Below are 60,948 nucleotides of genomic sequence, written 5' to 3' on the forward strand. Positions count from 1 at the left end.
CAACACAGCAATTTTACTGTAGGTTGAACTCCTGGGGCCAAGGAATTGGATATAAATTTCAGATGAACAGAGAACTGGAAATGTTTTGGTCATCCTATGAGTGAAAGACTAAGATTATAGGAAGGCTTTGTAATAATTGCTGCAAAAGCCTAGTCATTCTCCTTAGGAATCAAACAGTGGAAAGAAGAGGAATTAGAAGTTGGCTTTAGGGACTTCCCTGGTGGTCCAGCAGTTAAGACTCTGCACTCCCGATGCAGGGGGCCTGGGTTCCTACCCTGGTCAGGGAACTAGATCCCACATGCTGCAACTAAAGATCCCGCATGCCGCAATGAAGATCTCACACGCGGCAACGAAGATCCCACGTGCCGCAGCTAAGACCCGGGGCAGACAATAAATAAATAAATATGTATTTAAAAAAAAGAAGTACTGGGCTTCCCTGGTGGTGCAGTGGTTGAGAGTCCGCCTGCCGATGCAGGGGGACACGGGTTCGTGCCCCGGTCTGGGAAGATCCCACATGCCGCGGGGCGGCTGGGCCCGTGAGCCATGGCCACTGAGCCTGCGTGTCCGGAGCCTGTGCTCCGCAACGGGAGAGGCCACAGCGGTGAGAGGCCCGCGTACCGCAAAAAAAAAAAAAAAAAAAAGAAGTACTACAGAAAAGTTGGCTTTAAAAACATAACCATTTAGGACTCATCAGAACTCGTCGAAAAGCAGGACAAAGCAAGATAATCTCCACTGTAGCAAGAAGACTATAAAAAATTTCTTTTTAATGTCTAACGTAACCAGAATGGTTTAATAAGAGACCTCATCTCACCAGACTATACTGGTGGCTAGTACTACACTATGTAAAAATGATAAAGCCACAGAAACAAGGCTGAAACCACCCCCCAAAACAGTTGCTTTTGGGGGGTAGTGGGATTAGAGTTGATTTCTAGATTTGTTTTTTTTTTTTGCAAAATCAGGGTATTTTTGAAACCCCTGTAAGATCAAGGGGGGAAAAATGTATGACGGTCTGATAGTTTCAGGCACAGTGAGAGATGATTTGGGGCAGTGCTTTTCAAACCTTTTTTCCGGCCGTGGAACACTTTTTGTAAACAAAATCTTATTGAAACCCCCATCTATAAAGCAGATAAAACATTGCTTTTATTGAATAAATTCATTTATAGGTTCAGTTTTAATCCTTGCTCCACGTAGGTCTCTAAATGAGAGCACAAATGTGTACTGGTTGCATACACATTTCAATAAAGACATTCTATTCGATTTTTTAACGGTTAAAGATATTTTTAGAAGATAAAATTCCAAATAAAAACACAGAATCCTAGTATTTCTTGGAAGATGGTTCAGGAACATAGAGAGGATTGTGAAGATTAGGGCTAGCCGACTGCCAGGCACTTTTCCATAGGGACCACAGCTTCCAGAGCTGCATGCAGAAGTCATCTGTGTACATGTAGGGAGAGGAGGAACAGTGAGCGGAAGACACCCCGATGTCTTCTGTTTAATGACCAAACCAAACTAACACAGAGGGGTATGGAGAAGAGGCGAGTGTGGGGACACTGTGACAAAGGCCTCATCTGTGCAAAGCTCCCCAGGTCCCAAATGAAAGGAGAAAACAGGCAGGCGTACCGGATGGGCTTGGATTTGCTGGGAACACCTACCTGGGGGCATTCAGGAATCCTAACTGGCGGGCTCAGGAAGGAAAATAAAGCATGTGATCTTCTTGTCCGGTGGGGCTAAGCAGGAAGGTAAAGAAGGCAGAGAGTAACTAGAGTTGCCGTGGCCCAGGCAAGATGTAGAGAAAGGAAAGGGTGAGGGGACCGCCGAGGAGATGGCCCTCTCTACGGCGGGAGAGAAGAGACTGGTAGGGATTTGGTTCAGGAAAAGGCAAAGCCAAATAGAGTGATCTAAAGTACTGGAAACCTTGCTAGGGGGAGGTACAGAGCGGCAGGTAAGGAGGTCTGGTGAAGAGCAGGGAACGTAGCGAAGAACTTAAGGCGAGCGCAGAAAGAAAGCGAAGGATAAGAAGTTCAAAGGACGCTTTGAAGACATAAATCCACACAAAGATAGTGTACAGCAAATCTTGTCATATAATACAAATGGCCCAAGAAAAAAGGAGGCGAGAATTTCAGCCTACAGAACTCAGGAAATGAGAATCAGAGTTTATTGGCTTTATAGAGTGTTTTGATGTGACTGAGTGATGAAAAATTATTTGCCGGGGTGGCTCGGCGGTAAAGAACGCGCAATGATCCCTTTTATAGTAATCTGTGAGGATCAAATGAACATGGATATAAATATAAGGGCCTACAGAAACACATGATGGTATTACCAGAAAAGCAAGAGTAGGTCATACTCTCATCTGGGCAGCAGGAATTTAGGTAGAAAAGAGCGTTCTGATTTGTCAGGGATGGTCTAACGACAGCCTTGACGAAGGAAGGAATGAGGAAAGGCAGAATTTATGAAAGCTATGTGGTCCTCAGAAGGAAATGAATGCCTGGGTTTGAATGATAGGTTTGGGTTTTTAACGTCCTGCCCTTGGATCCAGGGCTGGAGCTGGCTGGAGAGCTGTAAAGAGCTGTCTCCTAAGTGCCTGGCCCTTTAACTACATTATCCCATTTAGAACTAAAAGCAGCCCCGTGAGAAAAGATTCTGGAACACAGATTAGAAAACCAAAGTTTGGATAGGCCAAGTGAATGACCTAAGACAACAAAGCTGGCAAGTGGGGAGCAAGGGTTCCGGCCCCGTGGGATGGACACATGCGCACATCTCCCCTCGCAGTGGTTTTCCAGGTCCCAGCCTCACAAACGCCCTGAGATGCTTTCCCATCCATCCTTCTAGGCCTTTGGGGCCTGGCTTCTTCAGGTGGTAGGAATCTCTCTTTCCTTGGAGGGTATTGGTTTTAGGAAGACTTTGGTGCTCTTCTGGTGAAAACTAAGTTAGGGGCAGGTCATCACAACTTGAAAAATGCAAAAACCTTCTTACACCTCTATGCAAATAAGGCAGAGAAAATGATGGTGTATTATGATTTCTTGGACAGGAAAGCACTTTGTCTTATGCCCTGCCCTCTCCCTCACCAGAACCTCCTTGTGCCCAGGGGCTCCCTTGCACAAATCTTGCATACCCTATAGCCAGCACAGGGTCATACACATCATAATCAGCTAATAGAAATTAATTTATCAAATGAAGGCCTAAAACATCTATATTCAAGAAGCCGGAGCATTTCCATTATGAGTAAGTCCCAGCAATCTACTGCACAGCATAGCGGCCGTAATTTAACAACACTGCTGTGTACTTAAAAACCTGCTAAGAGGGTAGATCTTATGTTAAGCGTTCTTATCATCAAAAAAAAAAAAAAAAAAGATAATACTAATAATAAAAGAAGAAACTTTTGGAGGTGATGGAGAGGTTCACGGCACAGACTGTGGCGACGGTGTCACTGTATACTTATCTCCAAACTCATCAAGTTGTACACATTAAATACGTACAGCTTTTTGTATTCAATCGTTATCTCAATACAGTGGTTTACAACAAATAAAAATGAAAAGTTCAGATCAAAAGTATGTATAATATACAGAAACTATATTTTTCAGAAGGTGGACTTTATCACTTCTCACACACAGGTGATTGTCTAAATTTCACCTGTAATTCTTTCTGAGGGGAATAAAATACGTAGATGGAGGCGAAGCCAAGGCCACTTGGGATGTGAAGATGCAGGAAGGTGTCTTGGCTTCCCTTCAGGTGTCTGCTGTCACTAAAGCAGTGCTCTAGAGGGCCAGCTTGGGTAAACTTATGAGCTCTGTTTTGCCCTGTGTTCCTAAAAGTTTTACGGGAAGGTCACTAATAAACTAAGTGTGTAATGCTCCACCATCTAGTTAAAAAATAATAACTGCTACTGGAGCTGACTTGCACTACATATTTTCTGCAAAACACATTTATTTACCTTTCCTTCTAATAAAATACACCCGGCAATAAATAAAAGGCAGTAAAAGTATCCATGCCTTACTATTAAAATTTGATATGTTTTTAGTGACAATTTTTAGTATACTGTTTTTGAATGGATCAGGTACTATTTGAAAATAAGCACCCAATGAAGACACGATTGAGATTGGCACCAAGTTACAAACATAGTAATTTGTCCTAAGTATAGTGTCTGTACTCAGAGAATTTAAATGTCTTACCCTAAAAGATCAAATTGCACTTTAAAATGGTCAACGTACTTCTACCAATGAGCCGCTTGTATAAAAATGCCACCATAAAACACATTAGTCTTTTTATTTTTTAAGTTTAAACTACAGTCTAGTGAATTTAGTTCATCACACGCTTACATAAATCCTACAGTGGAGGTGGGGGGAGTCTTTGGAATTTCAGACCTTTTTTTTTAAGAAAACCTCTCAAGAAGGTATCCAACCACTTCTTGGAGACATAATCACATCCAAAGAAAAGTGACCCGAATAAAGGAGGGATTTAAAAAAAAACCTTTAGTCAGTCTTTAAATTTATTCTCCAATTTAGGCCAATCCTCTTTTATAGGGGGCTCCTAGCAATTAGCTGGCAATCTTATCCTGTGAGTCTAAAGCATTAAAGCAGAAGCAAAGAACAAAAGGAACCGATTTGCTACACTCTTCCACAGGTCCCCTCTCTTCTTAACAAATCAGACTTCATTTCCTCCAGGGCCCTCCTTACCCACCTAATCTTCTTTCTTTCTTCCTCCCACGGTCCCTTAGGAAAAAGACTCTTAAATGTAACATTAGGGAATGCCATCTAAACCAAATTCCTTCAGGATATAACAAAGGTTGAAAATGACTGCAGAAACTAGAGGGTGCTTTTTTGAGTCCTTGTTTTGGGATTCTGACAAAGTGTAACTTTTTTGATAACTGGATCTTAATATAACTTTTTTGATAACTGGATCTTAATATAAAATTATATAATATTATATTATAAAAATGATATAATATCTTAATATAAAAGTAACTTTTTTGATAACTGGATCTTAATATAAAAGGTAGCAGTAGGTAATAAGCCACCCAAGTTAGGTTTCCCAGAAGTTTAGACACACTCCCTTCCCTCTTGCAGACCATTTAGGACAGTGCTCACAGAAGGTCACCACATTAAAGAGAGCACAGCCTGGGAATGGCAGACGTGACATCTGTTGAACTTACTGTTCCATCTGTCACTGACATGGGCCACATACAAACCTCTAGAGCTCTGAGGGACTTTAAGAGGCCTGCTAATCCACTCCTTTTCCTTTACCCTTAAACCATTCCAGAGGAGGATCGACCCTACTTTTAAAGACCTCCAAGGAAGAGTCCACAATCACTCTTAGCCAGCCAAGTATTTAGAAATCATTTTCCCTATGGCCTTTCCCCATTGCTCTGCAGACACATTCCTTCCCATAGTCTTGCCATAAAAAGAAGAAACTATGGTAGCCACGAGCTTTGAGAAGATCTACATGAAGACAAAATAACTCTTCATTTCACCCAAAAATCGATGCCAGGAAAATACCCTAATGAAAAATTAACTCATAATTTTAAGCGTAGGTATACATGCTCTGCAGGTTTCTTCTATGGAAAGTGAACGTTGGAGATGAGTACTTACCCATTATCCTTATTTGGAAGCTCTGTGTAACTGCAGCAGGAACCAAGTCTGACCATTTATAAATTCTACAGGATGGGGATTAGAAAAACGTAAGTTTAGTTTCAATACCTAAATCTTGAAAACTGCTGTATCACAGAAGGGCTTAAGGTCAAAATTAGTTGGGAGACCTACATACAGATTAAAACGCATCTCACACATACAGCCACGGGGAAAATATATACACCTACCCCAAAAAGGGCTTTTCTCATACACATGACCGTGATTTACAGAGATCTAGGGTTTGAGAGTCATTGAGCCAAACCAAGAAAAAATGGACTGCTAATTTTCATTCTTTAGGCCACCAGTGCCCACTTTTTAAAAGAACTATATAGTACCAAGTGATGCTAGTGATAAAAGGGTTGGTGAAAATATTGATCCATCCAGTGGCTCGCTTAGTAATTTATCTGCAATCCTAGTTAAAATACCAACTGGAAATAAATCATGAATATAAAAATCCTCAATGTCAATAATCAGAGAAAAAAACAACATACTAAAATGACCAGAATGACATCTAAACCTAGTGACTGCCAAATACGGCCTGAGAAATGTTCTGTCAAAATAAAGATGTGGAATCAGGAAACAGATGGCAAAATTCTTTCTAAAACCTCACTTTAAGGGAACATTTTAGGCATTTTGGACTGTTGTGCAAATGAAAAAAGAGAATGTTTCATCAAGTGTAACTCTAGCCGAGTTATGATGATAGGTTGCTCCAATCCTCTCTCCTTGACTCAGGAAGTAATGGGCTTAAATGGGGGAAGCAGCTCTCAGTAGGGGATGTGACTGCAAACCTTAACTAGCATGGTGAAAAACGAGTGCAGCTTGGGATGAATTTCAGAAAAGAGTCAGGCTGGGTTTCAGAGTCAGAAGGCAGCACTTCCTTAATTCTATAGTTTAGCTGATGATGCTCTGCGGCAAGAAATCACCTTCTCTATTTGAGACGGTTTTTTTTTTTTTTTAGGTTTTTGACCCAATGATGAACCTTCCAGTCAACTAATGAATAACAATGAATACCGTCTTCTCAGCACTCCAGCACTAATCTTTGTAAGATTTAAGGAAACCATTTTTTCTCTGTTTTGCTGTCTATTAACCTGCAATCACATATGGATGGGAAAAAGCTTATGAAACATTTCATTTCTCACATAAATGATAACAACTATTCACTTTAGAGCAGGATGAACAACATACAAAGCAGGGTTGGGAGATGTCTGTTTCATACAACTACATCTCAGTTTCTGACCTGGATGAAATCCTGCATAAATGCAAGAGAATTCTCTTTATTTCATATATTCTATACTCAGGTTTAACAGATTTGCATTTCAGTTTACATCTTATTAATTTGCCAATTGACTTAAAACTCTCAAAATCAGAACACAATGCTTTTTGGTAAAGAAAAAACAAGACTTTTCAGCAAAACAGGCATCAAACCAAAACTTGAGTAATGTATCTATTCTACAAGTGACAAATTCTGAGAATAACTGGAGGGCTGAGGGGATCAAAATGCCAGGCAGTAGATAGGACTATTTCCAATTTCTAGTCAGAGAAACTGTCCTTCAGGAGGACAGCTCTCCATTTAGGTTGTCCAAAGAGCAGGTCTTTCTATAGGCCATAAAGTTGTGAGTAAGAAAGTTGTAAGGAGTAAACTGGGTAATAAAAGAGCCCCTTTTTAGAATGACACAAAATTAGTTTCCGTAACTCTTTTCCTCCTGAAAGTCTTTTACGCTCAACCTGAACTTATCCTCCCCTTCAAGAATTCTTGGTGTCTTTCTCTGAGATGTCCTCCATTTTAGCAGCAGAGCCTACAGAGAACCAATACACAGAAGTTCCCTGTCACAGAGCACTTTCTGTGGGTGCTCTAAATGAGTACAACCATCCACTATCCACTGTACAAAAGCGTACAGTATATGCAAAGGGAACGTTAAACCTCGAGTACCTACCTTTAGTGTTGGTGGTTTAGCAAACGCTCTCACTCCATCCACCTTATCGGCCTTACAGACTTTATAAATGCTATTGAGGCTTAAAGATACGCGAAACAAGATTTTTTTAAACCCACAAACGATCTACAGAAACATGTGTGCATTTTGTTAGGCCTCTCATCACCCTTCAAATCATCTTCAGAAAGCCTGAAAAGGTGAAAATCTAAAGAGCTAAAAAACATCAGCAGAACCTGAAAATTATTAAGCTACATCTTGCACATGATTTTCCTATATTCATCACTGAGGTTTCACCAAGAACCAGATTCAGGTAGGTAGTAGGGGCCACATTGCTTTTTCATAAATTATTCCCTCATACTGTACACAACGTACAATTCTATGTCTGTTCTTGGCATGTTTTAAGTTAAAATTTGATCATCGGTGTTTTACCAGCATCATCAGGACCAAGTGATTTTTCAACATCTACTATTCCAACCCTTCAAGAAGGTCAGACATCCAGAAGAGGTGGTAGGGTTGGACTCAAAGCTGAGGCCAACACTCCATTTGCTGTGTGTATTTTTCCTGATTCTCACCTAGAACCCTGCCACCTCAGGCAACCACTTAACTTGAACTATCACTTGGCCCTGAAACTCCCTTTCAGGAGTTATTTCTTCCTTTAAACATAGTATAAGAATATAATGAAGGTGAAAAGAAATTTCATCCGGGTTACAAATGACTCACAGTGGGACACAGCTCAAGTCAGATTACTTAGTTTGTATCATTCCAAATGGCAGCAACAAGTAAGAGACATGAGGGACCTACCTCTGTAGTCATGGATGAGACCCAATTGTCCCCTAGCCCAAGGTCAAAGCCAGTTTATTCCATAACCTTACACAAATAACAGTGGTTCCTCAGCATCCCCTTTCAAATAATTTAAACACTCCTCCTTTATCTGAAAGGGTTATTCTTAATAATGAACCTACCAAAGGGAGACAGAAAAGAATGAAAGACAAAAATAAAAAGTAGCAGTGCAGGATAAACATTTCCACCCTAACAGTAAGGACTCTAGGTAACATATGGTACCAACTTTATATATCTACAAAGACTTTAATCTTTAGAACATTAAAAGGAGAGAAATCACCTTCCTAATTAATTTTAAAGCAAAGCAAACTGTAGGTTTACATATGACAGAGTCTTAAGGACCACCAAATATGCAGAAATAAGAATTCCAAATATTTCAGTCCTCAAATATACAAAGCCAAATAAGGCACAGGACCTAAAGAATAAACACAAAGTGAGACTACAATGTTTTAGTTCATGTGATTTAGGGCCCCTCTATTTGGTCCTGTAAGATAATTTAAATAGTTCTCTCTGTTGTACATGTCCAAATTTATTCAGACTGTTTAGAGAGATCTTCGTTCTGAAACACAGAACACTATAGGCTATAAACTCCTCCAAACTACATTGTTGGTATAATCTAATTCAAAATATAAAAAATCTTCAGAGACTTTCAAACCCTGCCCCACTAATCTATTGTAAAATGTAACTTTTAAACAGAAACATACTATACTATTACTTATAGTAATCAATAAACGAGTTAGAATGAATGATCACTGAAACGTTGATCCAGGAGGCACTGTTTTCCTGCTTGGTTTTCAAATAATGTACATTTCTGTGCACTACATACTGACACCCCTGAAGAGACTTCCTAAGCTGATCCTGGATGTTCACATGCAGCAGATAAATGAATATCTGCAGCTATCATACCAAGCTAGTGCTGGTTTGTGTAGTTATTGGACCATCTTGCTACATTTTTTTCTTCATATTTTGAATAAGTGGAAGAGGTGGAAATTATCAAATGACTGATATTGTAAGAACCACTGGTCTCTAAATTTAACACAATTGAGACAAAAATAGAAATCAGGAGGAATGAGACATCTTTAGCTTCAACTGGATGCTCATAGGACTTAAACCAGTTGGCTGTGTTCACCTGAGAAAAAGGGCAAATGCAGGGAACACGCAGAAAACATTGGAAATAAATTATCTGAGATTATGTCTAAAAAATGAAGCATATTTGGGAATTCCAGAATGATTTAAGAGCTCTACAATTCCTCCCTATTTTAACCCATTATCTTCTGAAGAACTAATATATTTTAAGGAATATGTTGAGTATGATATGAAAGAAACTTCCCCTGCTGAAAAACTGGCCCAAGACCAATTTCTTTTTTGTTTACTGAATGATTCTGTATGAATCTATATGAAGATTAGAAAAAACTGCCTTAGCAATTAACAAGTGCAAACCAACATATTAAACACTAATCCACAGCAAAAGTTGCTACACAAGAGACGTTTATTAATGTTCTGTTGTATTTACAGCTTTAACATACCAAACCAGGGTGAATACCACTTGGTAGAAAGCACATCGCTCTACACTATAACACATTGGTCTCTGCTAACACATTGTAAAAGCAAGTAGTACAGTATGTTAGGGATCATCTCAAAAGTTCCAAGCTAATTCTTTCTTTGCTCCTAGTACCTAATCCCCTCCCTACTCCTAGCCCCTGGCCTAATCATCAGGAGACAAAAGAAAAAGAAAAAAAAGGGGTAGGGATTCTAATCACAGAAAGTATCACCAATTGCATTTTATTAGTAATTATGCTGCATTTGTCCTTGTCCTTTCTATTTTATATAGTGATAACACCTTTACAATCCCTTAGGTACACAACAGAATAAGGTACAGCAAAATTAGAATACAGACTATAAAAAATTAATGCTTATCATTTACCAATTAAGAACATATTCTTGACCACACCTTAAATGTATTTTGCACTATGATTTTGTTTCTAGGTGTTCACAGTACAATTAAATAAATTTCTAGATTAATTTTAACAGCAAAATGGATTATGTGCAGAAATGCAGTCATAACAAAAGTTATACTTTTGAGAAAACCCCTTTTTTAAATGGCCAGCATTGTACATATCTTACACTAAAATATTTAATTCCAAATTCATTTTGAGATGGAGGATGAATAAAGCAAGATTGCCCCCTACTGACTACAGGGACAAGGCTCATGCTATTTAAAATGACTACAAATAGATAAGGCATTATTAGTACATCACAGACTTGATTGCGAGAGCTTTTTCAAACATTAACCACTAATGATTCAATGATTACAGAATTTTGCATTAACTATTAAAATTTTACATCTAGGAACAAATAGAGAGAAATGATCTTTGTCAACAGTACTTTATTTTTTTAAAGCAGGTGATTATTCCTCTGTGTTCCGCCTCTTGATTCACTTCCTGCAGGTGTTCTCTTGCTTCTTGGGAGAGAATTCATAAATGCAGGAAGGCCTCTGCCAGAAAACATCTGCCAGAGAAGGATATTGAATATTGAAACTCTGGTTAAGTTGTTATTTTGGCTAAAAGAAGGATGTAGTCACAAAAGAAGGCAGGATGTCTGGAGACACAAGAAGTACATTTTTACATAGCTTTAAGATTACTATACACTGACATCATAGTATTCAATAAACGTTACATTTTTGGTTCTTAAAGTTATAAAGGACTGTAGAACTAGAGAGAACTTGAATGCTTTCTTAAAACCCATGAGGTCAGGGGTCTCTCTCTCTCTCTCTCTCTAAACCTCCTAACAAAAGAACAGAATTCAAGTAACACTTCATCCTACACTTAACCTCAACAGCAATGACTGAAATTTGGGGACAAAGACACAGTAGAATCCAAATGCATAGGTAATTTTCCATACACACTCGAAGCTGTTTACCCTGCCAATTCTGCCAAATCTCACACGAGGAAGATTTCCAATAAGGATGCCAGTGATATCAGTCTATACTTGAAGCAGGGCAAAGTTAGGAAACAACTATAAACTCACAGGTACCACAAGTACTTTTTCCAATCAATTAGAAAAAAAAGTGACTGTATTTTGGGGCATGTATCTCGGGGTGGGGGGACTGTATATAGCCCCAATTTTAAAAAAGCAATATACATGACTAAAATAAATACTCTCAAAATGATGTCCCTCTATTTTGTTAAATGCAGTTTTCATCTAATACTCTAAGGCACTTTTGTTTTGGCATATAAATTGGTTTGGTTCTCATGGAAATAATGGAAAAAATACAAATAACTCCCTATATTACTGCTAAAAAAAAATACTCTAAAGAGATATATTAACAGCTTAACAAATATTTATTGAGAAACTACACTGTGATACCCTATACCGAAAGAGAGTTGGATGGGCTCATACATAGGCCCTTAGCTCACTTTTCCATCTTTCCAAATTACTGTAAAAGCCACAAGCAGCCCTTCTGTATCTTTTCTAATTAGACTACTGTATACGTCTTTAAAAGGCTGGCAAGATGCAGAAAAGCTACAACACTGGAGGAAATCAACATGTTCTTTTTGAACACTTAATATTTCCCAAACCCCAAATTCACTGACACTGGTGTTTTGATTTGAAGTAAACCAATGATATTGACGTAAGAGCAACTTTTCTTCATGGAGACTTCAGAATGTGCAGGGACAAAGACACAAGAATATAAGGAATCCTGAAGGGCAAGTAGAACCAAAAAGAAAATTGGTAGACAGATGTCAAATAGAGATTTTTCAATGAGGCTAGCTACACTCACTACAAGCCTAAGTAAATTCAGTTTTATCACTTTCCATTAACAGATAAAAACTGATAGAATGATTACTATAAAGTCAAAACACTAGAGTTTTGCAAGAATATGAGATACAGTTCAGATACAGTTCACCTGGCCACTTTCTTTAGTTCATGCTGCTTCCACGGAGGCAAATTAGTTTTAATAGATCCCTCAAAGTCAGAGCCACCCAACAAACATTAAAAATGCATTAAGAGGTCCTACCTACTGTACAGCACAGGGAACACTACTCAATATTCTGTAATAACCTATATGGGAAAAGAATCTGAAAAAGAATAGATGTATGAATATGTATAACTGAATCACTTTGCTGTACACCTGAAACTAACACAACATTGTAAATCAACTATAATATTAAAAAAAAAATCCATTAAGAGGTCCTAGATAGGTTACTAATGGGTGACTCAATCACCATACAAATTCCAAATGAAAAAGATTGCTAGAGAGGCACTCACTGCTCTCTAAGACCCAGAGGCCTGTTCTGATCAACTTGACTCACAAGCTGTTACAAAAACAGTGTGGAATGCCACATTTCAGGGACTGTGGCTATCATTACTAAACTTTAGATTAGATCACTTCAGAAACAGAAGGAATCCAACAGCCTACAGATCATTTAATTTCAAGAGGAAGACAACAATTTCTTCTAGGACACTGTGTGATTTTTTTTTTTTTAAGCAAAAATTCCCCTGGAAACATTTTCTACTATCTTGCTACTTTACAACACAGTCCAAATAAGTGAAACTAACTTGAGGTGAATTAAAAATAAAGACGTATTAAGAAGGAGGGGGAAGGTTATAGAAAAAAGGAAATGAAAACACTTATCACTACATGGAAAAAAGTTAAGAAGGTATCTGATGCCTCATATGTATAGCTCACCAGGTCACAGCAATCACTATTTAATTATGAAGGGCCCTATCTCATTAATGCCGCGAGGGCTTACAAATTTTCTTCCCTCCTATTTCAGATGTGGTTAAAGTAACAAATTTAAGATCCATTATACTTCACATATACAAGTGCTTTTGCAGTAGTGTTAGATTATCAGTTAATTGTGTTACCACCTTACAGTTACTATAACTAGCTCATCAATTATCTGGCAGCATCAAAAGAAGTGGTACTCCATAAAAATTTATTTTCCAGTTCATTGGTAAATAAGATAAAATATGGACATTTTACATTTTTGACCATTTCAGATAAAGACGTTTCTAAAAGGTATCTGTTTCTTTTTAAACAACATAGAAGGAACATTTTGTTTTTCCTGCTTCCTCACAGTCACACACTTCTTGCTGCCACTGTGCCCAGCTCTAGCAGTTCCTTCTGGCTTTTTTTGCTGTGAGGCAGGAACCCAAATTTCCTTTGTAAGCTTATAAATAAGTTCTGAAAGGGAACCTGAGAGTTGCCCTATGATAGTAGTACGTGAGCTTTAGTGTTCAACTCTTGTAATATCTACTTTGGCTGGTTAGAAAGAAGGCCTTTTGAGGTCATTTCACGGTGTGTGTGTGTGTGTACTATATTTTGGGCAGCCTAAATAGAAAAGTCACTATTCTTACACTTTTTTCTAGTACAGTGCCAGATCTTAGCACGGGAATTGAGTTATTTTTCTCTATGGCAAAGTTATTTTAGAAATTCCCTACCTGTGGCTTTCTGGCAAAAAGGAAGCCCACAGCTAGCTTTTAACTAGTGATACCTCCAGTAAAGAAAGTAAAAGGTCTCAGTGAAAGAAAAGAAAATCTTCACACCTTACATGATGGTTTTCTAGTACATCTTCAAACTAAATTAAACTAAATTTCCTCTGAACTAGAGAAAGAAAACATTCTACTTTTGGATCCGGATGGACAGTTCTTACCCCTGTCAAATGGACAAAGGAAATTCAGTCCCATGAGATATTACAGCTTTTTGGGTTCCCTCTGGGGATACTGAAAGTTAGTAAGGAAGTCATTAAAATTCTAAATGCTGCTGTAAGTCCCTAAACCCCTAATTTGGAGCTCTGAATCCTCTGGGCATGTCTGGGACAATTTCAAATCAACTAGGATATCAAAGTCAGACAGGAAAGCAAAGAAACCCTACTATGCCCTCCACTGGGGAACTTTATTCATATACCTCTAAGTCTCTGACAATGCCTAAAGCACTGTAAGGCCTCTGGCTCCAAAATACAGAGAACACCAGGTCTATAATATCCCTTTACCCCTCCAACAGCATTATTACTTAACTAAGGGCTGCCTACTTCAACTCATAACCCTAAAGATGCTTTGTTTTACATTTAGAATATACCCATAAAGCATTTCAGAAGTTTTAGAAAATCAAAACAATAATAACAAATTTTATAAACAAAAAAACCCTCCAAGTCCCTAACAATACAGGAAAACTGAGAAGTTCAGGCTTTCTCTCAACCTGTATTGTCATGTCAACCTGTCATGTATTAGAAGCAAGAATGTATGCATCCTCTAATAAAGCCTGAAATTGCCTTCTAACTGAAGAATGAAGAGAACAGACAGAGGTGTGGCCTCATTCCATTTAGAAAGTCAAAGCCATTAGACTAGACCTATAGAATCTGTGAAGGAAGGAAGAAAGGGAGGGAGGGAGGGCAGGAGGAATCTGTCCCCTCAGGATATGTTGGGCACCAATGGATTAGGGGAAATCTGCAGGTGATTTCAAGCATTCATCCTAAGAAGAACTGTGGCAACCCCGAAGAATTAACATTTTTTTTTTTTTTGCGGTATGCGGGCCTCTCACTGTTGTGGCCTCTCCCGTTGCGGAGCACAGGCTCCGGACGCACAGGCTCAGGGGCCATGGCTCACGGGCCCAGCCGCTCCGCAGCACGTGGGACCTTCCGGACCAGGGCACGAACCCGTGTCCCCTGCATCGGCAGGCGGACTCTCAACCACTGCGCCACCAGGGAAGCCCAAGAATTAACTTTTGAATCTATGGTAGGTAAGAGTTAAACCTAGGGCTTAGAAGTAACTACAAATTATAATCAGATATGTAGAGGAAGAAAAAAGATGACAATGGTTAACTACAATAAAACCACACAAAATATCTGACAAGCCTCTTAAAGTTAGGATGTCCTAGACACAAACACAGGCACATCACAGGCATTAGGACCTAGGCCAGCGGTGTCAGTGTCCATCTGTGCCCAGACTGTGTAACTGAATTCAAATTCAGGACACACCACTCAGGACATTTTAAACATGCAACAAAACATTCCCTTTCTTTAAAAAAAAAAAAATCATACACACAAGTGGTATTCTTAATGGCTAAAATTATCTCTCAAATAAAAGTCCACGCTCCTTTGAAGAAACTGACTTTAACCAACAGAACCTAAGTTCTTTTCATGCTTTCTTTAACTTTTATAAGAAATGCCTTATGAATATACTCTACCATGCATGTATCTGAGCTTATCTGTCACTGTAACCTTTGTTACTTATGTAAGAACATTTAATTATACATGTAAAGTGCTTAGTACAGTATCTGATATATCAAAAAGTTGACAAACATTAGTTATTACTATTACGCCATGCTTGAAAAAATTTTTGTTTCATTTAAGAAGTTCTCATCACATTATTCTGTTGCTTAAAAACTTTCAATACCATCTCACCACCTGGCAAATTAAATACGGTACTTTCTTTTCTAGAAGCATATATTCTGAGACCACCACGAATCTTCAAAACTGAGAACTCTACTCTGCATGCTAAGATCACCGCAAATCTTCAAAACTGAGAACTACACTCTTAGCATATGATTACTTGCATAAACTATGATAACCCAACAGCAAATACAGAACAACCTGATGCTCACATGGAGTCAGCCTTGTGTTGAGCCAACACATCACTGGGTTTAAAGGGCTGCTCTATGAGTTCAACACTTCCAGCGCAAACGGGCTTAGTGCTCAAGATAGTTGAGAACACTGTCTCAGCCTGGCTTTCCAGCCTTAATCCTCAACACTCCTTTATGCTGCAATCACACTGCTGTCCCTTAAGCCAGCTCCGTAACTTCTCTGCCTCTATTCCTATTCAACGCTTGGCCTTAGGTGACTCTGAAATGCTTCCCCACCCAACAATTTCCACGATCATTTACACTTCCTACCTATCATTTCAGGTTTATCTCAACTGCTACAACCTTCACAAATCCTTGCTTGAGGCCTTCAACCAGCCTGGTCCCACCTGTCCTCAACAGTCTCAAGTAACAAAGAGTCAACTCCACGAAGGTTAGATCTTGTAACCAGAGGCCTCTCTCTGGTGTACTCTTTCCCAAGATTCCCTAACTCCTCCTTTTTGTAGCTAGTGATGTAAGATGGAGTCAGCCTCTGGGGAAAACCACGGGTGAACCAAAGAGCCTCGGCAAGGCTTAGTCCTCCTGTTCTAGGCAAGGGAAAAGGCCCTTTCCTCCCCTTCCTTTCCTGGGGTTTGACACTACCACCAGAATGGTAACATTAGGATGGGAACCTGAAGAAAAGGGATCAGGAAAGCCTCTCTGACTAACCTGAGAAGACGGAAGCCTTGATGGGCTTGTCAGTGGCCAGGCAAAAGGAGTTCCTAAAGTACTCATGGTCCTGTCACCTCTGGGGTTTAGGGCCCCACATAACTGAGCTGAGTGATCAGGCCTGAGAGGCTCCTTCTCACTACAGTCCTCTGGAACCGGTAAAACTGCAGGCAGCAGTGGCTTCGGGATTCACGGTTCAAAGATCTAGGACCCTGAGTCCCAGTCGAGCCTCTTCTGCATTGTCTGAACATGAGATAAAGTTTTCTCCTTCGGCAGTTTTTCTAACTTGCCTTTTTTAATAGTTTTTTTCATAGAAACACCCCTTACTAAACTAGAAACTAAAAGACAAGGCTTCCTTACCTTCTCCATATCCCCTACCACAGGGTGTACACTCTACTCTAAACCTGAATAGTCATCTGCAATGCATCACATGATTACACTGGGACTACAATAAAGTTTTTTTCTTTAATACCTTTAATAAATAAAGAGAACTCTGGTCCTGGGGAGATTTGAGAAAGTTTCTGGCATCTTCCGGACTTTTGCATAATTGATAAATCCTCTGAGAAACAGGAGAAAGCCTAATTTAAAAAAGAGAAGTCAAGAATGAGTTTATAATTCCCATATTAAGTCCACTCCCCAGAAATATCCCTTCTGATACCAGTACTTCATCATTTTTCTGCTAAAAGCTATCAAAACACAATTGCCTCTAAAATTTCCAAAGGATTTCCACACCAAATTTTCCACTTCTCAATGAGAATACATAATCTCAAGAGCCAAAACAAAGTCTCTCTTGCACATTCAGAATCTAAGTGGTCTAAAAAGGAAACAAAAATAAGATGGGGCCAAACATTTACATTTGGAAGCCTCATTGAGAAGCATTATCAAACCCTACCTTCTCTCCCCTGCCCTGACTCTGGCCTCACCCCATGGCTCCAGGGATCTTAGTTCCCCAACGAGGGACGGAACCTGCCACCACAGCAGTGAAAGGGTGGAATCCTAACCACTGGACCACCAGGTAATTCCCAAAAGCTACCTTCTGAGTTCCAAAAAAGTATTCCAAGATAATATACTCTTTTTAGAGAGGTTATAAACTGTTTTTCTCAAAAAAAAAAATTCCATCCTTTCTTGCTGTGGGCTTCTTTTTTTCCAAAGACAGTACATAATGTTGTCCACTAGATGTCAGGCTCCCCTTACCTTTACAGCAATTCTCATATTCTCAACTGTATTTCTCTACTCTTAATTTAGGAGTCAGCGGGGAAGGTGACGAGCCCCCTCCAATGGTAGCTCACATACTCCCGGCCCTCCTCCTCCAGAGATGGTCCCTGAGTCTTAGACACATTTTTTTTAAACACCTTTATGGAGATATAATTTACATACCATAAAGTTTACCCATTTAATGTGTACGATTCACTGGCTTTTAGTCAGTTAAAACTATAATCCAATTTTAGAACTCTGTTGCCCCTAAAAATATCCGGTACCCACTAAGGAGCCATTCCCCATTTCCTACCCTCCTCCCATCTCCCCAGCTCTAAGCAATCACTTTCTTTTGGATACATTTTAAAATATACTCAAGGAGTAGAAGACTCTTTGTACTCAAATAGAAATGATTTTTGGCAGTAACCAAGAATCATCAGCACTGAGCACAACATCATCCTTTTGGCACCAAAATCAACAAGCCAGCTCCAGTCAAAGGATGGGTGCCATGTGGGAATGAATATAGGTCAGTTTTGCTAGACATTTCAATTTTGAAAGGTTAAAAAATGCAGGTATTTTATATGAAAATTCTTGATTTTCATGCGAAGACAACTAATAATAATAATAAAAAAAACTTCTTGGGGCTTCCCTGGTGGCACAGTGGTTGAGAGTCCGCCTGCCGATGCAGGGGACACGGGTTCGTGCCCCAGTCTGGGAAGATCCCACATGCCGTGGAGCGGCTAGGCCCATGAGCCATGGCCCCTGAGCCTGCGCGTCCAGAGCCTGTGCTCTGCAACGGGAGAGGCCGCAACAGTGAGAGGCCCGCGTACCGCAAAAACAACAACAACAACAACAAAAAACTTCTGAAAATAACTGTGGAACATACAAACCACAACTGCAGGCTAGCTATAGCTTATGAGCTGCCAGCTTGAGAACTTTGTACAGACCTGTTCTCTGCAGGAAAAACTCAAAAAAAAAAAAAAAGTTCTCTCTGCAAGGGGTTCCAAAAATGACCCAAACACTGGATCCAAATACACTAAGTACATCCAAAGTCTCACTACTTTTTGCTTATCAGTAAGCAGTAAGATAGCAAGAATGATGAATTACAAAGTACTATAAATTCATCTCCCATGAAACTTTAATATATGAAGGAAATCAGCCCATTAAATTTCTTTAAATTATCAATGCTGTCAACAATCAACCTAAAATTATGCTTAATGACTCTTCTTTGGTCTATTCAGGATTTGCTTGGACTTTAGGCGGCTTGGGGGAAGATGAGGAGTCAGACTTTCTCTTAAAGGTACAGTTTAGAGAATAAGCAACTCAAGGAACTACTCCTCTAAAGTAACTCTCCTGTAGGTCACTTTTAAAAAAAGTTTCTCAGTAATCAAGGGAAGGGGTAAAAATCACTCTCTCTCTTTCCTTGGAATGCCAATGACCAATAGTAGAGCAGATGATGCTACTGGGGAGGTGGGGGATGGCATCATGGATGACTTGTATTTTCTAAGTAAAATTTAGGGTCAGCAATACATGGCTCTATTACCCTGGGTAAAACAGGTAGGTTCTGAATATATTAAGCACCTGTCAGGCATGGGTTCTACACTGTGCTAGCCAGACCCATTAGCAGCCCTGGAACCAAGGATCCTAATCAAGGAGACAACAAAAAGGCCTGAAACAGGAGACATGTTAGGATAGGAGAAAATGATGTCACAGAAGCAGAGTGAGGCAATTATACCATCTTTAACAGCTACAGGATGTCTCTGCTATTGTAGAAATGACAGCAGTGATGATGGTCTGTTACTGTATCATATGTATTTTCTCTACAATGAGGAAACCAACAGTATTCACCACACTGCTCATTTCTTTGCTTTAAGATGTCTTGGAAGAAAAGATTTTAAAATAAAAATTTAGAGTAATAAGTATAATCTGAAGACCAACAACCTGAAATGGCTGGTATATTTTTTAAAAAAAATTCCTCCCTCTCATCACAAAATAATTCTTATTCGCAACAACAGCAAACTAAAGAAATCTGGAACCTCAATTCTTACTAGACATAACTTCTGGCGGTTCTTCCAGAAGTTATGTCTAGTAAGGTTATACATTTTCTGTTTTCTACCAATAGATCCAACTGAATATAGGCCACATACACTCATGAGTAGTTCAGCTGGTTACAATATACTTCTAAGCAATTTGGGGTTGAGCTTGTGAATGCTTTGCGGCAATAACTCACAGGGGAAAACAGATCTATGGACTATAAAGTCATCTTATCAGTGTGCCCCTCTGGCCACACAGGAAATGTGAGAAGTGTATATGGACGGGTTAAGAGAAATTTATCACCACTAAGAGACGTTCTATGAACATTTATGTTACTCTGATGGTGACAAGAGCCTAATCCTTGAAATATTTTAAAAATTATACTTACTATTGCTAATATATTACTGTATAGTAAGTGAGATGAGGGCTTAATAAAAGTAATTTTACTTCTAAAATTTAACATAATCTTTCCTCTCCTTTGTCTTTGTTAAGAGCACTTACCTAAAACCAGGAACACCCACCAGAGCCAGTACTGACCATCAAAATATCCAGGGAAGTAAGTGGAAAACTGAAAAATAAAGCAAAATACTTCAGAGCACCTCAGCAGATATAATTTCACATTTTAGCTTAAGAGTTTACAAAACACAAGATTTTATCTTGTATACTAATGCTATTCATTTAGTTCTTACAAAAATTTCTAAGAAGTTAGTGAAAGTATTTTATACAGTACAGATTTGAAATGATTATGATATACGCAAATATATTTTCTTTCATGGAAAAGCAATCTTGAAATATGATAGCTTTCGGCTTTACATACGCCTTGTTTTGAAAGTGCTCAAATCTGCTTGTTTTTAAAAAGAAATTTTTTTTTTTTTGCCCACGTTATTTTCCCTTGTAGAAATATGTCTTGATGATAACTTTCATTTTGCTTACCCAGTGCCAAACCCAACTATCTGACCTCTTTTCTAATGATCCCTGATTTTGTTCCTATGCCTCCAGCCATGTCTTGACCTTGGAAAACTTTTGTCACATACATCATGATGATCACATTCCTTTGCCAGGGACCAGCACATAATGTTATTCTGGCCAATGGAACTGAGGGCTGCTGAGAAGGTTTCCTAGCTCTTAAGAAGAAAAGGAGGAGAAGAAATAGTTCCCTTTCTTCTGTTGAACACTGTTGTGTTTCTGATGTGATGCCTGAAACTGCCTTGGCCATCTTAACCCTGAGGGTGGAGCAGTTATACTAACATGTTGAGCAGACCGTCAGCTGTCCTCGATGATGTCAGTGAAACATTTAACTAACCTCCATGTCAGGACTTATTTTCACTGGAAATAAAGTTTCCCCATTGTTTTCTAAGCCATTTTGAGCTAGGTTTTCTGTTACTCAAAAAGCCATCCTAACTAATACAAGCTGATTCATTCAATTCAGTTAAAAGTTTAGTAAAAATAAAAAGACTGGTAACTAATTCGATCTTGTTTCTATTGGAGGCTTTACACAGTATGGACTTTAGCACAGTTTGAGCATTAAATACAGTATTTTATTTCTTAATAAAATAATAAGGTTTATAGAGAAAGAATGAAAAACCTCTTTAGGGCTTGAGTTCTTAACTTAAAGTCCATGTTTTAGGTGAGTACACATTAGCCATCTAGGAGAAAAGCATGTAACTTTTATCAGATTCTCAAAGGAACCTGGAATTCTAAAAACGTTAACAATTCCTTTAGAATAAATAACTTTGAAAAACTCCAATGCTCAGTCAACACTCATTAATTAGTTTATGATAAACACATTGGTTTTATATATAAAGTTAACCATGGCAGTAAACCTATCCGAAATCAGAGGACACTTTAAGAGACTAGATATTTTACAACTTTAAATTAACTTCATGCAATTCTAACTAACTGGTAACTCCTACATCACTGAAGATCTCTCTCTAATTTACCTTAGAGATAAGGGCCCCTAATGGAGTAGGGCTTGTTAAACAGTTAAACGGTTTTGGCTCTCCAAACATTTTGGCATAACCAATGATGCTACTGATAACCAATCCTGGAAGGGAGGATGGATAGGAGGGAGGAAGGAGGGAGAAAAGAAGAGAGGGAAGGAGAGAAGAAAGACTAAAACTTCAGTAGCATTAATGAGAGGAATGTCTGCTTTTGATGAGATACCAGAGAGGTGACAGAGTCTTTCTTTTATTATAAAAACAACTAATTTCAGAACAAATACATGTATTATCACATTACAAACATTAAAAACAGAGAAAGCAGCTGGTGAACAAGCATAGATGGATGCCCTTGGACCACCAATATTCACTAGATTTGACTACAAAACTTGGGTGCATGAACCAACTGCAACTGATCTAGGTTCAATTTCATGAAACCAGAACAAAGACAAATCAAAAATCATTTTTAAGTGATTCCAAAAAGCAGATGAAAAAAAATCAAATATTCAAAATTATTCTACTTATTGCTTCTCTACAGACTATCATTACTGTTGCACAACTTACCCTGACAATCAGGATCCACTTAATTAGAGAGAGACCAAATCCTGAAATGGCCCCATACCTTCCTGCAGCTGAAGTGGTCAGGCAAAAAGACAGGAAAAACCCAATCCAGTTAAAGAGGAATGCCACTGTAAAAGCCAAGAGAAAAAAAGAGGTCAGACACGTCCTGTTACCCAAGGAGCAAGAGTGCCCTAAGGGTGCCCTCTGTACTTGCTTCTGCTTAAATGGCTTAGCCCACCCTCCAAAACCCTTATCCCACTTCCCCAAAACATCCATCCTCTGTCTTCCTCCCAAAAGCAAACAAGAAAACACAGTCTCTGGATATCAGGTGTTATATTATTACATCTACTGCTATATACGCTTTCAAAAATGCCTTAATATCACCACACTGAATACTTATGACTTGTGCCCTTTATGTGTTACACCTGAGTAAATAAACATTATTTAAACATTAAATTAGTGCCCGCCAATAATCTGATTCAAGTCATTCACCTCCTGCTTCTACGAATTTTGACAGCTTATGTAACACGTCACCTCTAAAAGCACTGCATTTGCTTCATATCTTTTTAATACAGTAAATTAAAGAAATTGTTGCTCACTTCCAAGTCAGGCATATGGAAACCTAAATGCAAAATAACATCAAGGGGGAAAAATCGGGCTGACGTTGATGTATTAGAAAATAGAAGCTTGTAAAATAAAATTCATCGAAGGCATTTAATTCCTGTTCCACGGTCAGGAATGAGTAGGAGGAATGCTAAGGGGCCTTGAAGATTGCAAAACCGAAGCTTATTAGATCATGTAAAAATGAAGCAACCCCCAAAACTGCTTTAATTATATTTTGCATAGGTATTCACAGAAATAAAAGACAAAGAGAAAGGATAGTAAAAGTGTACTAAGCTCTGAACATCTCAGTAAAAGGCATCAAATATAATGTAATACATTAAATAAAATGTATTAAAATAAATATAATGTATTAAATATATGCAATAAATATAATGTATTAACTCAACTAGTTCTTTTAATTCAGTCATATTCACTCATAATCCAAAGCACTCTGGTTTGTGGGAAGTGGCTCTGCTGTGTGTATATACTTACTGAAAAAAGTTAACATGAAAATCCCATCGTTTCCTATCCTCATCTGGTCAGGATCATCAAAATCATCCCGACCCACAAAATCCTCATCCTAAATGAAAAGAAAAGGTAAATTCACAATAAATTATTTCAAGGCAAAGGAAAAACATCAAGAAAAACAGAGAAAGGGACAAAAGTGAGTTCCAATGAGAAAATATACTGCTTCAGCTCAATTCAAAACTAGGAGCATTAAGGCTTTAACTATATGTTAAAATTTTCATTTGTCTTATAAGTAAAAGATATAATTTTTTCTCAGTGAAAGGAATTTTTCACTTTATAACCCAAGTTCTTTAACAATACACTTCAAAAATTATGAAGTTCACAAAGAACTGTTCACTCTTCCTTTTATATATATATAAATATAAAGAAAAGAAATATATACATAAAGAAAAGAAAAAGAAATTTTTCTTACACATTTGGCTTAAATTCTAGAATATCAGCAATCCAGGGCCTGTTTAGCCCAGAATATTCGTAATCCTGGGCCTATTAAGAAGATACCATTGACTAGCTCAAGTGCTTTATGAGACTGACTTGGGGTGGGGTGGGGTGGAGCGGTGGAAGAAGATAGTGTAATCATACGTGAAGAGTCTAACAGCGCTGCCCACTGCTCCATAACCATTTGTTTATATTGGTACATAGGTCTGAAACAACCTCACTTCCAATCTTGTTGGCAGATAGGATCCTTTCCATCCTAACCTGAAAACACAGTTTTGCAAGTCTAGAAGGAAGATGATCTTGACCAACAATGACACCAACATATGCAACTTACCTTTTCAACTAATTGTAGATAAGTGTTGAGATATTGAAAAATAAATGAATATACACTTAAAAGTAAAAGTGGTAGACTTGTACACAGTACAATGAGGGTTCCTCAAATGAAAAAAAAACAAAAAACTTTAGGGAGAACCAAAACTTGCCCTACACAGGAAAAGGACTGGGAAATTCCTAACAAGCTGCCAACTGGCTCCCCTGGGGGATGGGAACTGAAGAAGAAGTGGCAGGCGCAGCTTTCATCTAACTTAACACCTTTCCTCTATTGTTTGAAATTTATATAAGAATGTGTTTGTTTTATCTTTTTAAAAATACGAAATAGCTAGTATTATGAATGCATACTAGTAGGATAAATAGGCTTTGCCAAATTAAAAAGTAATTCTGTTTTTTGCATAACTACTCAAAGATGTACTACAAAAATACATGAAGTAATGCCTAATAATATTACAAATGCCTTGTAGCTGTTCTTTCTGTCCTTGGTATCTCTACTACCAGGATTCCTCCTACAAACTGTTGCCAGGTTAATGTTTCTAAAACACCATACTTGTCTTATCATACTCATGCTTAAAAACTCTGAAAGATTCTGTGTGACCTATGTGTAAGTCTAAATGCCTCAGCCTAGCATTCAGAAGATTCTACAACCTACAGTTCTGGTCACGAACTCTTTGCTCAAGCAAAACCAATTACTACAACCACAGAACCTGCCCTGCACCTGGCTGATTCACATCTGCTTTCTGAGCTTTTCCTTCTGGAATGTTCTTATCCATCAAAACTCGGGGCCCACTTCAAATCCCATCTTCCCCGTGATCACAAAGTTAAAGTCACAGTTCTTAACGCTCACTGCTCTTGTGCTGTTCCTTAGATATAGGTCTTCGTGGGCCTTTTCCCCAGCTGGATTTTAAGCTCTTGTATGGCAGGAGCATTGCTTTATACAAAGCCTTCCACCTATCCACTGCAAAATACATAGCACATTATATAAAAAAAGTGTTCTATACGTGTTGGCTGAATAAAAGAGCCCCTTAAGAAGTTCTTAAATGTGTACAAAAGCATTCTAAAGAGTTCTGTGATTAATCAGAGCTAATCTCCTGGTCTATTTCATGGGACAGTTACCATAATCCAAGAGGTCTGGAGAGTACCTACAAGGACTTTGGAGTCTAGAATATCTGGGTTTGACTCACCTATGCTACTTATTAGCTATATGACTTTGGGCAAATTATTTAATCTCTCTGGGCCTCAATTTTTGCATTTGTAAAATAGGGATAATATAATCTCTACCTTGCAAAGTTATTGTGAAGACTGGAAACAACATACAAAATACATGTAAGCATCAAGCACTGTACCAACCACGTTGTTTGCTTCCAATGCATGGTAACTATATTAAGACTGCTTTGTCTTTAGAGAGTGAGCTGCATGAGGGGTCTTAGTTTCTCCCTAGCACCTACAAGAAGTGAATGCATTTCACCAGGTAGAATCAGCCTAGACTAGGCTTGTAAACTACTACTTCTGCCCAGCAGTGGTTTTATAAGTTTCACACCTCATAGTATAAATATGATCTGCAAACAGTCTACTATCCTAAGGCCCGAACTTCTGGGGCTTGTGTCATTGCACTGCCCAGACCGAATTTCTGTTCTTGTTCTTATCTTTTACTCTAGTTTCCTGCCAGGCCTAGGGTCTGGAGCCTTGATTGCCCCACATTTATGGGGACTGGATCCTGCTTTCCTTTCTCTCAATATCTCACCCAAGGCCCCACCTGCATCAGCTTCAACCTGGATGAATATTTATGAGAACACAACTGTATCACTTATAGGCCTGACATCACGAACCAAGAGTGTCCAAAATTCTCCATTGGCTTTCACCACACCCCACCCCCACTCCCATGAATTAACATCAGGCCAGATGGGATCTGAAGTCACTGTGCCTCCACAGATGGCATGATCTGGACCGCTGGTGGCATGGGGTTCATCTAGATGATTGTTAGAGCCCTTCTGAGTTTAATTCTATGAAGTTCCACTTATTTATTCTCTCCATAGACTCCCTAGCAGCTATCTACCTAACACCAAAATATTAAGTGTGCAGAATCAAGGCAAAGTTGGTGTATTTCCTAAATCAGCCCCTGCTCCAAGATGTTTCAGCCATGCCAGGAGACTTGAGAAAGTGATGGCAGTAGGAGAGATACAGGGAAAATGAGCTGGTTTGACTAGTGATTTTTCTGCTCATTTGTATCTTTTACCTCATCGTTTTCAGGAAAAGATAAGTTTATTATCCCAAAAGAAAATGTATCTGCTTTTAAACACTAGCTGTACTTTTACTAATCAATTTAATCGTAAGTAATATCACAAAGGGGATAATGCAAAGAACTTAATTCCCATAAACCAGCACCAAGTAACATGGTAAGTTGGACTTACTCTTCCAGGAACCAAAGGGATAGTAGCTTCAGCTTTGGTTCTCTCAGCTTCATCATAACTGGGCAGTGTGGTAGCCACATTGTAAGACGGGGGCTTTGGAAACCCAGACTCATCTTTGTAGTCAAAATATGCTGCAGAATAAAAAGGAAGTCATCATAATCTGAAGATTAGTTGAAATGAGGAAAAAGAGGATTTCTGCTAACTCTGGCAAACAAAAACCAGCCATTCCTCTAACAGTACATACAGAATAATTGAATCAAAAGGTGTTTAAAGATGAACATAAGACTGGGAATGATTTTTAAATGTATCCACTTTTCAATTATTTAAATTCCACATTCACTTTGCCCTCCCAAGTGCTTCTGAACACTTTTTTTTTGGCTGTTTATGTGGTGTGTTCACAAAAGGCATGTAATATTAATAATGGAATAAGGTAAAATTTAAGCTAAAAATAATTCACCTGTGTGTTTGGAAATCTGTACCATGGTGTCCTCCTATTTATAAACATGAAAATAAACTTGAAAAAAAGTTAAAAGTCATTTCTCACAGATTTTGGCCCTTTTGATTCTTTCACATTATTTTTGCCATGTATTGTTTTCTGTGACATGCCTAAGGTAATTACAGGTTCAGTTACAGAACCATTATTTATTTGTGTGAAATCTTGCATTCCTTCTTTCTAATACTGCATCTTCGTTCTCACTGACTTCTATTATAAAAGATTCAATATGTATTATTAGAAAAGATCTATTTACAAATGGATTAAATTTCTATACAATTTTTGAAAACACTTAAGAATTCTGAAAAAATTCCTATACTTCATCAAGATTAACATTTTTCTTTTCTTTTTTCTCTTTGGTTAATTATAACTAACTTCCAATTTTACTGTAGTATATTACTGAAATTATCAATCAACAGAATTCACCTCATTAACAGAAAAAAGGAGAAAAATTCTGTCTTCACATGGGCAGAAAAAGCATTGATAACATACCTATTAATAACAAAAAAACTTAGCAAATTAGGAATACTGTAAAAGAAAACTATGATTCCTTAACCTTCTCACAAATCTCTATGAAAAATCTAGAGTAAATATCATAATTAATGGTAAATTATTAAAAGCTTTCTCCCCTAAGATTAGAGAATCAGACAAAAATGGCCCACCATTACCACTTCTAATCAAACATTATCTTAGAGGTACTACTAGTTGATACAATATGGAAAGAAAAGAAAATATAAGACATAAGGATTGGAAAAGAAGAAATCTATCTTTAATCATGGATGACACAGTTACATATGTAGAAAATCCAAGAGTATCTACAAACTATTAGAATTAATATATGAATTTAGGAAAGTCTCTGAACATATAGTTAATATAAACCATCAACTGTATTTTCATATGCCAGCAACAAAGAGAAAATAAAATTATACATGGACCTTTTATAACAGCACCAAAATACACCAAATACCTAGGAATAAATCTAATTATCTCTATATTGAGACTCACAAAATATTATTGAGAGAAATTAAAGAAGATCTTAATAAATGGGAGGGATTTAACATAGACTGGAAGATGCAACATTATAAAGATGTTAATTGATACACAGATTCAATGCCATCCCAACTAAACTTCCAGCAGAATTTTTGTTTGTTTCATCCGTTTTATGGAAATTGGCAAACTGATTCTAAAATGTAAATAAAAATACAAAAAGCCAAGAAGTATCAAGGAAATCTTGAAGAACACAAAGGCTAAAGGACCTAATTACCAGATATCAAGATTATAAAGTTCTGGAATTAAGAAAGTTAAGCACAGGCACAAAGATGAATAAATAGACCTAAGGACAGAATATTTAGTCCAGAAAACAGGCGCACACGCGCGCGCACACACACACACACACACACACACACACACACACACAGATTCACTTGATTTACGACAAAGGTGACATTACAGCAGTGGAAGAAGAATGAATGGTCTTTTCAATAAATGGTGTGGGACCAAATGGATATCCATATGGAAGAACAACTTTGACCACTACCTCACACTACACAGAAAAAACAATTCCAGATGGAACGCCCATCTATCTAAATGGGAAAAATAAAATATCAAAGGTTTTAGACGAAAATTAGGAAAATGTGTTACTGAAACTAAAGCTGCCACCTAATCCAATTCAAGAAATTTGTTTTTCTCTATGTCAAAATAACTATTTTACTTACATTACACATACACATACATATATACATGCATGTATGTGTATATAAAACACTGTATATATAATTTCCTTAAAAATTTCTTTTTACTTTTAATTTAAAAGTTAATTTACAAATTGAAGGGTACAATCTGAATTCGCCCACAGCCACAGTAATTCTGACTATATGAACAAAACTGATACCTACTACCTCAAGGAAAACTTTTTTTTTGGCTGCGCCACGCAGCTTGCATGATCTTGGGTTCCCCGACCAGGGAAGGAGCCGAGGCCGCAACAGTGAAAGCCCAGAATCCTAACTACTAGGCCACCAGGGAACTGCCCTTACTACCTTAAGTTGAGGGAAATCAAGAACATTTTTATTTCCCTATTTCAACGGAGTTTTAAAAAATGGGATCCATCAATATAGACACCTCACATAATTTTAAGTTTCCATGAAAAGTTGAACGACAATCTTTTCCATTTTATTTAGTACATTCAAAACAAACAAAAATCCAATATTTGTTAGACTGTCCAAATTTATACACCACAAATTAAAACAGGTAAAGTGAGTATACAAAATAGTGACTTGTGCCTTTTTTCCCCCTGCCAACATGTGTGCACCACTCTTATTTCTAACCATCAGCCATGTACTTGCCACTCTGCCACAGTTGTTTCAGAGAATATGGAAGAGGTTCCATCAAAACTGGTCAATTTTCAGTAATTAAAGTAGAACTGGTTATCATAAAGATCTAATTACCAAAAGTCCTGAACTACTGCAATTTTCTTTCGTCTCCCCCACCCCTTCTAAACATGCGTGTGCAAATTATAAAGATAATCTGGTATAAGATGGGAAGACGAAAGGTTAATTAAGGATGGTTTTAAACTATGAGAAACAAAATGAAAGAGTTGGGAGACTTCTAGTTTTTTTTTAAAGAATTTATTAGCATAAAAGAAATCTAACATACTATATTCCAGGTCACAGGTACTAGAATCAAAAAGCAAAACAGGGGGCTTCCCTGGTGGCACAGTGGTTGAGAATCTGCCTGCTAATGCAGGGGACACGGGTTCGAGCCCTGGTCTGGGAGGATCCCACATGCCGCAGAGCAACTAGGCCCGTGAGCCACAACTACTGAGCCTGCACGTCTGGAGCCTGTGCTCCGCAACAAGAGAGGCCGCGATAGTGAGAGGCCCGCGCACCGCGATGAAGAGTGGCCCCCGCTTGCCACAACTAGAGAAAGTCCTCGCACAGAAACGACCCAACACAGCAAAAATAAATAAATAAATTAATAAACTCCTACCCCCAACATCTAAAAAAAAAATGATTAAAAGAACAGGATTTGGTTTAAAAAAAAAAAAAGGCAAAACAACTAATGAGCAAACTACAAAAAGAACAGCAACAGAAAAAACAGGTGATCACCTGGTTCCTGAATTCCACCTCCTTTATATTAAGAGTCTGTTGGGATGAAACTGAGTTCCGTAAGAAAGCCACACTGGAATGGGGTTTTATCTGTTTTTCAGAACAGTGACTTTTTTTCACCTCAGACTACAAACTAAAACTAATGTCAAAGATTTCTTAAGGAAAGCTGAAGCAAACACAAACACCAACAAATACATAGCAGACAAAAGCCTCTGGCTGATGCATTTCAAGAGCTCAGCAGCCACCTCACCCTGTTACCTACCTGCACTCTCTGCAGAGATGCTGCTATAAGGTGGAGGAGCGTCCCCTGCAGCTTGTTCCGGCTCTCCAGGCTCTTCTTCATTCTGCAACTAAATAAAAATTTCACATTTTAATGCAATCATAAAGCCAATTAGACAGAGGAAAACCTGAAAACTGGAATAGCCTTTCTGGAAAGCTATTTTGCAATGTGTTTCAAAAGCCTTAAAATGAGCAAATCCTTTGCGAATTATTCTACTCCCAGGAGTTTATCCTAAGGAAGTAATCAGACAGCGGCAAAAAAGGTAGCCATAAATGCTATTGCAGCAAAAATTAGGAACAACCTAAATACCAATCATTGGGGACTTATTAAATAAACTACAGTTCATCTCACAAAGGATTACTAAGTAACCACAAAAATGAAAATTCGATGACTTGAACAGATATTCGTGCTGTACTGTTACATGAAAAAAGCTAAGTTTACCAAACCGTATGAATCATATAACTTGGTTTTGAAAGACAGATATGTGATGGAAAGCAGGTCTATAAAGATAAACATCTACAGTTTACACTGGTTATCTCAGGAGATGCAATTAGAGGGGATTTTTTCCTTGTGTATATGTATGTTCTAATTTCTTGTAATGAACATTTATCACTTAATTTTTTCCATTAGAAAAATAATCTAATAATAACAATCTGTTAAGGCAAAGACAAATCACAGTAAAACCAAAGTTTACCATTATATCCAGTTTGTGCATAGAAATTATATCTTAAATAATTGAGATATTTACAAAAACATAAAATTCCACCTAATTCTACATATAACCTCTGTCAATACATCTTCCTCTTCCATATCTCAGTAACTTTCTCACTAGTCAAATCTACAGCTCCAGTTACTTTAGATAACTGACACTGAAAGTGTCTTCCTACCACTGCCAGTCTATATAGTCTATGCAACTCATCTTCATAAACAAAGACATGTGATTTAATTTTTCCACTGTCATGACTACAGCTCATTTAAAAGATGAACTGGCTAAGAGTCAGTCTATTGGTAGGCAGATGGGAATTATGCTTCAGAGGTGATGGAAGTATTATTACCTGATCTGGGTGTTGGTTTTGTGAATGTCAACTCCATTAATGTTTAGTAAATGTTATATAAATATATATGATTTACGTAGCTTTCTGTGTCTATATTTTACAAAGGAATTTTAAAGAAAAAATTAAAAACATTAAAAAAAAAGATGAAGTGGCTGAGAATGGGAGTCAATCTGTAAAGTACTAACAGAGTATTTATCGGTGTAACTGACTTGGGGGTCTGCTTCCCAGCTGTGTAACATCAAGATATATAGAGCCAATTGAGCCAGTTGTAAAATACAAACCCCTCTAAACCAACTGCTGCAAAGAACTCTATCCTGAACTGAAACAGAAAAAGAGAAAAGCCTGACCTGTCCTAACATGAAGTAGATATTAAAGTAATATCTCAGCCTCCAATCTCTATGCTATTCAAAATCGGAAGCCAACAAAACCTTTCTGATTAATACTGCCAAGCATTCAACTTCAAATGAATTCTTCTCCCAAATTTTCATCAACATCTACCATCTGGGCACATTTTTTTGAACCCTAGTTATCTAATGTCAAACCTAAGGCATTCCCAAAATAAGTGCATTGTAACATAAGATGAATTTTCCTTTCAAAAGAAAGGAAAGGACAAAATAGCTACAGTAAATCCAAATGTTCCTGGGAGACCAAATCAGTAAATTATTTAAATAGAGTTCCTGGGGCCACGTTCACTTGGAATACTTTTAACATCATCTGTAGCTCTCTAAACAGGGTATTCTCAGCCTACTCCTACCTAACCACTCTTGTGTGCTGCAAAAAGTACAAAAAAGCAGCAAAAAAAAAAGTTGCAAAAAGCAGCAAAAAGAGTCAGCAGCAAAAGCAGAGGCAAATACAGACTCACTTTCAAGAATGTTGCCTTAACTTACTGTAGCCAGTCATGTTCTTTATTTAAACCCAGCTTGATATTGTTTTTTTCCAGCTTGATATTTTTGATTTGATAATTCTTTCATCTCCTGAGCTTGGTCAAATAATCATGTTACCTCTGCATAATTTAGGTTTTAGAAAGAAAGCATGAGAATTCTAAGAAATACAGAATTCTAAGAAATAAAGCATAATGGAGTTTTAATGCCTGTATCTACAAGATAGGTTGCCTGTCTCCTAGCAACCTGGAAATGTGAAATTTGATCATTCCACACCAGGGTAACAGATAACAAAGCAAAGAAATTCCAATTGGCTCAGAAACCCCCATTTTCTCTTTGATGAGGAAAAAAGAAACATTTCCAGATGAAAATTTTTACTCCATTAAAATTCACCACTTCAGAATCATATTATTATTAATTAATAATTAGTAATTAATCATACTAATATTATTTCTAACTGAAAAAACATAACCAACAAAAAACACCCACTATGATTATGGAGGCTCCACATACTGGGATGATCCCAGGACCTCACTCTACAGGGTTCCCAACTCTGGTGTTTTCTATAATGCTGGTGATAAATTTAGGTTCCACCAAGAAAGGTGTTTAAAATGAAACACTACGATGTGGGAGGGAAAGAGGCAATCACCTTCAAGAAGTATTTAGTGACCACCATCTGTGTGAATAATAACTTGTTATATAACAGAAGCCCTAACTATACATCTTTTTACACTTTGGGGGCATCTATTGCCATTAATTTGGCTCTGCCAGCCAAACAAGCCAGGCACTCACTAACAGGGGCGGGGGGGAGGGGAAAGGTGGGGAGGACTAGAACTAGAGTGGGCCTTACCTATAAGGCTATGAAATTGGTTACCTGGTTCCAAAATGTATTTTTTAAAATATTACTTTATTTTTTAAATTTACTTAGGCTGCACCAGGTCTCAGTTGTGGCATGCAGTATCTTTTAGTTGCAGCATGCGGGCTTCTTTAGTTGCAGCATGCGAACTCTTAGTTGTGGCACGCGTGCGGGATCTAGTTCCCTGACCAGGGATTAAACCCGGGCCCCCTGCACTGGGACCGTGGAGTCCTACCCAATGGACCACCAGGGAAGTCTCCCAAAATGTATTTTTAAGGTTCTCCTTTTCTGTCCTTGGGAACCTTTCCTGTGCAGCCCTCCCTGCCATATCCCTGGGGTTCAGGGATCCTCAGGCTCTCCCAAGGCTAAGACAATAAGTGTCACTGTCAATTTGGGGCTGGCATTGGAAAGATGCCCAGTCTCTTCTAGCAACTGGGTCAGTGTGAAGCCTGAGTGCAACCTACCTGTTACAGATCCCTGGTTGTAGGGGATACTGAGAGGCAAATCTGAGAAGTGGTGGGACTTTCTGCTCTCTCCCTACTGCGGGGGGTGGGGGGGTGGTCCTTTGATTGTGTAATTGTGACAGATAATAAATACCTTCGCGGCTCTGGATTCTTCTCAGTCACATAATTTTTTTTAACAATTCTCATCAATTTTACTTATCTCCAAATAAGATTTAAACTGTGGCTTTCCCAAACAGAATTATACAATTACCTATACATGCCATATAAACTACTGAGTTTAATACAAAAGTATGTCTCCACTGCTGACAAAGGAATAATTCAATCATGTGAAAATTCAGATGGTCTTTCTCTTTGCCACTCCCCGGACAGTGCCCTTACTCCCACTTTCCTGATTACCTGCGTTCCTCCTTATACTCTGAGCAGAGTCTGTTATGGCTCCCCAGAAGAACCCTAAAACTCTTCCACATTCCCATTTTATAAATATGTCACAATCTCCTATGGTACTTCTTAGCCTTGATCGCCCTCAGGTTGAAAAAAAAAAATTACCTACAAATAAGTGCTAAAATGCTTTGTCCTCTAGATTTAGCCTGTGAAACACAGCACATCTAAAATAAAGGATGTTTTTCCTTCCTCTGTATCCTATCCATATTGTTGCTATTAGAAATAAGTATATGGTGTTTTAGTTGGACAACAGAATCTCCCATGTAGAAATCATACATAGCTCCAGTTCTAGTAGAAGAAAACTTGAATTAACAAGTTTAAAGACACGTAAACCCTACAGGTTTAAATTCTTATTTGAGCTCCCACCCCAGTAAGAAGGCTTCCTCATTGCCCTCCCATAAGTAGTTCTAAAGATGTTCTCCAATTTAGAAATAAGCTGTTTTTAAGCAACAGAAGAGCAAGGGCTAGGATTAAGCCTAAGTAAGGGTCAACATTTACAACTGTACAGGACGGCAGTACCTAAAGGCACTTACGTAAAAGTCATTCTTGGATTCTATTTACTAAGAATGGGAGAACAACAAGAAAACCTACTAAACAACAAAGAGAAAAACCAAAAACTCATAAATCCATGAGAAGAGGTATCAAAATATGCCTCATAATTCACACAAACAAATATGTGGAAAATAATGCTGAACTTATCCGATAAGTCCATAAAGTTACAAGTATTTTCACCACTCATTTTTTTCTTGGGTGAGTCCTATTTAAACGGCAAGAAAATTCTGGTAAGTTTTAAATCCCTTCTTCAAGTTAGTAACAGTCTCAGAAAAGCCTAAACTTTAGCTTTAAGTGCTATTTACTTAAAGTTAATTTTAGAGTTAATTAAATTTAAAGTTAATTTTAGAGTTAATTTCTAAAACTTTTACTTAAAATGCAATTTTTTAAACCTCTCATTACCAACCCACTATTTCTGTGTACTCTTTAAATCCCACCAAATGAGACAGTATCATTACCAGAAAGTAAACAAGCACATTTCTTTAGGTAAACAACTGAGTATGCTATTTTACTGTGTTGTTCAGAAACAGCTGAAGTTTGTGAGGACTATAAATTTTCTATTGTATATAGACTATAGTTTTTTTTTGTAATTGAAGTATAACTGACATTCAATATCATATGATATTACTTTCAGGTATACATTATAGTAATTCAATATTCATATACATTTCAAAATGATCATCACCGTATCTAGTTACCATCCATCACCATACAAAGTTGTTACAGCACTACTTACTGTTTTCCCTATGCTATACATTACAACCCCGTGACTTACTTATTATATTTTAAAACTGGAACTCTGTACCCCTTAATCCCCTTCACCTATTTCACCTGCCCCCCAACCCACCTTCCCTCTGGCAACCACCTGTTTGTAGATTTTTAATTGTATATAGTATACTGACTATAAAATATTCTACCACCACCGAATTCTTTACATTCAAGAATAGTTCTCCTGGGACTTCCCTGGTGGCGCAGTGGTTAAGAATCCACCTCCCAATGCAGGGGGCCTGGGTTCGATCCCTGGTCAGGGAACTAGATCCCACATGCATGCCACAACTAAGAGTTCGCATGTCACAACTAAGGAGCATGTGTGCCGCAACTAAAGGAGTTGGTGAGCTGCAACTAAGGAGCCCACCTACCTCAACTAAGACCCGGCACAACCAGAAATAAATTTTTAAAAAAAAAGAAAAAAAAAAGAATAGTTCTCTGCTAAAGGTAATTTTGACAAAGAGAAATTCAACAATAAAAAGACAATCTAATTTTTTTTTTTTTTTTTGACAATCTAATTTTAATAGATATTTCTCCAAAGAAGATATACAAATGGCCAGTATACATGAGACGCTCAACATCATTAGTCATCAAGAAATGCAAATCAGGGGCTTCCCTGGTGGTGTAGTGGTTAAGAATCCGCCTGCCAATGCAGGGGACACGGGTTCAAGCCCTGGTCCGGGAAGATCCCACGTGCCACGGAGCAGCTAAGCCCGTGCACCACAACTACTGAGCCCATGCGCCACAACTACTGAAGCCTGCGTGCCTAGAGCCCATGCTCTTCAACAAGAGAAACCACCAGAGTGAGAAGCGCGTGCACCGCAGCGAAGAGTAGCCCCCGCTCACCGCAACTAGAGAAAGCCTATGCACAGCAAGGAAGATCCAATGCAGCCAAAAATAAATAAATTAAAAAAAAAAAGAAATGCAAATCAAAACCACAAGCTACCTCGTCACACGAATGAATATGGCCATAAAAAAAAAAAGGAAAAAAGGGGGGCTTTCCTGGTGGCGCAGTGGTTGAGAGTCCGCCTGTCGATGCAGGGGACACGGGTTCGTGCCCTGGTCTGGGAAGATCCCACATGCCGCGGAGCGGCTGGGCCCGTGAGCCATGGCCGCTGAGCCTGCGCGTCTGGAGCCTGTGCTCCGCAACGGGAGAGACCACAACAGTGAGAGGCTCGCGTAAAAAAAAAAAAAAGGAAAAAAATCAAATGTTGAATATGTGGAGCAATTAGAACCCTCATACACTGCTGGTAGGAATGTCAAGTAGTACAGCCACTGTGGAAAAGTTTGGCTCTTTCTCAAAAAAAAGTTAAACACAGAGTTATAAAAGGATCCAGCAATTCCACTCCTAGACATATACTCAAGAGAAATGAAAACAAATTTTCACAGAAAAACTTATATATGAATGTTCATAGCAGCATTATTTATAATAGTCAAATGGTTCATCAAATGATGAATGGATAAACAAAATATGATATATCCATACAAAAGGATGGATAGGAATAAATCAACCTAACAACAACAACAAAATGGCGGTAAAGTACTGATACGTGCTAAAACCTGGGTCAACCTTGAAAACGTTATTATGCTAAGCAAAGGAGCCAGTCACAAAACGCCACATACTGTATGATTCCACTTATATAATGTCTCCAGAAACGGCAAATCCAAGACAGACAGAAAGTAGACTGGTGGTTGCCAGGTGCTGGGGAAGGGAAGAAAGGGGAGTGACGGACTGCTAACAGTGTCATGTTTCTTTTGGGAGTGATTCAAATGTTCTGGAATTAGACAGTGGCAATGGTTGCAAAACCGTGTGAACACAGTAAAAATCACTGAATTGTACACTTTAAAAAGATGAATTTTATGGTATGTGGATTACATCTCAAAAAAAGAGTATTTTCTAAAACTGCAAATTTGTATAATGCACATTTCATTTAAAATGACACTGAAAACTGACTATTCCAAATCAGTATTTCCTTGCTAAATCAATGTCTATGTCCTTTAATGGGAGGGGATAGGTCCTGATCCCATACATATCTCCAGAGCTTAACACGGAACACATATATATGAATGGATAAAAAGAAAAAAGAAAAATAACACAATGAATTATAACCTCATCATGGTTTTTAAAAAATTCCTTAATATTCTCCTTTCCTGAAAAGAAAAATATTAGGATCAAGAAATTAAAAGGTAGTTTGACTAACAATCTGTTTTAAGAGCTGAGAATAAACATCATGATTTTTTTCTACTTTGTTTACCTAAAGATAACTTTAAAAACAAACAACCACCAGATTTAGACTATCCCCAACAGCAGCTCTCATGGCAGAGGGAAAAGATAAATGCAAATCCTCTTAATAGCAAAATGAAAACACAATTAAAAATCAAAATTCACCAAAGCAAAGTAATTAGAATAATGCTTTAAAAAGACAATGGCAATAAGAGGTGAAAAGTATACTACAGTAAATCTCCTCGGAAAGGCCAGCAGTTTGTAAAGCTTTCTATTTAAAGATGTTTGTGGTTATCACCGTTAACATACATAAGTACAACTGATGAATATAATCTAGTTTTGAAGGAGAGAAAATATTCTAACGCAGTATTTATGTTAGTCCTTAGAAATGAGAGCAAATGCTACAAACTATGATCACCAATTTGATGGCTTTTCTTCTTTTTTTCACCTGAGGTCCAAATAACAAGTGAAGGCATACCATCCAGAGAGAAAAGAGGAAGGCAAGATAGTAGCCACTCATCACCAACTCCAACTTTATTAAGAAGCCAAGGCACTAGGAGAAATAACTCCTCATCCATGAAGGCACTAAACTAGCCAACTATGGCTATGATAGTGGCATTGTGAGATTTTTGGGTGGCACCAGAAAGCTGCCATCAACCTGCCAACCCCTGGGATCCACATCTTACATCCAAGTATTTTCACTACTGATGGCTTCACCAAGGCACTGTCAAGTAAATGGTGCCCAGTGTTTTCTGTCACCTAGCTTCAGCAAAATCTACAGCCAAGAACCTTCCAGGTTAATGATAAGTGCCCCCCCACCCCTTGCCATGCTTCATGATTTTATAAAGATTGGGGAAATAAGGAACAATCACATGGTTTTCAAATAGGTAAGTCTCTCTGCCCCTGAACATAATATGTTTTAAGAAGTAGCATCCAACTATGTACTAACCAATCCATGACTTGATTCTTACCTCTTCTCCACTTTTTGGTTCCATAAAAAAACTCAGTTCTTAGTTCAGCGCTCCAGAACCCACTTGGAGAAGGAATTAAACGTCCTAGCAAAGACAAGCTGAACTGGAGACTAAACACCTGGCTTGTTCCCCTTGCCTCTGACAGGACAGTTCATCTTTTGTTTACAGAATAAACAATATGAAAATAGGAGCTAGATCAGATTCATTTTAAAATAGTTTACATAAAATCTAGTCCATGAGTGGTAAATACTGTTTGTGTTTTTAAAACCCTACATGTTGTCCTCTTCTAAGATACGTTAAAGCTCTAAAATATCATCATGAAAGCAAAACTGAACTCCTAATTATTCACCACTTAAAAGGATATATTAAGCAACACTTTATGAAAAAAGAATTGTCCCAACAGAACGTGGACTACAACTGGCATCTATTCAATGGTTCTTTTAAATTTCAAGAACAATTTTTTACAATTATCTGTTCCTATTTATAAACTCACAACAGAACTGAAAGGATTTTGGACTTGGCATGCAGAACATTTCTAGTCTCCATTAAGATTTTATACACACATATACACACTAATACACACATATACATGTATGTGTAAATGTACACATATAAAGACATATATATAAAGATACATATATTTAAGATACATATATACCATACATACATATATATGTCTCTCCTAAAATCCTGACTGGTAAAACAATTATATAATGCAATATTAAAATTACAAAAGAAGTCAACCCTTTTAAATCAGTACAATGCAAGGCTATCATCAAACTACATGCCTATCTAGCAATATATTTAAATTAGTTTGATTTGTACAACTTTTCTGAAAAACAGCTGTACTGCAGAAAGAGTACTTAGAATGTAAATGTGGCGACTTCCCTGGTAGTCCAGTGGTTAAGACTCTCCATGCTCCCAGTGCAGGGGGCCCGGGTTCGATCCCTGGTCAGGGAACTAGATCCCGCAGGCCACAACTAAGACCCGGTGCAGCCAAAAATAAAAGTAAATGCTATTAATGTAGATACATAACCTACAGGAATAGAATTAGATGTAAATATGTTGTGATTCATGCTTTCCATTCTCTCCATTGCCTTTTCTTCTGCAATAGCCCACAACAGCCTTCCTCATGGATAGTCAGAAATTTGAATGATTTCATTCAATGAAATTTTACCAGGCACTATTACATGCCACAATCACACCAATTTGACTATTACCCCTTAATATTCCTGAAAGAACACTTCCATTTTTTCATTAATTTACTAGAAAGACTGGTTGCTATTTTTTTTTTTTTTTTTTTTACTGGTTGCTATTTTAAGCCATAATAGTATTATTTAGGCTGATAATTTGGGATATTAAAAAGTTAACTTGATGAAATTTGTTAAATGATGCTTTATGTACAATTTTTAAGATCAACATTTGTCAACATGGACAAAATAACTTTTCCATTAAATCTACTGACAGAAGCACTATTCCTATATACCATTATAATAAAATGCCAAAGGAAATTCTTTCTTAGGTACAGTTACTGGTTTCTTCTGGGCTCTACTTGTTTTTCATATGTCAGTATTTTCTACTCTGTGGTCAGCTTAGTGTTTGGGTCATCACAAGGGATGGCATATTTTTATCAGCAAGTTCCTGCAGAAGTAGTACATATCCATCTTACAGATCTTCAAAAGTGAACTATCAATTTCTTCATTTATCGTTAGCTTTTTTGTGCACAAGGACATGAAGATGTTCACCCACATGTGCTTCTCAAATTAAGAACTTTTATTCATTCAAAAGACCCTACTGAGAGAATGAAAAGACAACCCAGAAAAGAAGACATGTTTTCTGGACAAAGGACTCATATCCAGAATACATTAAAAAAAAAAAAACTTCTAAAAAGCCGTAACAAAAAGGAAAACACCAAACTGAAAAATGGGCAAAAGTCTTGAATAGACACTTCACAAAAGAAGAGAGCCAAATGGCTGATAAACATATTTAAAAAGTGCTGCATTTCAATAGTCATCACAGAAATGCCAATTAAAACCACAGATAATAGTTAAAATAAAAAAGCAGAAAATATCCAAATGTTGTTGAGGGTACATAACAACCAGAACTCTCATACTGGGAATGTAAATTTGCAGATCCACTTCAGAAAACTGTTTAGCAATATCTACTCAAGATGAATTCATACATACTGTATGACCCAGCAATTATACTCTAGTTATACATCCTGACAGAAACACACATGTTCACCAAAAGACATACCAGGATGTTCAAAGCAACAGTATTCATAAAATTGGAAACTACCCAAATGCCCATCAACAGCAGAATGGGTAACTAAATTATAACTTCACACAATGGAATATTATACAACCATGTGAATGAATAAACTGTAACAACACACAACAGCAAGGGTGAATCTCATAAACATAATGCTGAGCAACAGAAACCAGACACAAGAGCATTTACTGTACGATTACACTTATGTAAAGAGCAAAACCAGGCAAACCTAGTCTGCCAGCTGAGTGGTCACCCAGGGCAGGGGCACAATTGGAAGGGCACATGAAGGGAGCTTTTGGAGTGCTGGTAATGCTGTTGCTTGATCTGGGTACTAGTTAACGTGCATGTTCAGCTTGTGAAAATTCACTGAACTACAATACACATTTATGATTTGTGCATGTTTCTGTATGTAAATCATACTCACTAACAGTTCCAGAAGGGGAGAAAAGGAGACTGGCAGAGGATTCATGAAACTGCATCCCCCTAAAACTGAGTTCCCCTGCTCAGTTTATGATTAATCTCTCTCCAAAACTTTATTTCATTTCTGGTTCTGCCCCTGTTCCTCTCAGGATTGAGGGCTATCAAAGAAAAGGGGGAAATGAAACCAAACAGGACCCTGTGGGGCCTTCCCAGGTACAAAAGGCTCTTCTTGTCCTTTGTTTCATTTTTTAAAAAAATTTTATTTATTTATTTATTTATTTTTGGCTATGTTGGGTCTTCTTCGTTGTGCGCGGGCTTTCTCTAGTTGCGGTGAGAGGGGGCTATGGGCGGGGGCTACTCTTCGTTGCGGTGTGCGGGCTTCTCATTGCGGTGGCTTCTCTTGTTGCAGAGCACAGGCCCTAGGCGCACAGGCTTCAGTAGTTGTGGCTCGCGGGCCCTTGAGCACAGGCTCAGTAGCTGTGGCACACGGGATTAGCTGCTCTGCAGCATGTGGGATCTTCCCGGACCAGGGCTCAAACCCGTGTCCCCTGCATTGGCAGGCGGATTCCTAACCACTGCGCAACCAGGGAAGCCTGTCCTTTGTTTCTTGTTTGCAGAAAGAAAGGCTTTAGTCTCCTAGGCCGCAACTACTGAAGCCTGCATGCTCTAGCACCCGCGTGCCGCAACTACTGAGCCCACGTGCTGCAACTACCGAAGCCTGTGCACGTAGAGCCTGTGCTCTGCAACAAGAGAAGCCTTCGCAATGAGAAGAGTAACCCCTGTTCTCCGCAACTAGAGAAAGCCCGCGTGCAGCAACAAAGACCCAACGCAGCCAAAAAAAAAAAAACCTTGCCTGAAAGCCATTAGAGAGTTTGGGTCTTTTGAGCATAAGCTGCCCGGCTCTCCTTGCTTGGCACCTTCAAATAAACCCTTATTTTGCTGCAAATACCCACTGCCAGAGTCTGGCTTTCTGTGCCACAGGCACACGAGCCCTTGCTGCGTTAACAGTGTAGACTGTGAGCCCTCTGCAGACTGGGACCTTCATATGGTTCACTGCTGTATTCACCCCAGCACTTAACAGTGAGTGGCATATCATGGATACCTTATTAGCACATGTTGACTCAAGCAAGCATGGAGGTGTAGCTTTAACAGAAACCTACCTGAAGAAATGGCAGCTAATCTTAATGCCATCTTGACTTACTAGTTCACATTTATCTTATTCATATTACTTTACAAATCACCAAATAATATAAGGCTAGGTATGGAGCCACATGCAGATGACTGCTGTATCTGTGGAAGGGCCAGTGATGATGATTCCATGAGTGATCAACAGCAGGTGGCATCCCCATCACTACTTCATGCTTCATAAAGTACTATGCATTACATACATCAACACTATGGTTCCAGAGTTACCTATTTTAAAAAGAAATGGTAACAAGAGTATAAGAAACAAAAAAGAGAAACAGACCTCTCCGACCTTCAGCTCTTAGGAAATAAAACATTTAACATAGTGTATTGGGTACAAATAGGTATTCAGTAAATGTCTGTGGTACATACGAAGGAAAACTGGTATTTTGATTGATCACACTAATTCCTAGAAAGTTTTCCCTTCTAAAAACTACCAATTGGCATATCCAAAAAATGGAATATTCTACATTAAAATGATAGTAAAGGGACTTCCCGGTGGTCCAGTGGTTAAGAATCTGCCTTCCAATGCAGGGGACATGGGTTCGATCCCTGGTCAGGGAACTAAGATCTCACGTGCCACAGGGCAACTAAGGCCACACGCCACAACTACTGAGCTCACATGCCACAACCAGACAGAAGCCCGCGCACCGCAACTAAGACCCGACGCGGACAAAAATAAAGAAATATTTCTGAAAAATAAGCATGATTATAATTTCGAAAATAATAATAATAATAAGATAGTAAAGTCAAATGTACAGCCCCAGGAAGTGACAGACATGCCTAGAATCCAGAGACTCACGCTGACTGCAGCCTGCTTGGCTCTGCTAGCCCCATGAGCTACCAGAGCTCTCTCAGCTATGCTTGCTCATTATTATCATTATTATATGATGATGATGATGATGATGCCTGGAATACAGCATACTGAGACAGAGATTACGGATGGGGAAAGGTATTCTATTCAAGAGGCTGCCTTAACTTAGGCCTGGTCATGAGGTCCCCTTCTCCTGCAAGAACGAGAACCAAGAGGGAGATTCATTAAGCATTTCATATCTGTCCCTTCACCCTATCAGAGAATGTTCCAATATGCAAGTGTATAATTGCTTGCATTTTATAATTAACACCACTCAAAGAACATGTCAGGCCATGACTGATGTTTTTTACCTCACTAAGTCTAAAGCTTACCAAAGAAAAGACCATCAAAAGAAGTAATGACAATCGTAATTTTCCAGCTGAAGATTAAACACACACATTTGCCTCTTATACCTTCCAAAATCCTCTCAAATGTAAATGTTATTAAAGTTTTATTAAATTCGAGGCAAAAAAAAATTCAAAATCGATTAACAGGAGACGAAGCAGCAATAAAATCCCGCAAGTTAGAAGCAGGAAGACAGGAAACAATGTACACAGCAGACCCAAGAAACCTGAATCCTAACCCAGAAAGCAGAAAATCAACCTGTCTTGCAGTATACCCTCTAAAGGCTCAAGAATCAGTGGTAGCAGGTACCAGCGGAAATAACAGTGAAAATGAGATTTAAAAGCAGAAAGGGAAGTTGGAGATCCAGTTATTCATTCATTCATTCATTTATGGCTGAGTTGGGTCTCTGTTGCTGCGCGCGAGCTCTCTCTAGTTGCAGCGAGCGGGGCCTACTCTTGGTTGCAGGGTGTGGGCTTCTCATTGAGGTGGCTTCTCTTGTTGCGGAGTACAGGCTCTAGGTGCATAGGCTTCAGTAGCTGTGGCATGTGGGCTCAGTAGTTGTGGCTCACGGGCTCTAGAGCACAGGCTCAGTAGTTGTGGCGCACGGGCTTAGTTGCCCCGCGGCATGTGGGATCTTCCCGGACCAGGGCTCGAACCAGTGTCCCCTGCATTGGCAGGCAGATTCTTAACTACTGCGCCACCAGGGAAGCCCGGAGACCCAGTTAAACAAACACAGCTCCGGGAATCCCCATTAGAAGACTCTCTCTGGAGAGACTGAGGTGGAGAGGTCTGGACTGGAAACACCAGAGCTTAGGAGAAAGAACAACATATCAGAAAAGAGTGATTAAGTGAGAGGTTTATGTACTAAACCTTGAGATATCCCAGTCTTCCTCCGCCAATCAGCTCCCAGAACAGTAACAGTCAGGCCTGTTCTCTGGGGAAACTGACCAGCCCAAGAAGAAAGATTTAAAAACACTGTCACACAAAGAAACAGCCTAGTTAGATTAGAAGGCAAGAAGCCCCCGCAAGAAGTTCCATCAAGCGTACTGAGCTTCCAAACTGCTTTACTGATTGTGCACTCTTAACCAAGCAGACAAAGACCACCACATACTTCTAAGTAAAAGGCCATAAAAGACCAAAGCAAAGAGAATAAATGCAACACGGAGGAAAGAACTACGCAGGAAGGTGTGAACTTTAAAAAGAAAGAAAAAAACTTTCTGTAATCTCAGAGAAATAAGAGAAAAAAAATTAAAACCATAACACAAGGACAGTGTGCTACTAAAATAGGGGATAGGGCCAATTAAAGAGTTTTTGAAAATTAAAAATAACAGATTATTAAAATTTTATCGAAGAGTTAGAATATAAAATTGAGAATCTCTCATAGAAAGTAGAGAAAAACAGGTGAAAATATGAGAAGAGGTTAAAAAAAATTTTAAGGGACTTCCCTGGTGGTCCAATGGTTAAGACTCCGTACTCCCAATGTATGAAGCCTGGGTTCGATCCCTGGTGGGGGAACTAGATCCCACGTGCTACAATTCAGACACAGCGCAGCCAAATAAATAAAATTTTAAAAATTAAATAAATAAACAATTTTAAAGAATCAGTACAAAAGATCCAAGATCCAAGGAGAGAAGGAAAAAAAAATTAAAGCAGAGAAAAAAAAAATCAAACACTTTTTAAAATTTCCCAGAACTAACGGACATGAGCTTCTAGACCAAAAGGACCCACTGAGTGCCTAGCACAACAGATGTAAACAGATCTACACCAAGGTACAACATAGTGAAATTTAACAACACTGGTGACATAAAGAAGCTCCTAAAGGCTTCCAGAGAAACAGAGAAAGTAGGCCACATTTAAAGAATCAGACATCACAATTGGCTTCGGTCTTCCTAATAGTGGAACCTAGAAGGCAATGCAACAAATGGCTTTCAAAATTCTAAAGGAAAATGTTTCCAACCCAGAAGTCGAAGTAAGGGTGAAGATTAAAAAAAAACAAAACTTTAACCCCCATGCATTCTTCCTCAGAAAGATACTGGAGTGTATGTTCCATGGATATGAGACAATAAACCAAGGGAAAAAAAAAAGATGTGAATCAAGGGAAAGGGCTTCAATTTAAAAAGTTGGAAAAGGAAATCCCTAGGATAACAACTAAACAGCAGACCTTGAGAACAGCCTTCTAGAACAAGTCAAAAAAACAGGAAAGAGCCACACACACCACCCCAACAATGAAATCAATAAAGTAACTGATGTGTTTGAAAATATCAAAAAACTATTAAGAGGGGCTTCCCTGGTGGTACAGTGGTTAAGAATCCACCTGCCAATGCAGGCGACACAGGTTCGAGCCCTGGTCCGGGAAGATCCCACATGCCACGGAGCAACTAAGCCCGTGCACCACAACTACTGAGCCTGAGCTCTAGAGCCTGCGAGCCACAGCTACTGAGCCCACGAGCCACAACTACTGAGCCCGCGCCCCTAGAGCCCGTGCTCCGCAACGAGAAGCCACCGCAATGAGAAGCCCACGCACCACAACAAAGAGTAGACCCCGCTCACTGCAACTAGAGAAAGCCCGCGCACAGCAACGAAGACCCAGCACATCCAATAAATAAATAAATAAATAAATAAATCTAAAAAAAAAAAACAAACCCAAAAACCATTAAGATTATTAAGTGAGAGTCTGAGGGTGAATTCATGTTATAAGCAATTTATGATATACACATAGAAAATTAGACAAACAAAAAAAATTGTTGTTAACTGGGGAAAATAAGGTACTGTCAGGCAAGGAAAAGTAACCACAGCATACAACATATTACTGTAAATACTGAATACTGATCTAACTACACTGTGGATATAACTATACTAGAAAAATGGAGAGACAGGAACTGGGAGTACATGCAGTTGTGGGAGGGTGGTAAAAGAGAGCTAAATCCTTAAATCTCCTAGTGGTAAGTCAATTAAAAAATTTTTTTAAACCCTGAAAACTGAAAAATCAAGAAGTAACACCCTATAAATGTTTTTTACCTTCACAGATAACAGCGAAACAGCAAAAGAAAGAGCTAAGAAGCAGGTAAGTAAGCAGGAGACTGCTGTTTTGGGTAATAAGCCTGTAAGATCGATCTGACTCTAACCTATATGTAAGTATAACTATCTGTAAGATATGAAAAATAAATTTAAAAAGATTAAAATGTGATTACAAAATGTGTCATGAAAGAGTAATCTCGTATTCATGGGAAACTAACCTAACTGGGGGAGAGGGGAGGTACTCAAACTCCCCTTAGGACAGACTACCTAAACTGAGAGGGGAGCTGGGAAGAAGGGAGCATTCCAGGTAGAGGAAGTAGAGCAACAGGAGAGCTCCTGGCCAGAGAAGGTGATGTATTCCACGAAGTGAAACAAGTTCCCCAGGGAAACAACAAATCATGAGAGTCCAACTCCACCCCTTCTCCCAAGTCCTGGTCTCCGCCATCTACCTCTTACCTATCCTCCAAGGCCAGGCTCAAGTTACATCTTCTCAGAAGCTTCCTAAGAAGTCTCTGGAAGTAGGTGATCTCTTCCATCTCAAGATAATGCCTTTTATCTACTATCTTATTTTCTGAATTAATATAATTAATATTGTATCAATACCATAATACATTCTCATGGATTGAAGTCATTCAACAGGTATTTAGTGAATACTTACTATATGCATCAAATTGTGCTGGGTACTAAAAGTAAGGGGAAGAAGAAAAGGAAGGCAAGATGCGAAGGAACGAGGACAAACAAAGCAGCACTCTACAGGCACTTAGTCAACTTTTAATTCCATAATATTTAAACACGCAAGCTGGCACTTCATAAATGCCTTATTACGCAGATTGCAGATGGCTCACAAGATGAAAAGTCTTGGATGAATGGAAGCTTGACACTTTAAAAACCAAGATACAAATCTGGGGGGAAAAAGTATACTCTATACATAAGACAAGCATAAAAGTAACATTTTCATAATAATAAACAGCACACAGTGATTTTTAAAAATTCTTTTTTCTAAGATTCCTAGGCTCACAAGGAGAAAACCTGACAAAAATACAGAGAAGAAAATAAAACCCACCACAATCCCATCTTTCAGATATCCTTCCAGCCTTCTGGGGGAATACAAATCATCTTATAACCTTTTTCACTCACTACACGGTGGAATTTTCCTTCATTATTAAATATTCTTTTGTAATATCACTGTAGCACTTGAAAGTCAGTCTATATTTTTCTCATGGGGAAAAAAGTTCACTTCTTAGAAATAACTACAGCAGTAATTAGGTACAGCTAAATAATATTTAAAGCAACCTGCTAAGAGAAATACAAAATCAGTGTTAAAAAGGTATATGCCAGAAATTGCTGAGATCCTTTCAAACACAATTACAGATTCTTACTTAAATATTTTCACTAAAATGTGAAGTCCTAAATATAAAATGGCATTTGGATTACCTTAAACCTAACTGATACATAGAAAATAAGATATTTTAACCTTCCCAATAATGGTGAAGCTAATAAGCCAATAATTACCTTTCATGCCCAGCATAATTTGCCTTTTCTCCCCCTCGACTCAGCTAGTCATTTTGGCCACAGCTGAATGGTGACAAGATGGCTGTAAAGCTTACAACATCACATAACTGTGATCACCTCAATTAACTCTCACCTAAAATGAAATTGGACCAATGTGCTTGAGAGCATTAATGCTACCCACCCTCACATGCATGACTGAGTAGATCTGATTTTAAGTATGTACACTCTAAAATACTATTACATCTGAAAATGCAATTCTGCTTCACAAGGACAAGTGGTGAAAGGAATCTCCTATCAACAATCAATCATGTGTAAGATCCCCAAGGCTGCAGATAACCCTCAATTCATACTTCTTATGCTATTTCTATAATAACATGAGCAGATTTTCCAAACTTGTGAAAATGCAACTGCTAAAAGCAGTGAATAAGAATACTAGAAATCAAGAGCCAGTTTCCTTTAAAAAAGCTAAAAAAACTTTTAAAATTGGTATTTTCTTCCTTTTAAAAGATTATTGATTTTATTGTGAACCTAAAATTGATCTTAAAAATAGTTTATTTGAAAAAATTTTAAATTATTGATTAACTTTTCTGATTTCTAAAAGCATCATTAACTTTTTATTTTTTAATTAATTTATTTATCTATTTTTGGCTGCGTTGGGTCTTCGTCGCTGCGCATGGGCTTTCTCTAGTTGCAGCGAGCGGAGCTACTCTTCGTTGGCGGTGTGCGGGCTTCTCATAGTGGTGGCCTCTCTTTGTTGTAGAGCACGGGCTCTAGGTGCGCGGTCTTCGGTAGTTCTGGCACGCGGGCTCAGCAGTTGTGGCTCGCGGGCTCTAGAGTGCAGGCTCAGTAGTTGTGGCACACGGGCTTAGCTGCTCCGTGACATGTGGGGTCCTTCTGGACCAGGGCTCGAACTTGTGTCCCCTGAATTGGCAGGCGGATTCTTAACCACTGCGCCACCAGGAAAGTCCCATATCATTAACTTTTTGTCATGATACACCATGTTTGTTTGAAGCTGACCAGAAGGGAAAGACCTACAAACAGAATGTTTTAACTAGTGGGAAATTACAGAACAGTACTCTGTACTCACCAGTGACTCATTCTTTTAAAACATAATATTAAGGAGATTTTTCTATTTTTTAAACCATGCATAATTAAAAAAAAATCTGCTGGGCATATATATTTACTGACATCATTTTCAAAAATAATTATTCATCATAAAAGAAATTTGCTAAATCATCAATAGAATGCTGTCTCTTTGGATCAAAGCCACCAACTTCTATAAATAAAAACAATCAATCATAAAGCTGGAAGGAGACAAAATGATCTAATCTAACTACTACTTCATTTTATGAAAGGAGGAAATAAAGCTAGAAAGAGATTGAAGTTCTAAGTTCTAGCCCACAGTCATATGACAACTACATACTTCATTGCAGAAGTCAGGCAATATATTACTGATTAGATGTTTTCATAAAGTCCTTTTTTGTTCTCCTGAATCAGTCTCTACTTAATGTCCAAATTGAGCCTTCCAGATACTGAAGTGTACATCACACCCTTCAAAAACTGCTTTTTAACACAAAGTTATATGAAAAGTTTGGACGTTATATCATAAAGCTCCTAAAATGAAAGCTTCAAGATACTAAGAACACTATATTCCTGACTACACAGTCCACAAAATTTCACCTAAATTTAACAAGGACAAAACAAATTTTTAAAATTAATAACAAAGTAAACAGCAAAATAAGCACTGAGTTCCATAGAGAAAGGATTGGTGGTTAAAAGGACTTGAGTTTTACCTGTAGTGCTTTCAATTTTTATAGGATTGTAGTCATTGTTAATCAAATCTTAATGTTTACGATGAATCTGGGCAATACATACTATATGGGTATTATTTTATAGTATTCCTGCAGTTTTTATTTACTTCCAAATAAAAAAAATTTTAAGGAATTTTTTAAAAAGAAGCAAAACATGATCATTAGTGGAAAACTTGCAAAATAAGAATGAGAAATCACTCATCATTTTTCTTTAAAAGTAGTTTGAAAAACAAAAAGGATGCTATACATTTGTCAAAACCTATATTTGTCTAAACCTACAGAACTTTATAGCACAAGGGGTGAACTTTAATGTATGTGAAATACGATAAAAAAAATTTAATGTATGTGAAATAATGTATGAACTTTAATGTATGTGAAATTTAAAAAAAAATGTTAGGTGGTTGGTGGTTCCCAGGATGGTTTGCAGAATGTGACAAAACAATCTAACTGTGTTATAAATTTATGAAACCATCTCATTAAAGAGGGTGAGAAGAAAAGGTGCTGACATAAGTACCTAAGTAACTTTGGAAATGAGTAGTCTTTATAAGACTAAAGGCAAAAGAAACTGTACATATGCCCTGTCCTCTAGTTGATAAAACTGTTTCCCACAGGGGTGTAAGTTAACAATTCTGACACTGCTACACATGTACATCTACACATGTACATTAGAACTGAAGTTAAATTAAGTAAATGGATGGCAGGTGGGAGGAGCCAGGTCTCTCATTGTTGGAGTAGAAGTTTAAAAATGAGAGGGGAGGAGGCTAGAGTGATCCATGTAGTAATGGATTAGAGTCAGTTTAATATAGATAGATGGTTACATATGAAATGTTTATGGATATACACACACACATATATTTCTTTACTCTGTCAGCCTAGAAGGCCTAGAAGCAATGACACACCAGCAGCAATGAGCACAGATCTTGGTTTCTAACATCATTCTCCAAAAAAAGGAACCAGGGTTCCTTGGAGAAATGGCTGATTCCAGGATGGCACAGAAAATATACATGGTGAACCTGGTGCCAAAAAGTAAGGAAGTGCTTTAAAAAAACCACAAAGATGGAGCTCTGTCAAAGGGATGCAAGTGCCAACTGAAAGAGATCCCAATGGCCAAAGCTGGAACAATTTGAGCAACAAAATAAAATAGTGTTGGCTTATAACCCAGAGTAAAATTAATGAGTTCATACTAGTATCACTGAATAAATAAATTAATGGAGAAGAGACGAATGTCCCACGCAGAAAAATTCCAAATAATTTATGTAGATACACTGCCCCCAATGAGGTGGTGGAACTTAACTCCCCAAACCTTAAGTATAGGCTGTGCATAGTGACCACATTGACTTCCTTCCAAAGAGCACAGTACAAAAGGGGGGAAAGAGTCATTTTACGTAGAGTGATCTGACAAACACTACTTCAGCCAGAAGATCAAGGTCAACATCAACAGTGGTAAGTCATGGGGACAGTATGCATTCTTGATATGACATGATGTAAAATGGCACTTTACCTCTGTGGTCTTCCTCCCTCCAACCCACAACTCTAGTCTAATCATGAGAAAAGCAACCAACAAATCCCTGGACTTCCCTGATGGCGCAGTGGTTAAGAATCTGCCTGCCAATGCAGGGGACACAGGTTTGATCCCTGATCCGGGAAGATCCCACATGCTGTGGAGCAACTAAGCCTGTGTGCTACAACTACTGAGCCTGCGCTCTAGAGCCTGCAAGCCACAGCTACTGAGCCTGCGTGCTGCAACTACTGAAGCCCACGCACCTAGAGCTCGTGCTCCGCAACAAGAGAGGTCACCGCAATGAGAAGCCCGCACAGTGCAACGAAGAGTAGCCCACACTCGCTGCAACTAGAGAAAGCCCACGCACAGCAACAAAGACTCCAAAATAAAATAAAATAAATTAATTTATTAATTAAAAGTAAATTAAAAAAAATCCCAATTCAGGGACATCCTGCAAATAACTAATACTCCTCAAAACTGTAAAGGTCATCAAAAACATGGAAAACTTGAAAAACTGTCACAGTCAAGAGGAGCCTACGGAGATACAATGACCAAATGTAATGTGGAACAGAAAAAACACACAGATAAAAACTGAAAATCTGAATAAAGTATGGACTTCAGTTAATAACAACATATCAATACTGGTTCATTAATTGTCACAAATGTACCACACTAATATAAGATGTTAAAGGGTTAACTGGGTCTGGGGTATACAGAAACTGCACTATCTCCAATGTTTCTGAAAATCTAAAAATGTTACAAAAAGTAAAGTTTATTTTTAAATATTTAACACTTTTAACATTTTTTTTTTAAAGGAAAGGAAGAAAGCCTGAAGAACGCACACCAAACTTGAGAAGCAGTTACACCTCTGGGGAGAGACTAGAAGGGAAGTCAAGTTTTCCTTTACAAGTTACTGTTTGACTCCAGTACATAAAGAATGTATCTGTGTACTATTTTATCACAAGAAATGTTTAACATTTAATGCCACATTTAAACACTGAATGACAAATAAAATGAAATTGTTATTAAACAGAAACCCTCCCTAAACCTTTGTATGTCTATTCATAAATATCCAATCTCCAGAAAGACCTCCAAATCACATTCAAGCCTCTGATTTACTACTAACTGATATTATTGCAATACACAAATTTAAAAGAGAAACTGTCAAAATTATACTAAATTGCTAGGGGAGAAGAAATATATAATACACGTGAAAGAAACTGCTTTAATCAGAAAATATTTCACTAGAAATGTTCTTAAATTGGATCAATATTTAGAGCTGGTATTTAGAACTTTTAATATAAATTGTGGTATTCAGAAAAAATGAGCCTAACTGTTACAGAAGGATGTGCAAAGTGATGTCTGATAACACTCACTTTATTACTACACTTGGTGAAAGCAACAACATACACTGTACTTCTATCTAGACAGCCACGAGAAGCAATTACAACTGGAATGTGTAAAATTCAACAGATTCAATACATGGTATTCACCAACTGCCTGGCATACTGGCAAAAATGACTTGAGAATAAAGATAAGATCACCAAGTTGATTCTCAGCAGTAATCTCTAATTAAAGTGTTAAAAGTTGCTTTAACTAAATGGGCATTATCCACTACTACAAGAATATGATTCCACTAAACGGCTGTACTTGTTCACAGATAATGTAAGAATAAATGATTAAGAAACCAAAGTAATTATTTTAAAGCCCTAAGAACAAGTAAATCAGAGACTGTCACTTGAATTTCTTCGTCTTCCTTTTTTTTAATTAACAAAATACAAAATTACTCTCATGGTAGGATTTATTTTATAATCGAATTTAATGTAATGTAATATAATTGGTGTCCAGGATAAAGTAATTTGAAGTTATATGCAGGCAGGGCAGTGGGTGGCATCAGTTTAGATGATGCGAGGATTTCCTAGAGCACCTCATAGAGAGTGAGTCAAATACAATGGATAGCTGCAGATCTGCAGCTCCTGACACTCACAAATCCTGGTTCCACATTCACAACAAATTACAAAAGTGCTCTCATGACATATTTCCTCATGTGATAATGTCTGCTTAAAATATCACACCATTATCTTTTACACACAGAAATATTTATGGACAAAATGACATGATTTCTAGCATTTGCTCCAAAATAATGGTAGAGAGTGTAAATGAAAAAGATTAGCCATTTGTTTTGTTTGTTTGTTTTTTTATTTGGCTGTGTCAGTTCTTACTTGTGGCACGCGGGATCTTTGCTGTAGCATGCGAGATCTTTCGTTGAGGCGCGTGGGCTTCTCTCTAGTTGCGGTGTGCGGGCTTAGTTGCCCCGTGGCATGTGGGACCTTAGTTCCCTAACCAGGGATCGAACCTGCATCGCCTGTATTGGAAGGTGGATTCTTTTTTTTTTTTTTTAACGTCTTTATTGCAGTATAATTGCTTTACAATTTTGTGTTAGTTTCTGATGTATAACAAAGTGAATCAGCTATATGCATACATATATCCCCATATCCCCTTCCTCTTGCGTCTCCCTCCCACCCTCCCTATCCCAGCCCTCTAGGTGGACACAAAGCACTGAGCTGATCTCCCTGTGCCATGCGGCTGCTCCCCACTAGCTATCTATTTTACATTTGGTAGTGTATATATGCCCATGCCACTCTCTCACTTAGTCCCAGCGTACCCTTCCCCCTCCCCGTGTCTTCAAGTCCATTCTCTACGTCTGCATCTTTATTCCTGTCCTGCCCCTAGGTTCTTTAGAACCTTTTTTTTTTTTAGATTCCATATATGTGTTAGCATGCGGTATTTGTCTTTCTCTTTCTGACTTACTTCACTCTGTATGACAGTCTCTAGGTCCATCCACCTCACTGCAAATAACTCAATTTCGTTTCTTTTTTTGGCTGAGTAATACTCCATTGTATATGTGGAAGGCAGACTCTTAACCACTGGACCACCAGGGAAGTCCCAAGGTTAGCCATTTGTTGATAATTGTTGAAGCTGAGTGATGGGTACATAGGATTTATTACGCTAAATTTTTGTATATGTTTGAAATTTTCATAGTAAAAAGTTGAAAATGTACATAAAGAAGATGTGAGATACACACACACAAACACATACACCATTATCTTCTTAATATATACATACAATGGAATATTACTCAGCCACAAAAAAAGAATGAAATACTGCCATCTGCAGCAAGTGGGTGGACCTAGAGAATATTATGCTTAGTGAAATAAGTCAGAGAAAGACAAATACTGTATGATATCACTTATATGTGGAACGTAAAAAATAATACAAATGAATGTATATGCAAAACAAACAGACTCACAGATATAGAAAGCAAATTTGTGGTTACCAAAGGGGAGAGGGAAGGAGGGAGGGACAAACTAGGGGTATGAGATTAACAGATACAAGCTACTACATATAATATAGGTAAGCAACAAGAATATTCACATAAAGGGAATTATACCCAGTGTCTTGTAATAACCTATAATGGAGTATAATCTGCGAAAATACTGAATCACTATGTTGTACACCTGAAACTAACACAATATTGTAAATCGACTATACTTCAATTAAAAAAAAGAAATTATGCCTACAACTCAACAACAAAAAGCAAACAATTCAAAAATTTGAATTTTTGAATTTGCCCAATTCAAAAATTGGCAAAGGACTTGAATACACATTTTTCCAACGATATTCAAATGGCCAACAAGCACATAAAAAGATGCTCAATATCACTAATCATTAGGGAAATGCAAACCAAAATCATTATGAGATGCCACTTCACACCCATTAAGATGGTTTTATCAAAAACAAAACAGAAAATAACAAGTGTTGATGAGGATGTGACAAAATTGGAATCCCTATGCACTGCTGGTTGGAATATAAAATAGTGCATTTCTATGGAAAACAGTATGGCAGTTCCTCAAAAAATTAAAAATAGCAATACCATATGAACGAACAATTCTACAAATTGTTGGTTCATATGGTAAAACCTACAAATTATACAAATTCAACAATATATCCAAAAGAATTGAAAGCTGGGACTCTTTTGATACTTGTTCACCCATATTCACAGCAGCATTATTCACAATGGCCAAAAAGTAGATAAACAAAATATAGTATACACATACAATGGAATATTATTTAGCCTTAAAATGGAAGAAAATTCTGACATATGCCACAACATGGATGAACCTGGAGGACATTATGCTGAGTGAAATAAGCCAGACAGAAGGAACAAATACTATATGATTCCACTTATATGAGGTACTTAGAGTAATCAAATTCATGGACAGAAAGCAGAATGTTGGCTGTCAGGGGCCTGGGAGGGGGAAATAGAGAGTTATTGTTTAAGGGGTATGGAGTTTCTGGAAATGGATGGTGATGAAGACTGCCCAACAATATGAATGTACTTAATACCACTGAACTGGGACTTCCCTAGTAGACAGTGGTTGGTTAAGAATCCGCCTGCCAATACAGGGAACACGGGTTCGATCTCTGGTCCGGAAAGATCTCACATGCCGTGGAGCAACTAAGCCCGTGAGCTACAACGACTGAGCCTGCACTCTAGAGCCCACGAGCCACAACTACTGCAGCCCGCCGCCTAGAGCCCGTGCTCTGCAATGAGAAGCCACCGCAATGAGAAGCCCGCGCACTGCCACGAACAGTAGTCCCCGCTCGCTGCAACTGAAGAAAGCCCGAGCACAGCAACGAAGAACCAGTGCAGCCAAAAAGCAAAAAACAACTACTGAACTAACTGTACACTTAAAAACAGTGTACAGTTAAAATGGTAAAACTTCATATATATTTTACCACAACTAAAAAAATTCTTCTAAGAAATAATTCTACCCATCTTCTCAGTATTTTTATAAAAGTTTTCTTTGATCATTGGCAATACAGGCCACAAATACGCCAAATAACCTCAAAATCTTGACATGACATCCTAAGGGGCATTCCATGATATAATTATAATGTCTTCTGAAACTAAAAAAAATAAAAATAAAAAAATAAAACCACATGGGCACCACTCACTCCTTCCTCTAGGATCATGACGTCATCTAACACTTGAACATGAAAAAGTTTGGCCTGCCGGAGATGAAATTCTTTCCCTCATCTATCAAAACCTTCCTTCACAATCCTGAAAGAACTTACCCAAAACTGCTTTACAATGTCACCAAACTACAATACAAACTTATTAGTGATGCCCACAAGCGAGCAACTTCTTTAGCAGACAGGGAGTCAGATCTAAAAGTAAACATTCTGCAGTCTTTTTTTTTTTGGCCGCACTGGGTCTTCATTGCAGTGCACGGGCTTCTTCTAGTTGTGGCGAGTGGGGGCTACCCTTCGTTGCGGTGCACAGGCGGTGCACATTGTGGTGGCTTCTCTTGTGGAACATGGGCTCTAGGTGTGCGGGCTTCAGTAGTTGTGGCACGCGGGCTCAGTAGTTGTGGCTCGTGGGCTCTAGGGCACAGGCTCAGTAGTTGTGGCGCACGGGCTTAGTTGTTCCGCGGCATGTGGGATCTTCCCAGACCAGGGCTCGAACCCGTGTCTCCTGCACTGGCAGGTGGATTCTTAACCACTGCACCACCAGGGAAGCCCTCTGCAGTCTATTTTTAAGTCTATATGGCAGTGTCATCATTGCCTACTTTCAATGGATTTAAATCCAAATATCTCAGAACATTTCAGGAAGTATTTGGCAAAATGCATGATATAGCCAAAGATCTATTACAGTGAGGCAAAGAAGGCTTGGAATGGATGAACAGGGTAAACATCCTCAGAGAGATGAAAACACAACAGGTTTCTCATCACTGGGCCTACCGAGAGCTTCCTGAAACAGTGCTTCAGAATGTTTGGACACACAATCTCAGTTTCAAAATGCAAAAAGGGAAAAATAAAGCGACAGGAAACCTATGAGCCCAGCCTATCTGTATAGTCTGTGGTAATGCTAAGTTGTGCACATATTGCTCTACCAATCAAAAGGCCATAAAGGCAAAACCACTGTTTGCATTTATGAATGAATCATACAGTTTTCCATTATACTTACTTCACTAGAGGACGGGCTCAATTTGACTAACCAGATCAAATAGAAGTCAGAACGGCCCTTTGTGACAACCAAAGAGTATCATGCTCCTATCAAGTTACCTGGACAATTCAACATTCCATAATTCAAAAGCCTTTTAAATATGTATATTCTCTGACCAAGCATTTACATGGCTAGAAATTTATACTACGGAAATGGTTGAAGATGTATATAAAAGAAACTTCAGTGACAGAAAAAAAATTATAAACACCCTTAGAGACCAACAATAGCCAATTGATTAAATTATGGTTCAGCTATACAACTGCATGCTCTGCAGACATTAAAATATGAACCCATTTTATTATATAGCTATATTGTGTGCCTTTGTACATATATGTGCACAGTACATACACGTGCAAATTTGTGAATGCACATGTATTTGAGAACATGTGGGTATGTAAACATACATATGCACAAAGTGTGTGCAAGTATAATCAGGGGCCCTTGGAACTGCACGTATGTACAAAGATGTGCCTGTATATGTATGTATGGGTACATAAAAGAATACATATGCACATGTATATATCTGCTAATGCATATGCTTATATTTGGGCCATAAGCCTGTGTTTTAAGTAGGTAAGCATGTATTTATCCTTGTAATCACTACTTAGAAGCTGTGACCTTGAGCAAGTTACTGAGCCTCTAGGGAGTCTTGACTTGTCATCTATACAATACCAAACCCTGCCTCGAAGGGGTTTTGTGAGGATTAAGTGAAATAATGGATATAAAGCACTTAGTACCATGACTGGCACATAATAAATGCTCAATCAATATTAACTTTCCTTATCTGTACATGTACACACTCATGTATACTTACACAGCTATGAGTCCACAAGAATACACAAAATATTAACTTTGGTTATCTATATGTGATAGGTTTTTGGTGTGGGGTTTTGGTTTTTTTTGGCTTTCATATTTTGCAATTTTTCTAGGAAGATTAGGTCTTTCATTCTTTTTTTTTTTTTAAGATTTCTTCAAAATAATAAGGTTTAAAAAAGTAAAAACGATGGCCTGTCCTTAACATACCTCTGTTCTGCATATTAAAAGCTATTAAACACTACGCTGAGAAATACGTAATTTTGTTACTCCACCAAATTTTTTGTATTCTAGCGTTATGTCAGCATTACCTAATAGCTCAAGAAGATGGCAGTACAAAGAAAAGCCACAGCTTTTTGCTTCTTTGCCTTATCCAAGGCAGGATGAAAAGAATGAATTAAATCACACGATGGGGTACATGTGATTTGTGAACACCTTGGTGACAGTTAAGTGATACCTGTCAATCATATTTTACTAAAGCAGGGAGGAACCCAGGGCCTTGCCCAAGGTCATACAAAAAAGCATGTACCCCAGGCTGTGAGAGATCTAAGGACTAGACTCCACTGCCACAATTTGGGCGTGCTTATGAAACCAAAAAGCTAAATTCTTAAAATCGGTCATATCAGGAGTCGGACTGTAGGAGGGAGGAAATTACAACAGAGGGCTGACGACAGCAAAACAACCCAGTAACTGGCCCCACCAGGGTTAATCTACATGTTTTAATCATACTGGTTTTCCTCACTTCTAAAACATAAAACTGTAGATCTATGATAGGACATTTAATTTCATAAAAGCACGACTGCCATTTGTATGCAAATTATAGTGAAAGCATCTGAAACAAAATGTAAGCAGTTACCTGCAGTTCCAATCAACATCAGTTACCAGCTGGCTCAGTTGCCACAATTACGATGTCTTAGATTGAATACCTCTAAAAACCCTGCAAAATGTCTTCCCGAATTTCCGAGGGAAACCCGGCTACAGATAGGCGAGTAAAACAAGCAGCTGTTTTCCCTAGGGCCTCAATTTATAAATCGTACCCGAGATAATAATCCAATCATCTCCTATACATTTTCTCCCCAGCTATGCTATTCAATCTCTTTAAACGTCATTTCCAATCTCTGAAAACACACACTCAGGCACACGCCCTGCAGCCTGCAACGTAGCTCGACATTATAGGGACATCGCCAGTTAATCGCCTTTTCCAAATCTACTGCGAACTGCAGACTTGTTCCTCGTCTCATTTTGACTTTTGTCTTAAAACGCAAGCGAGGGGGATGGGTTTCGACGAGCAGACTAGGCTCTGAAACCCTGAGTAATCGCATCTCGCTGCGGAGAGCTGTCGGCAGCAGTAGCAGCGATTTTAATCTTTCATCTCCACCCAGTTTCCTTTCCCATCTCACGCTTTTTTTTCCCTTTCTTTCCAGTGACATCAAATTCAAGGTGGAAAAAAGGAAAACTGAATGCACCCTGGTCGACGCCTCCGGAGGGTCGCGGGTTCCGACCCGGGGACCCGCCCGCCGTAGGAAATGCGAGAAACACTGCGGGGCGGAGGTTTTTCCACCGCCCGAGTCCCGGCCCGGGTGGCGGAGGGACAGGCCCAGCTCGCGGCCGCCTCGAATTCGAGCCCGGGGCCCGCCCGGCCCGCCCAGGCCCAGCGCGGCCTGCCAAGCCGCGGCATCGAGTTGGCCACAGGCGGGGCCGGAGAGGAGGCCTGAAGCGGCCAGCGGGTAGGGCAGGGCCGGGGAGACACTGGGCGCTGCTTACCTGCTGGTACCGGCTGCCGCAGGCCGGCTCCACCGCCGCCAGCGCCGCCAACGCCAACGCCATGGCGCAGCCGGCCTCAGGGAAGGAAGGCGAGCGAGCGAGCTGAAGGTGCGCGGGCGCTGCGGCCTGGGGGCGCCGGGAGGCCGACGGGGACGCGCCTCGGGTGGGTCTGGGTGGCCACCGCCGCTGCCAGGCCCGCCGCTCTCCTCGGGCTGTAAACGCCGCGGCTACCGAGGTTCCGACGCGGCCCCTGGGGAGGAGGCGGGGACGACGACGACGACGCTGCGCCGCCGCCCCGCCCCCGACTCGCGCCGCCCGGCCCGCCCGGCCCGGCCTCGCCCCGCGGTGCCGCCGCCCCGGGTGGGCTCCGCCCCTCCTCCCGCACCCCGAGGCTGAGGCTTCGGAGTCGGTTCCGCTTGAAACCCGGTTGCTCCCAGGTCACCGCAGAGAGGGCGACGCTGTAAATGGGCCCCTCGTTCCAAGCACCGAGCTTCCCCTGCGTGTCACTTCTAACCCTCATCACAAACCCCAGACACGGGGGCCGCAGCCCCATTGCAGAGGTCGTTGGCGCCCAGGGA

General features: G+C 38.8%; 1 protein-coding gene across 2 annotated transcripts; it reads right to left on the minus strand.

The window, feature by feature from the left end:
• Positions 1-9,866: 9,866 nt before the first annotated feature.
• NDFIP1 (Nedd4 family interacting protein 1) lies at positions 9,867-60,640 on the minus strand. Of its 2 annotated transcripts, XM_027081755.1 has the most exons (8): positions 60,371-60,640; positions 30,578-30,665; positions 26,719-26,849; positions 23,507-23,594; positions 22,415-22,539; positions 20,415-20,481; positions 17,158-17,263; positions 9,867-10,903 (listed from the first exon to the last, which is right to left on the minus strand). In XM_027081755.1, the coding sequence occupies exons 1-7, from the start codon at positions 60,431-60,433 to the stop codon at positions 17,160-17,162; spliced, it is 666 nt and encodes a 221-aa protein (XP_026937556.1). In that variant the 5' UTR covers positions 60,434-60,640; the 3' UTR covers positions 9,867-10,903; positions 17,158-17,159. The 2 variants fall into 2 exon arrangements, with proteins under 2 accessions (XP_026937556.1, XP_026937555.1); XM_027081754.1 differs by lacking the exon at positions 17,158-17,263 and having other exon boundaries at positions 60,371-60,554.
• Between the last annotated feature and the right edge of the window lie 308 nt (positions 60,641-60,948).

The sequence above is a fragment of the Aethalodelphis obliquidens genome, unplaced genomic scaffold, assembly GCF_003676395.1.
Source record: "Aethalodelphis obliquidens isolate GAN/ISIS:26980383/991018 unplaced genomic scaffold, ASM367639v1 scaffold45, whole genome shotgun sequence".
Taxonomy (NCBI): domain Eukaryota; kingdom Metazoa; phylum Chordata; class Mammalia; order Artiodactyla; family Delphinidae; genus Aethalodelphis; species Aethalodelphis obliquidens.

What these genes read in the sequence shown, in the direction of transcription:
- NDFIP1 (XM_027081755.1), bottom strand. Translation starts at nt 60,433, where the DNA reads ATGGCGTTGGCGTTGGCGGCGCTGGCGGCGGTGGAGCCGGCCTGCGGC. An exon ending in AGTGGATCCTGATTGTCAGG is followed by an intron (nt 20,482 to 22,414) that starts GTAAGTTGTGCA and finishes TTTATTTTTCAG; the next exon opens with TTTTCCACTTACTTCCCTGG. An exon ending in GTGGGTGTTCCTGGTTTTAG is followed by an intron (nt 17,264 to 20,414) that starts GTAAGTGCTCTT and finishes TTTTTAAATTAG; the next exon opens with GCTTTCTCCTGTTTCTCAGA.